This window comes from Impatiens glandulifera, chromosome 4 (assembly GCF_907164915.1).
Source record: "Impatiens glandulifera chromosome 4, dImpGla2.1, whole genome shotgun sequence".
In the NCBI taxonomy this organism is placed as follows: Eukaryota; Viridiplantae; Streptophyta; class Magnoliopsida; order Ericales; family Balsaminaceae; genus Impatiens; species Impatiens glandulifera.
This window is the reverse complement of record NC_061865.1, coordinates 33,160,983-33,233,071: the sequence shown is the minus strand read 5'-3', so window position 1 is coordinate 33,233,071 and position 72,089 is coordinate 33,160,983. Positions and strand designations below refer to the sequence as shown.

General features: G+C 34.9%; 2 protein-coding genes across 3 annotated transcripts in view; both read left to right on the top strand.

Moving 5' to 3' along the window:
• The window catches only part of LOC124935822 (mRNA-decapping enzyme-like protein), a 14,014-nt gene extending 8,177 nt beyond the window's left edge, over window positions 1-5,837 (top strand). The window contains exons 6-8 of one of the 2 annotated variants that reach the window (XM_047476253.1): window positions 1-103; window positions 4,529-5,020; window positions 5,465-5,837. The exon at window positions 1-103 is cut by the window's left edge and continues 21 nt beyond it. In XM_047476253.1, coding sequence (XP_047332209.1) covers window positions 1-103; window positions 4,529-5,020; window positions 5,465-5,578 — 709 coding nt within the window. In that variant the 3' untranslated portion in view covers window positions 5,579-5,837. The remainder of the gene's footprint in view (window positions 104-4,528; window positions 5,021-5,464) is intronic. The other variant, XM_047476254.1, reaches the window with a different exon arrangement.
• A 27,268-nt stretch (window positions 5,838-33,105) lies between these two features.
• Window positions 33,106-58,253, top strand: LOC124936733. The gene is made up of 18 exons (XM_047477252.1): window positions 33,106-33,358; window positions 34,480-34,969; window positions 35,739-35,830; window positions 40,269-40,433; window positions 40,533-40,935; window positions 46,843-46,961; window positions 47,047-47,119; window positions 47,190-47,410; window positions 47,498-47,542; window positions 48,424-48,508; window positions 50,808-50,999; window positions 51,098-51,192; window positions 52,000-52,090; window positions 52,638-52,817; window positions 53,138-53,251; window positions 53,525-53,695; window positions 57,779-57,838; window positions 57,949-58,253. Exons 1-18 carry the CDS (start codon window positions 33,321-33,323, stop codon window positions 58,060-58,062), a joined length of 2,748 nt encoding a protein of 915 aa, XP_047333208.1. The 5' UTR covers window positions 33,106-33,320; the 3' UTR covers window positions 58,063-58,253.
• Window positions 58,254-72,089: the final 13,836 nt, after the last annotated feature.

Below are 72,089 nucleotides of genomic sequence, written 5' to 3'. Positions count from 1 at the left end.
AGTTCCCACCACCGCGGTGATTGAAGGACCACTTGAACCATCTTTGGCACGCCCCTCTACTGTTGATGCATTAGAAGATTCATCATTTCTGAACTTCTTTAATGTATGTATACTTCAGTAGTAATTGCTTTTTTTTTATTTGGGTCCATATTAATACTTAAATAATGAGTCTTATGCTGGAGTATGTGATCTGTTTGTTGATAAATTTGATTTCTTAAATTTCTATTTTAATATTGGAATTTTATTTTGCGGTACATCATCCATAGTGCATAAATGTGATTCTTTTCATTTCCGTAGGTGCTGTCATGTTATTCTTATAGTTCTAATTATTATTATTATTTTGTGAATAAGAATTTTACTGGCTTCTAAGATGATAGGATATAAAGAGGTACAATTAATGTACAATACATAAAAATAAATAATGAATTTTCTCAACCTAGAGACTCATACAACTGAAATCATACTGCAACTTGACTACCAACTTGGATAGACAATTTTAACTTTTTAGCATCTGATCCCCTTACTTTTATTGTTCCCATAGTTTGAATAGCACAAGATAAGTTATCTGTTCTGTTCAATTGTGAAAAATATCTTGTTCTGCCATCTCAATAAGTGAAAAGTGTAGAAGGTGGATCAAAACATGCATTTCAAAACCCATGTCCTCTATCAGTATTAATGGAGAAGTGTGCGGATTTATTAAGAGCTCAAGGGGTCTTAGCCAGGGAGACCCTTTCTCACCTTTTTGTTTACAATAGTGATGGAATCTTTGTCTAAGCTTCTCGAGAGAGCAACCAGTGCGGGGCTTTTTATGGGGATTAACATGATGGCGACAAGGTGAGAGAACACCATTTCATATCTGTTTTTCGCAGATGACACTCTTTGTCTAGCTGTGCCTACTGTAGATAACCTGCGGTCACTCAGGAATATTCTGATAATTTTTTAGGCTTATTCGGGGCTCAAGATTAACAGATACAAGTCTAAGAATTTTTCATTGGCGACACTCCTAATTCTTTGGTGTTGGCGAGCACATTGAGATTCAAAATTGGGTCCCATCCGTCGAAGTACCTTGGTCTCCCTCTTGGAACCAAGACAAGTTGGAAGGACATTTGAATCCTATTATTTAGAAAATGGGGATTAAACTGGCTCTCTAGATAAACAAACTTCTCTCTAAAGGTGGTAGGTTGATTCTAATTAATAATTCACTTGCGACTATTCCAGCCTTCACAATGTCTCTCTTTCCTATGCCAATGTCGGTGGCTAACAGAACTGAATCTCTGATGAGGAATTTTCTTTGGAGTAACTCCACCTCTTCAAGGGTTTCTCATCTGGTCAAATGAGACATTACGAAGTTGAGCATTTCGGATGGTGGCCTCGAGATCAAGGACCCACTCTCTTCAATAGTTCTCTGCTTTGCAAGTGGTGGTGGAAGACAATGGATGGATTCCACTTGCATGGAGATCCTTTCGGGGAAGAAGCTTATGGGGTCGTATTATTAAGACATGGGAGACTCTCCACCTTTCCTCTCATTCTAAGTGGGTAATGGCAAGAGAATTGATTTCTGGAATGACCTGTGGCTCTTGGTGGGTAAATTGGTAGATTCTTACAAAAACTTCTATGAGCTTACAAACAAGAAAAAGGCAAGAGTGGCTGATTTCTATAGAGCATCTCCCAACCTTACTGATTGAAAAGATCACCTTCTATCGCCGTCTCTCTCACGTTGAGGAAGACAGACTTTCATGCCTTGTCCAAACTTTGATGTAGCTTGTTTTATCAAGAAATACTTCGAGTTCTTGTTTTTAAATAGTTTTGGCTCTTATATATCCGTAGTTGGGATTTGTCGTTTCTTCGGGGTCGTAACAATCACTTCAAGCAGTGGAAAAGTCGACCTTTAAAAAATGAAATTCTGGGTTTGAAGCAATGTGGATAATAGCTTGATTATGATACTACACTCTCATTTTTTTTTTTTGTGTCTGCATATCCCTAACTCAACCAGCAATTTGCAATAGCCATAAGGTCACACATAGTTGGGCTAGATTGACATTTCTACTTCGGTACTTAATCATGATACCACATTTTGTACTAGGCCAACTATCTTTCGCAAAATGACCTAATAAGCATCACCAAAGACGTGTATTTTATTTATAGCCTCCTTTTTTTTTACATTATTCGTTGAAAAGGTGGACCTTTAATATATTTGCATTCTTGTTGAAGCTATAAACAGACAAACCACACTAGTCTTGTTACTGTAGAGTTTAATTTTTATCAACATCCTCCTGTACATTTCTTGATTAGGGATTAAAATAACCTATTTTCAGCTATCATCTTCACATTTAGAACAATTGGGGTAGCTGATGGTTTAAAACTTGACCATCCTATCTTCCATGAGGAAATTACACATTGTATTTACTTTAAGCAATAGCGCCATTTGCCCATATCTTTAATTTGGGACATCTTCTAAAGAAAATTATTTTATGCAATTCCATCTTTGTTTCATTCCCTGTTGTCATAGTATCAACATCATAGATAACTACCCCACCACCAAGGTAGCCCAGTGGTGAGAGTCGACTTAAGAGATCAAAAGGTCACGGGTTCGATTCCATTTGGAAGCGCTTTGGGTGTCTAGCTAGTTCTTCTTCTTTAATTCCCAAAAAAAAAACATCATAGAGAACTAGGAATGTACACCCAGTTTAGGTATTGAAGTTGACTTCCACTACATTAGGACCACCTTCCTGAAAATCATCTTTCACATTCTTTTCAAAGTAGAGTCTTTTCAGTGGAGGTGATTGATGAGAGGTAGGAGTTAGGTGCGGTGGCTAGTACTTGTCAAACTCTGAACGATGATGCAAGCACAAATCAGATTTTATTGCAAGGGATTGGAATTTTAGTTTGTTTCTTTGATTCCCCATTTTCTTTTTAATTTTTTTTCATTTGTGTAGCCTTATAACTTTTTTCCTTTTGACTAGGGCCTTGTTTGATATGGGGTTATTTAAAAAAAACGTTAGATGTGGGTTATAAAAAATCAGGTTATTTTGAATTATTTGAGTAAAAATACATTAGGGGTACAAAATTATAATGAATAAAAAACATTTTGGTATGTTTGTTAATGTTTGAATGATGTGATGGTAGATTTGATTGTGGGTCATTTGGAATAAAAATTCCAAATAATCCACATCCAACAAGGCCTAGATCTTACTTTCTATTTCCTTGTTCTGGGGATATTGCGCTAAGAAAACACAAATAATACCAGCTTTAATCAATGGAATTATTCAGAAGACAGATTTTCTCTCAAGGATGCCTTTTATCAACTTGAAAATTCTTCTCGAGGGAAATACTATTTGTTGATTCAATACATTTGAGTGATATCTCTTCTGTAGATGACTCTTGCAGCTTTATTTCTTCCTTCAGTAGGATACAGACATGCAACTTAAGTCTTCAAAGGTTTGGGCATTGTTACTATGAGCTGCCTATTATGCATAGAACATGTTTAGCTACCTGATTGAAAGATGATTGAATAAAATTTGTGAGTTAGAACTTATAGTATAACTTAAAAAGGAAGATGTGTAAGTGGTACATGAAATCACATGGAACATTTTAGCCTATTTGGAAACTTGTATTTTCTCACCATCACAATCACAATCACATTGGTAAAACCAATTCATTGATCCATAGTTTTCTCAAAGATCTCATAAGACATGGTGAAAACCATAAAACCATTACAGTTCAATTTATGACCAGAATCACCAGATTAGTCAATTACATTGGAGATTGCTGAAGTAAAAAGTGAAAATGTATGTTTTTTATTTATTTTTTGCATTTGATATGATAACTGTAATTTGGATGAAACTTCATTTGGTATATAATTTTGTCAGCTTTTTATATTTGTATTTTTACCAATCTTATTTTTTTTTTTTTTTTTTTTTTGAGAACGCTGGGTTCCGCTGCTCCTATGGAGTGCGACTAATCCCCGCGGGTTAAGTACATAGCCCGCAAACATACTTAACCAATTAACCAGACGCAGAATTTGCCGCCTGACGGGCTCGAACCCAGGACCTCATGGAGGCCTGGAGGATATCCACCTCTTGTTGCCACTAGGCTAGAAGAGGGGATCCATTTTACCCTTACTATAAGATGGTTGGGGAGTAATAACAAGGAGGGTCACATTTTCTTTTATTTTTTTCCCTTAGGCTTAGGACGATTGGAAGAATAGGCATAAATATGGTGCCAAATTTTAGATTGTGGTCCAGAAATTTTTAGTAATCACCTTTTTAGCCAAATGTATTGAGCTTTTTTATTAAATTAACAAAATCCTATTTGACAAAACAGCTCAAATTATAGTTCAGTAGAGTTTTATAATTTTTTTAGTTGCATTTTGTCTTACACACGAAGGGGGCAGCTGTTTTCCGAAAACATGGATGCTTGCTTAATAATACTCTAAATTGGATAAGTTGAATTCCTCCTTATTCACAGTTTGTTTTACCCTGTCTGGACTATTCTTTCACTTATGTTTTTTTGTATGAAATTATTGCAGACAGCTATTAATATTGGGCACAATGGTCCTGGTATAGCTAACTCTGGACAACCCTATCATGCTCCAGTTCCTCCTTTACCCTTACATGCAGCTGCTTCTGTTATTACTACCCATCCTACACCAGCCATGCAAGTACCATCATCATTCCCCCCTCCCATATCATCTGCCCCTCCTAGGTCATTCAATGGAAATCAGGGTCTAATCAACAACAATAGAATTGCCAATCTTGTGAAACCGTCTTCTTTTGTCCCACAGCCGCCTTTTACTACCTCATCTTCTTCATTAGTGGCACCACCGCAGCCAATGTCTTCTCCATTGCCTCATGCTGCTTTCCATCATGTTCCAAATATGGAGCGCCCTCATGGAGCTCCATTACTTCAACCTTTTCCACCACCTGCACCACCACTATCACTTACACCTAGTTCTACCTCTTTAAATAATGCAACTATCAGCAGAGATTCAGTCCGTAATGCACTTTTGGCACTTGCTGAGGTATTTTTCCCAGTTATCTTCTTATTTACAATTTATAGTTTTAAGAACTTATATGACCACTTACCATTAGTTATCTCTGTTAGATTTTGTTTGATGTAGGGTTATTCGGAAAAAAAAAAATCTTGTTCGATAAAAAAGTGGATTATTTGAGTTGAATGACTACAATATCATTTGCATTTAATATTTTAAAATGTTATAAAAAATAAATGAACACTATGTTTGTTGATGATGGGATAAGGTCTTAGTTACATAGATGATATTAATATGTCCATTTGGAAATATATTTTAGAAACTTATGGGCAGTTTCTTATCTTCCAAAAACAGAAAGTAATAGCAAATAATACGTTTTAGGTAACAAAAAAATGAAGAAATAAATTTATATATTTCTCACTGACTAAAATAAAATGCCCGGTTTATCCCTTATGGATTTTCATTTTATTTCAGGAGAATCAATTCATCAACATGTTTTACCAACCCTTTTGGATTTTCATTTTATTTCAGGAGAATCAGTTCATCGACATGTTTTACCAAGCATTGCTGAAAGTTCATCAGTCATGACCTCTGCTCAGATTGATAGACTTCCCTTGTCGAATATAAAGTGCTTTCCATGTAATATTGTTGATGTGTATATATTAGCTAAAAGCAGTTTTTGATAAAAGAAAAGAGATTCAGGCTGCAGAATGCTCTCTTCCTTTCAAGCGATTACTGAATTAAGTAGATTGTACTTGTTATCTTTGTCAGTTTCCTTTTGTATTAGACTATTGTTTTCCAGTGTAACAAACTATTTCTTGTATGTATATTCCAATTCCTGCTTTGAGTTTGATGTTGATTGATTATGAAAAAGTGATTTACAAAAATCAAGGAGCTTGGGGAATTTAAATTTTCCCAAACTTCTCATAGAAAGGGTCACAACCAAAATTATGATCTGCAGAAACGTACAAACGAGTAAGAAATCTTGGGTATTGATATCAACATTCTCTCGTTTTTATCTATATAGGATGAAATGCTCATCTAATATCCACTTAACCTTTTGGACAAGTTAAGGCTTGTATAGATTGAATGATAGTGACTGTCTCTAATGTTTTGAGCTCTCAACAACCAAGAATGTGATGTGGAAATGGCAAAATTCCAAGGAATTGAAAATTGAGTGATTATATCATTTCTTGGTTTCTTATTTTTAAAATGTCTTTGATCATAAAGTGCACCTTCACAAATGTTCTCATTTTTTTTTGTTACAGATTGAACTTTTGTTGCAGTAATAATATTATATCAGGTTAAAAAAACAAAATTCAAAAAGATAACCAATTCATTTCTGAGTATGGTTTTATTGAAATTCAAAAAGATAATCAATTCATTTCGAGTTTAACCTGAAGCTCGAAATTCAAAAAGATAATCAATTCAAGCACTAATACAGGTGAGCGCTCCACTTCAATTTTAATACATATGTTTTACAATTCAGATCTTCTGCTACCAATTGCTGTGTTCCCCTGTGGCGGACCAATCAGATTGCAGCATTATTATTTTAATAATAAATCAATCTGGGGAGGAGACGGAGGGAGGGAGAATCCGGAATCCGGGTTTCGGCCCGGGTTCACACAAGACGCCGTTAACGGCAGCGCCTATTAACGACATCAATTAATATAATAATCATATAGCACCCAGATAAGATATCTTCGCTCAGGGCACCGTGTTAGAGGGAAGGGTGAGATGCGATGGGAGCGAAGATTTACACGCCCGTTGCCCTGACCCTCATGTAAACCCCCCATACCCACCCATGAGAAGACCGCTTGCCTTCCATGAAAATACAATTACACGTCTATGTAAAGACCAAATTGACAGGGATTTTATATTTACGTTTATTAAATATTAATTTAATTTATTAAAAAACAAATGCAGCGATATAATATTCGCTTCAAGTAATTCATTCATTTTTTTTCTAGTAATTTTATTTCATTTTTTATTTCATTTTTTCGGCTTAGAGACCCTCAGGAGCGAAGATATATTTGCTTCAATTAATTTTAATAAAAACATCATGTAAACCCCCCAACCCACCCATGAGAAGACCGCCTGCCTGCCATGGAAAGACACTTACCCGTGCATGTAAAGACCCAAATGACATTGATTTTATATTTCCGTTTATTAAATATTAAATTAATTTATTAAAAATCACATGCAACAACCGAACAAATCTTCGCCTCAATTACTTGGCTATTTTATTTTTATTAATTTTATATTTCCGTTTATTAATAAATGTAAATTCAATTAATTTAAAATGACATTCAGTAAACGACCAAATATTCGCTTTAATTTTATTTTTCGAGGAGACGATTGAAAGCGAAGATTTCTTCTTTTCAATTATTTTTAGCCTGACGTTCATGTAAAAACCCCTCCCCTCCCATGAGAAGCCAACTTGCCTGTCATGTAAATTCACTTACCCGTGCATTTACATCCCGCGAATAAATCTTCGCTTCGAATAACAGTTTTTATTTTCAATTTTATTTTTGAATTTTTTTAAGAAGTTACGATATCGAACGAATATTTATTCGCTTCCATTACTAGTTGATATAATTTCAATTTCCCGCTACAATCCCACTCTCCATCATTTTCATTTTCATAAGCAACTGTTCATATTCTTCTCTCTCTATCTCCCGGCGATAATCCAAACAATCAACGTCGAAACCCTAGATATTTCTTTTATTCTACAAGGATTTCTTCTGAAGATGTCAGGGAACCAAGGCAACAACATGGAAGTGGATACCATCGACTCCCAAGAGGTCGTCTTGGAAGTCTGTAGGAGCATAAACGAAAACGAAACTGCCCCAACTCCTGCATCCAACGTCAATCCCAACAATAAACTAGAGAGGTATGTTAATCTTATTGTGTTTATACTAATTTTACACCTGTTTATTCACTTTATTTCGTTAAATACTGATTTATGCTATCCCACCAAAAATAATGACTTCGAGGTTTAATAACTTTACATATGAAAGGAAGAGGAAGAGAAATCCGAAGACGAATACTAAGTCGTCATCGACTGCTGAATCAGTTTCCACAGTTGTTGTCGAAGCTACTGATGTTGCTGTAGGTACTACCCATTTTGATGAGATTTTACCACCACCTTTTCCCCCTCAAAAAAAACCCAATGTTATTCCTACCTCCACTCCAACAGTCGATGAAGAGTTACCAGAACCACCCCCAGAAACCACTAATATTTCTCCGTGTACTACCCCATTCGATGAAGAGTTACCACCATCTCCCCCAAAAACCAAAACCCTCAAGAAACGTAAACTGACATTTCTAACCAGATCATCACCTCATGGCCTCGCTCAACTGATTCCTAAATTGAGCGTAGAACAGAGGGAAACCGTGAAGGAAATCGGGTTTGGTTCTCTTCTTACAATGGGTGTCTCCAAGTGCCTGGCGCATTTTTCCAGACACGTAATCCAATGTTTTGACCCGGATAAGAGTTCTCTGGTATTGGACAACGGTGATGAGATCCTTATCGATGAAGATCTCGTACAACTCGTGATGAACCTCCCTAGAGGGGCAACGAACGTAGTCGAGTCCGTTGGGGGGGACAAGACTAAGGACCCTGATTATTTGACTCAAAAGCTCCCGAAACACTTTCTATGATCCCCAAGATATTAAGTAACACAAGTGCAGACAACGATTTCAAAATCGACTTCGTTGTCTTTGTTGTCTCAAGTTTTTTATGTCCAGTTCAAAATTCACGAGCCAGGTAAACATGTATTCAAACCTATTATATATCTAATTGTATTTGTGAATACTAACACTTGTATTTTTTTCATTTCAGGTTCAAAAATCTCAAATCCTTAATGGATGTTGATAACATAAAGGAACTGAACTGGTGCCACTTCACACTACAACGATTGGTTGACAGTGTAAGAAGTTGGAAAGAAAAAGCAAGTAAAGATAAAAATCCATATTTCGATGGACCTATAACCCTTTTATTGGTAAGTATTGTTGCCTCTCTTGTATATGATTTATAGATATGTAATATTTTCTAACATGTTTCTCATTCCTTTACTCCAGATTTGCTACCTAGATGGTGTTTTTGTGGAAGGTGAACGTATCCCCTACGAAAGGAAATTTCCAATAATCTCTTGCTGGGATGACGTCACCGTGTTAGAGTTTACCAACTTAGAAGTTCGTGCCGGTGGTTTTGGGCTGGGCAGGGCAAGGGCGCGCCTAGCAGGTAAACAACCCGAGAATCCAGTTGACTCGGTTGAATTAAAAGAAGACGATAATGAGGTATGTGGAAACAATAAATGGACTCCCATTGTTCTTTATTATCCTGTTTTCAAGATTAATGAAATCTGTTTTTCATAATGTACAGATGTTGACATCCAAAATCCTGCAAACTTTTAAAGATACCTCCCAACAGCTGAATTACTTATCAGGGGAGTTGGAGAAACGCAACATCGATCCAAAGCCCTTTTTTGAGGCCGGTTTCCTGAACCTCAGAGAGTCTGAAGGGTTCATGAAACACTTGAAGGTGGTGAACGATGGTGAGGTTCGTGTAGGTGTGGAAGATCCTACAAGGGAGGCACTTGGGGACACTTTACAGTGTGCGGGCTTGAAAATCAATAGTCCCCAGGTTGATTACACATGTGAGACTGCAGTGGAGGACCATGTAGACAATCCACCAGCACGGGTTGAACAGAATGATTTAGAGGATGCAATTATGCCCAATCAAGAAAATCGCTCAAATCACGTTGAACCGAATGATCTCGATGATGCCGTTCTGCACAATGAAGATCAGTCACTCCCTGTTCAACCGAAAGATGTTGAGGATGTAGGTCATGACATTGACGATGAATCACTCCTTGTTGAACAGGAAGATGTACAGGCTGCATTTCAGCCCATTCAAGCCAAGTCACCCCCTTCTCAACAGGACAAACCTGAGGATGCAGTTCTGCCCAACAAAGATGACTCATCCAGTGTTGAACCAACTGATCATCAGGGTGAAGTCAAGGAACCGGATGAGGTACCCAAAGTGCAGACACCCACTGTTGAAGACGATGATCAGGGTGAAGGGAAGGAACAGGTTGAGGAACCCAAAGCGCAGCATGTTGAACCAAATGATCAGGGTGAAGGGAAGGAACATGTTGCGGAACCCAAAGCTCAGTCTGTTGCACCAAATGATCAGGTTAAAGGCAAGGAAAAGGTTGAGGCTTCTAAGGCCGTTGAATCTTCTGAAGATGAAGATGAAGATGATGGGGGGGGGGGATGCATCAACATTAGAGAATATCCTAAGAGGAAGATCACGAAAATTCCTGTGCACCTTCAATCCCCTTACATGCAACAGGTTGCGGATATGTTGGACCACAACATAACCAACAAGGAACAGAGATTAGCCGATTTTGTGTTTGATGAAGACCTGCCTCCAATGTAAGTTACCTCTCATGTTTTTCGGAATTTCAAATATGAAATTAGTTAGTTATGGTCTTCTAAATGAATGTATTTTGCAGGGACGTTCTGTACGAAGGTGCACCGGGTAATATCACCCGTAAGCTATTTCAAACAGTGAAAATGGGTCATGAAATTGCGAGCGAAGTTGTGGACGCTTGGTCCATAATTGTGCACTTCAAATGCCGTAGGTTGCCAAGGCATGAACCACGAATAATTTGTTTTTCATCAATTTCACATGTAAGTGCTTCTCTTGTTTTGTGCTATGTATCCTTCAATGTTCATGACTTTGAGTCTCCACCCTTATTTAGCAGGTTAATCTGCAGTATGATAGGACCTTATTTTGTCAATCCCTTGAAGAAGACATGAGAAACTACCATGTCACAAAAGAAGACATCATCTTCGCTGACCTGGTATGTACATATCCCTCAATTCCAAGTAACGAGAATGCCATAAAATAACAAATGTTTATGTTCTTTTTGCAGATATTCCTACATGTCGTCACTTCTGGACATTTCTTTCTTGTATGTGTAAATATTAAAGACTCCCAAATCAATGTACTAGACAACTCCGGTCGTCCGCATAGAATGAAAATTTTGGACAAGTATGTCCAGTTGAGGAATCAACTCGATAGTTTTTCGACTTTCTTAGAAAGGCAGGGCATACAAAGATTTGCAGAAAAGGTTAAGAATTACAAGATAACGGCCCCAAAGCTGCCTTGGCAAGACCAAACAAACAAGACAGACTGTGGTGTATATTTAATGAGACATATGGAAACATATAGAGGAACGATGAAGGGTTGGTCGTGTGACATCAACAAAAATAATGTAAGTGTTATACCATATGTTATTCTATGACATTTAACAATTTTAAATGTTCTTTTACTTTCTCTTGTTCTTTTGAAGGCCGACGAAGCTTTGAGTACATTGAGGATAAAATATTTATACAGAATTCTTATGTCTGAGCACAATGTCAATAGGTTCAAGTTAAAGACTGCAATTAGATCAAGATATTAGGGATTTGTATGTGTTATACGGAATTATACTTGTTGGCGTGTCATTGGCTCGGAGCTCAACAATGCCAGGAGCAAGGTCTACAATTCCTGCCGTAAATGGATAAGTCCATGAATTAGGAACTGTATACATATTGTGTAATTAAACTTTACAAAGAATTTTAGTTGACATGAGTACAATAATGTAGATGCAGACAGATGGGGTAATTAAACTATTCATATAATTTTAATGATTTATTGTTACAATAAAGAATATGTTGTGTAATTTCAATTCTCAAAAAATGTTACTTCACATCTTGACAATAATGAACATGTATACATGCAGATTGTTTTTTATGAAATTTGATTTTCAAATACTTGTTCATTTATGTGTTAAATGAATAAATTAAGTGAAAGAAACATGAGGCGCATAAATATTCGCTTCAAATACTTTTTCTTAATTTAATAAACCCTTATAAAATTTATATGTGAAGACTCGAATTTCATGAAAGAAATATGAAGAGAATAAATATTCGCCTCAAATACTTATTTTCTATGAAGCGAATACATATTCGCCTCAAATAATTGTTCATGTAAAATCCCCACCCCATCCATGAGAAGCGGGATGACTTGTCATGTCATTACACTTACCCTGACATGTAAATACCAAATTCCACGTAAATATCAATTTTATCAAAGAAATATGAGGAGAATAAATATTCGCCCCAGATACTTGGTGAGGTTGAAGCGAACACATATTCGCCTCAATTTTATGTTTCATATTCTCAATTTGTAACTAAAATGATACTTAATATTAGTTGACTGGGGGCGAATAAATATTCGATTGATTTAGGTGTTTTTATTTTTTTAGAAATGAATTAGTGTGGTCATTCATTTGGTATTGCATAAAACTTCGCATGCATACATTCGACCTTGTTCTTGGTTTCAAATCCAACATACATACAATACTATATACATATCAGATTTCACATGAAACTGGAATTCGATAGTTGAGATGACAAAAGAACAGTGAACGGAGTATTGACGTCCATGCTGAAACTTTCGTCCCATTGTTGAGGAGTTGAGAACTGAGGAGTTATCGTTGGTATTGCATTTGATGGCTGGAAAGGAATATCAAATTTATTTAAAAGTATGTTATTATATGAATATTAATAACCCAATTATTAGTAAAGAAGGTAAGTCAGCAAATTCATACCGGAATCTGTGATTCACTAGTTATTCTTGTTGATTTTCTTTTTCTTGAGTTCTTCTCCAGTCCACCTTTCCTTCTCTTACCAGACTTTGTTGGCTTCTTAGTTTTGATTCCTTTCGCTTGAACAGGGGCACCCGCGGCAGAACATGATACACCGGTTGGTGGAGTTTGCATATTTATACTCTCCTGTAATTTTTTATCCACAAACGTACACTGCCTAAGCATAATTTCCCTGACATGCTTATAAGTGTCATCTCTTTCGGCTGCCTTGGTAAATAAATGCATGGACAAGCCACACAAATCTCTGTATCTTATGTTATGAAGTTCACTCAGATCAACATTACTACTGTCCACGATGGGATCAGTTCCAAATATTCCATCTTTGGCTGTTCTTGTCCACCTCTTCAATATCAACGCCGGAGGAATCTTCAACACGTCAATCGTTGTGAAAATCTTTAGGATGTGAGCACAAAAAATCCCTCCAAATTCAAATTTACAGCAGCTACACTCGATATTCTTATCATCATTCTTATGAACTGTAACTGTATGAGAGCATCTCCTAGTATGGGGTGTTACCTTATATTTTCTGTATGTGTCGACATCCTCTAACATTTCTACACCACAATCATGCGACATAAACCATTGTTGTTCAAAGCACTTAAAGACCTCTGGGGTATAAACTTTGCAGGCATCCTTTAAGATCAAAACTGGATAGTTAAGACTTGGTTGGCTGGTAATTGATTTGAAATCAGCCTTCAACACATCATATCTTCTTTCATCGATTAGTCTTTCAAAGTGTTTGAAAAATTCTAAAAACTTGTGTTTGTAGGAGCAGTACCTTTTCAACAAACTGTTCATACTCTAACTTCTCTGTGTTGTCGTCATATCAGCACAAAACATTTGTCGTCCATAGACTAATGTCCACTTTCGCCTAATGCTAAACATGCGTTTCAACCAGTCGTTGTTTTCAAGCCCGTAGTTTGTCAACATTTGATTCCAAGCTTCAACAAACTCTATCTCTTCTTCAAAATCATATATACAAGAAGAAAAATCCTTAGAAAATTCTCTGTAATTATGGAACACGGAGCTAAGATGTATGGCTGCATTTTGAAATATGTGCCAAATACAGAGACGATGATTTGTTTCGGGCCATGTAGACGCCAAGGCCTTAGCCATGGCCGCGTCTTGATCTGTAAGAATGGTTTTTGGTTTTTTCCCACGCATAACTTTGGTGAAAGTCTCAAACAACCAATCAAAAGTCATCGCAGTTTCATCGTATAATAGAGCTGCTCCAAAAATAATGGATTGTTTGTGATGATTGACACCTACAAAAAGCGCAACTGGACGACCTTCATTATTCTTCTTGTATGTGGTGTCAAAACTGACAACGTCTCCGAAGTATGAATAATCGGACCGCATGTTGGAATCACACCAAAAAATATTCGTTATCAAATCGTCCGCATCAAGTTGAAAAGCATTATAAAAACCAGGATCATTGGATTGTTTTTTCTGTAAATACTCTAATACACCCCCTGTTTCCCCAAAATTACACTCTCTGGTTCTTTTCGTGCGCAAGTAGTTTTTGTAATCCTCAGGAAGAAAACCTAGATTCTCCCTTCCACCGATTTGTTTAGACATTAGAGCATGTGATGACTTAGGAGGAATTCCCACGTTAGTGGCCATCTCGATATGTAAGCCTGCAACTGCAGAAATATTCCTATGGCATCTATACAGGTGAGTTTTCTTTGGACTTGCAAGAGGATGACTATGATCACTAATAAAATTTACCACTTGGAACTTTCCATTGTCTGACCTCTTTATCCTCAATTTCGCTTCACAACCGAACCTCGTCACAGAACGGCTACGTCTCACATAGACATCACGTTTGTCTTTTCCCCGTTCACCCTGTGCACTACAACAAAAAACTCTATCCAGTATTTTACCCTCCTTATCTACGTGTTTTGAACTGCGCCTTATACCAAATCCTATTAGTTTAGCGTATGCTAAGTAGAATACGTAGCCTTCTTCTTCACTCTCAAATTCCCTACCTAAATGTGGAATTGAGTTGGCTTCGATGTCCTCCAAAGGTTGGTCGTTTCCATCGAAATTTAATTGACGTCGACAAGTAGCAGATTCGCTGTTCAATTGGAACACGTGGAAAAAAAAGGTTCAACTAACCAGAACTTGTAGATTATTGTAAAATGAAGACAATATAAGCGAAGAGAGCTTCACTTCAACATTATGAACATTGTAATATTAGGCGAATAGAGTTTCGCTTTATAAGATATTATCAAAAAAGCTATTAGTGAAGAGATCTTCGCTTACATATGCACGAAAAAAATTGGAGAAGTTAAACAATGTTACCTTAAATTATTAATATCATTCTCGTTCATATCATTCTCGCTGATATGTGTTCCTTCCTGATAATCAACCAGAACAGAACATTTCATGTCGAGTATTCAAAAAACATAAAAAAGGTTGGGACGAAAAGTAAAGAAGGTATAGCTGACATTCAAAAACATACCATTTTTTACTTTAGGAAGATGGATTGATATTATAATGAAGTCTCCGGCGAAGGAGAGGTCGATGGTAGACAATGTAGTATAACTCCGGCGAAGAAATGGTCGTACATGTGAGAGAGAGAAGAGTACAAACTTTGTCTAGCTTAGCAGCATGGCTTGCTGCATGCAGCATTTAATGAAAAGGTGGCAGGTGTTAGGTGGCGGTGAGGTGACTTGTTAAAAAAATTATTTCATTTTAATAATTAAATGACAAAAATTATTATGAATTAATATTAATAAATCAATCAATCAATCAGTAAGCGAAGATTTCTTCACATTATTATTTTGACAATTGTTTTAGAAAGATTATTTTGACAGTTGTTTTAAAAAATATTAATTATTTATCAAATTTATACTTCAAGTTATACATTATTTCTTAATGTTTCAAGATTTAGTTAAATATAAGGCTGGTGTTTTAAAAAGAAACAATTCGAAGAAGAAAAAAGATAAATCTGAAAACAAATATGACATTAACAAATTCAAGAATTCAAAATATTCAAATATTCAGTAACAAATTCAACCAACACATGTCTATTACAAAAACAAAGGCTGCAAATCACAAGCAGCAATGGATTCTAGCAAGCTTGTGTGAGGAACACCAAACACATCCAAATATGTCTTCAAAGGATTCTCTGCCTCAAATACCCAAACAAGTTCATTAACATCGTGCCGAGACTTGTCGTATACAACTATAGTTTTGTCGTCCTCGGGCTCGACAAATGGATTCTCCATTTCTTTAGTTGTACCTCCTCCAGCAATTACAAACCCCATAAGGTCCAGTTTGTAAGCCGTGATGAATTCCCCTGCAAATATGAAGGTGTAACTGTCGAACAATTTCGGCAGCTGAAAGAAAATACAAAACATTTTTAGTCATCATGGAGAATTGAATATCATATGGAGGAGGAGTAGGAATAAGACAAAACTTACATTGTTCAAATACCGCATTCTGCCAGCTCTTGGACCGCCCACAGTACCATGATTATCTCGCTGCACCTCGTATGGTTCCTCATCCACGTAACAGTTAAATCTGATTGATGATTTTATCCCTGTACAAAAGCAATAGGTATTTTTAGTTTCATATATGTGAAAATGAATATTGAGTTAAGAGTAAAGGGTTAAGAATAACAGAGTCTCACAATTAATGGTAAGGACCAAACTCCCGTTCAATATTGCCTTCAAAACTTTGATAGTGCGACCGCATCCACCATTAGAATCGGTGGATGTTATGACGTGGGTCACATCGTGTCGCCACCTCATTGTCACCGTGGCACCACACGTGTTAGCATATTGTTGCATCAAGTGCTATTTAAGAACAATCATAAATATTTCAGATAAACAGGATGAAAACTTAAACAATATGTAAAAAAAAGGGAGATATGTCAAGAATAGTACTATCTCTTCACTTGTTAATTGATTTGGGCATAAAATCCAGTCTTTGCCAAAGTTTTGGACGGATGCTGTGGCGGTTGCATGCACGTGCATGAAAAAAAACGGTACTTGTTAGTATGTACTAGGGTTTCATGGAAATAATATCCCAAAACCTAACACTAGGTAAGTTTTCCTAAATACGATGGATTTACATTGAAGGTGACATTTTGAGAGTAGGGTTTCCTAAAGATTAACGAGACAACAACATCACATAACAGAATCTAGTTTAGTAGTTCCATAATCCTAAATATGAAAAGTTACTATTCAGGAATACGTACCATTGTGTAGTCGTGAAGATGTTGATTCTGGTTTGGTCGACGGGGAGCCGGTTGCGAATCACCGTGAAAGGAGGCAGGAAGAGAGAGAGATGAATCGGGCGGAAATGATTATAAAATAATCATATTAGGGGGTATATATATTCATGTAACCGGGGCGAACATGTCTTCTTTCGAAAAGCGACGATTCATTCCATGTCACATGACACAGGGACCAGGGGCGAAGAAGTGTTCTCTCGAGAAGCGACTATTCAATCCATTTTACATGGAACATGTTCTAGGCGAACAAATATTCTCTACCAGAGCCAAAATTTTAATAAAAAGAAAAAAAAATAGGAATGAATTAATTGAAGCGAATATTATATCGATGCATGTAATTTTAAATTAATTGAATTAACATTTATTAATAAACGGAAATAAAAAAAAACAAGAAAAAAAATAGCAAATAATTGAGGCGAAGATTTGTTCGGTTGCTGCATGTCATCTTCAATTAATTGAATTAATATTTAATAAACGGAAATATAAAATCCATGTCATTTTGGTCTTTACATAGACGGGTATGTGTCTTTCCATAGTAGGCAAGCGATCTTCTCATGGGTGGGTATGGGGGTTTTACATGATGTTTTTATTAATTTTAATTTAAGCAAATATATCTTCGCTCATGAGGGTCTCCAGGCAAAAATAATGAAATTTAAAATTAATAAAAATAAAATAGCCAAGTAATTGAGGCGAAGATTTGTTCGGTTGATGCATGTGATTTTTAATAAATTAATTTAATATTTAATAAACGGAAATATAAAATCCATGTCATTTGGGTCTTTACATGCACGGGTATGTGTATTCACATGGGAGGCAGGCGGTCTTCTCATGGGTGGGTTGGGGGGTTTACATGATGTTTTTATTAAAATTAATTGAAGCAACTATATCTTCGCTCCTGAGGGTCTCCAGGCCAAAAAAATTAAATAACAAAATTAAATAAAATTAATAAAACCAATATGAATTAATTGAATTAATATTTAATAAACTGAAATATAATTATTAAAATTAATTGAAACAAATATATCTTCGCTCCCGAGGTTCTGAAGGCCAAAAAAATTAAATGAAAAAAAAATGAATGAATTATTTGAAGCGAATATTATATCGCTGCATGTGTTTTTTAATAAATTAAATTAATATTTAATAAACGTAAATATAAAATCCCTGTCAATTTGGTCTTTACATAGACGTGTAATTGTATTTTCATGGAAGGCAAGCGGTCTTCTCATGGGTGGGTATGAGGGGTTTACATGAGGGTCAGGGCAACGGGCGTGTAAATCTTCGCTCCCATCGCATTTCACCCTTCCCTCTAACACGGTGCCCTGAGCGAAGATATCTTATCTGGGTGCTATATGATTATTATATTAATTGATGTCGTTAACAGGTGCTGCCGTTAACGGCGTCTTGTGTGAACCCGGGCCGAAATCCGGATTCCGGATTCTCCCTCCCTCCGTCTCCTCCCCAGATTGATTTATTATTAAAATAATAATGCTGCAATCTGATTGGTCCGCCACAGGGGAACACAGCAATTGGTAGCAGAAGATCTGAATTGTATGTTTTATTAATACACATGTTTCTTGAAGTTTTAATACAGGTGAAACACGTTTTACCATATTATATATATATATATATATATATATATTATTAATTAAATTATCATTTATCATATAATTATTCTAATATATTAAAAAATAAATTAGTTTTATAATAATTTTGATTTTTTTATAAATTGAAATAATATGTTTATTTACTATAATATTATGTTAATTACATCAAAATAAAAAATATTTTGTAAAACCTTGACTCTCACTTTACTTAGACCGAGTGCTGGATTTTTAAAAACATATATATTTAAGTGGAAAACAGAAAACATTTGCGGAAGAGTTATAAAAGTATGATTGTCATTACAAAATCAGACCCTTTAAAAACAACAAGGCCCTTTTCCTTAAAAATAATTACAACTTGGTTCCTTAATACAAAACATTGGTCTTTAAATGCCAGACCTTAAAAGCACTTGAAATATAAAACGTTGGGTCATTAAGTGTCAGACCTTAAAAGCACTTGAAATACACCTGTCCCTCCTCCCACACACACGCCTCCCCTGCACCCTGCGCACCCTCCAAGTCTCCCTTCATGGATCAACAGACTAATTTGGTTGTGTACCTACACCACACAAGTATTGTGAGTCTAAAGACCCAGCAAGCATATTTTTGAAGAATATATAAAAAGACAAGTAAAAGCTGACTGATATTGATGTGTTGCCTTTGTAAAACTGTTTATAAAATGGTTAGAACAGAAACATCCTTGAGCACATACTGGCCCTTTACGTTTCAGAGCTGATCCTGAAAGTTAGGAATCCTGTTGAGCACATAGTTGGAAGGGCACTCTTCGGAGTCTATCCCTAAAGTCCACAACCTGAATAGACACTTGTCTGTGTGGGTAGGATCTTCTAGAGCTCGTCCCAGAAGTCCAGTCCCAATAGAACCCCCAGCACATATTTTGGCTTCAGACTACCAGAGCTCAACCTGGCTAGCCTTCTGCCCAGATCCATCCAGTTCATAACTCATGGTCCACAAAAATGTATTATACTTTTGGAAAAAAACAGAACTTACCTTTGAAACCGATCATGCCTTTGAAAACAGAATATACTTTGCAAATACAGATTATATAAACAAGTGTGGGTTTCTAAAGATGAGTTGAGAAAAGAACTTGCCTTATAAGATGACCTTGCTGCTATGTTATGATCCTGCTCCTAAAGGTGCTATGGTCTTGCTTCTAAAAGTGTGCCTCTGGTTTCTTAGTAGAGAGATGGTGGAAAAGAATATAATGAAGGAAGGGGTGTCCTATATATAGTACTAAAAGAAAACTGGTCACTTGCTTGTCACCTGTTGGGTTTACTAATATAATAATAAAAAGGGCTGGTCACTTGCTTGTTTTAGTCATGGGCTAACAAAAGATGACTGGTCACCTGCTTGTCTTAGGCATGGGCTAATAAAAATGGTTGGTCACCTACTTGTCATCACTTAAGTATAATAATATAATAATACAAAGGGCTTGTCACCAACTTGTCTTAGGCATGGGCTAATAAAAATGGCTGGTCATCTACTTGTCATAGGCATGGGCTAATAAAATTGCTTGTCATCACTTAAGTATAATAATATAATAATACAAAGGGCTTGTCACCAACTTGTCTTAGGCATGGGCTAATAAAAATGGCTGGTCATCTACTTGTCATAGGCATGGGCTAATAAAATTGCTTGTCATCACTTAAGTATAATAATATAATAATACAAAGGGCTTGTCACCAACTTGTCTTAGGCATGGGCTAATAAAAATGGCTGGTCATCTACTTGTCATAGGCACGGGCTAATAAAATGGCTTGTCATCACTTAAGTATGATAATATAATAATACAAAGGCCTCGTCACCTGCTTGTCATAAGAAAAGAGGGTTGGAAAATATAACAGTCGGACTCCCCGGTCGGACCCCCTCGGTCGCGACATAGATTTTCCTTCGGTCGGACCCCCTCGGTCGGGACATAGATTTAACCTCGGCCCCGGCCCCGATTTGACCTGGGCCCTTGGTTTCTGCCTAGACCGAAGTTTACTCGGTCTGAAATGAAATTTTGGGTGTGACATACTTACTATATAATATAATTTATATTTACTATATAATATTTTTCTTATATTTATTTATTTATAAGAAAATATTTTATTTATTTATTTATATTTATGTTAATTTATCTCAGCTAATATTATTTATATTTAGTGTATACTATATTTTTAAATACTTTCAAAGTTTTAAGAAAGAGTAGAGCGCGCTTCCGGATAAAGGTTTAAATGTATTAACTCTCTAAATACAAGTGAAGGGTTTTGACAAGTGAAGCGCACTCCACTTCCATTTAGAGCGTTAATATAGGTGAAGCACGCATCACCCGATAGCGCACTTCACTTGAAGTGTTAATAAGAGACCTATGAAGCGCATTTTACTTGAAAGCGCTTCATCTAAAACTTTAATAAGAGACAAGTGAATTGCTTCACAATATTAATTAAATCATCATTTACCAAAATAAAAAATTGATTTGTTTATAATTTTGGCAAAAAAAAATATATTCAAGTAAATGTTTTCCTGGTACGTCGCTTCAGCTATCATGTTCATTTCACATTAGTCCTCATCTCTTCCAATTTCATACTAAAGATTATGATTTCTCACTCTATACGATTTGTCGAAAACAAGCTCTATGGTGAAGCGAAAGTTCACATTTCTTTGTTGGAAACCTATTTCATGATTCTTTGCTGGAAACAAGGTCCTCCGTAACTCGCAAAAATGATACGCTTTGAACATTATTTGCACGAAACAAAATGTTTTGTTTTGTTTGAAGAACTAATAAGGTTCTATTTTGTTAATATCTAGGAACGAAACAACAACACCGATAATGATGGTAGGTATACTATTTATTGAACTTTTCAAAAAATAAAAGATGATTGTAAAACTTGTTTAAATCATTTTTAATGGTTGGTTTAATGTTCAAATACGAGTTATAATCCTTAAAAACCGAATTATATAGAGGAATTACAAATTAAAATATTCGAAAATTGAAATATATATATATAATTTTCATGTAGCATTACATATATCCTTCCAAAATTGAAAAATGTTGAAGAGTGGAATTTGACAGTATTGAATTTGATTCCTAAAAATTCAATTTTAGAAAAAAAATTCAGGACTTTCGTCCTTTTTCATGCTGCAATGTTATATACAAAATAATTTCCAAAGTCTTTTCATAGTGTTTTAAATTAGTCATTGATAAAATTGTAGGATTGGGGCAAGTATAATTTATTTCTAAAAGTTCTATTTCCCATAACATCCTACTTATGCAAAATTTACTCAAATGATATGGTAGGAAATCCATATCACCGCGTGTGGTTTTAAAATTGATATTAAAAATATTTTTGACTCTATCAGATGAAACTCCTTTCACAAATTTCTTTTAGCAAAAAGGTTTCTAATTATTTCCATTGAATGAATTATACAATGTGTTTCTACCCCTCACTTTGTGGTAAGCGTGAACGACATTAATGGGGTTTTTTTAAGGGTGAAAGGGGAGTTAGGTAAGGAGACTCTCTATCTCCTTGCCTCTTTTTCACGATCATAGAAATTCTTGATTGCATCTTTAAAAAGATCATGAGAAGTCATACTTTTAAATTTCATATGTATTGCAAGGAGGAAGTTATAACTCATATATGTTTCGTTGATGATCTATTTTTAGTGACTTATGTGGATGTTGAATCTGTTATTATAATCAAAGAAGAACTAACAATTTTTCAAGTATTATAGGTTTATATATCAATGAAGATAAAAGTCAAGCTTTCTATGGAGGGGTAAAAGAGGAACTAAAAGAAAGCATCTTGAACATCATGAGAATAAAAGAAGGTTTACTACTAGTGAAATATCTCGGAGTTCTCGTGTTATCTAAACAACTCTAATGCTCAAATTTTAGACCACTAATTGAAAATGTTAAAAACTATGCCTTGTGATGGACAACTAAGAAACTGTCTTATGTAGAAAGAATAAAACTGTGAAAAGCGTTATAATGAGAATAATTGGCTACTTAGCGCAATAAATAGTTATCTCAAAAAAATATGGATAAAATAGATAGAATCATGAGAGACTATATATGGGGTACACAAGTAGAGGAAAAAGTCAAATGGGAGAATATTTGTATTCCCAAACAAGAAGGAGGTCTAAGAATAAAGAACTACATTCAATAGAATAGAGTACTCATTATACGTCATCTATGGGCAATGGAGTAGAAAGCTGATTCTTTATGGGTAAAATGAGTTCATATGAGATTTATGAAAGGATAATAAAGTATCTAGACATGTGCAATCAAGGAATAAATGACATGGTTACCCAATAAAATCATAAGATCAAGGAATGCTACTTACAAAATGATGCGGTGCACCATATCAAATAGAAGAGGGTTACTATTCTAGTACGATCCTTGGTTATAAAGTAATCCCATAATACTTAAAGATGAATTTCAACAATGCAAAATCAGAAGAAGTTGTCTAAGATTCTCGATTAGGGAAGTTTATGAAGGAAAATGTGAATCAATTTTGAGGCGAATTCCAAAAGAAGACATAATTCTAAATTTGATTGGTAATTTGCAGTTCAATGAAAGAAATGACAATCTATTCTGGGAAATCGAAAGAAATGGAAAGTTTGTTGTTGGTTTGGCATGGGAAAGCATTAGAACAAATGAATAGGTGGTCTAATGACATAAAGTGGTCGACTCTACAAAGATCCTCGACACCAATTCATCATTTGGCTAATTTACAAGAAGAGACTAACGACGCAAGATAGAATTCGAAAATACATGAATATATACATGATGTTAATTGTCTAGTCTGTGAAGGGAACGAAGGAAGCTTAAACAGTTTATTTGAGAAATGCTCATTCGTATCTATACTTTGGTCTAATTTTGTAAGGAATATGAACATCCATAACTTCCCAAGAATATGGAATGAAATCAAAAAATGATAATGATGAAAGGGAAAAGAGACAACTTCTACAAAAATATGTTTAAATATTTCTATGGAGCACTGATCTACAATGTATGGAGGGAAAGAAATGCAAGAATTTATAGTATAATGCGCAGATCTGTTTAGAAAGTCTATGAAGATGTAGTTGCAGACGACAATACACTAATTCATACTTGGAGAGGAATTCAGAAGAATGAAGAAAACTGGAGTTTAATTCAAAGATGGAATATTTCCTATGAAATAGTCAACAATAAAATCAGATTCAAAATACTTTAGGCAATTTTTGTTTATTTTAATTCTTTATTGTTTATAATTCTAGTATGTTGTTTATTTCTTTGTTAAAGCTAAGATCTTTTCTAGGTTTGATCTTAACTCTTGAACTATTCTTCCACTTTGGAATTTTGTAATGAAATAACACTAAGCTTTTCCCCCCCAAAAAATATTATATCTTAATGTAAACCCTAGTAAAGACCTGCAATGCAATTTATTGAACTTCTTAAAAAATAAAAGATGATTACAAAAATTGTTTAAATAATTTTACATGATAATTTCTTTTATTTATGCATATACTTCTAAATGAAAAATACTTTACATGATAATTTCTTATATTTACGCCTATATTGATGAATGAATGATAGTTTTACATGATAATTTATTCTATTTACGCGTATATATTCTGAATGAAGAATAATTTTACATGATAATTTCTTTTATTTACGTCTATACTGATTAATAAATGATAATTTTGCATGATAATTTATTTTATTTACGCCTATACTGATGAATACATGATAATTTTATATTATAATTTCTTATATTTACGCTTATACTGATGATTAAATGATAGTTTTACATGATAACTTAATGAATTATTAACTAAGGGATATGGATGAGTTGTTGGAGGCAAGGAGACTTCTTGGTCAAACTCTTTATACTCTAGTGTTGTATTAATCTCCCTAGATGACGAGCCTTCTTGCACATGTTCAAGTGATTGTAGTTGATCTAGATAATTTTTTTCATGGAAAGCAGCCAAAAATAGGAAGAAAGTCCAGAATAATGTCCATAGTTTAGACAAAATAACAACTAACAAAAGATTAAAGACAATAGTTTACATAATAAAAAAAATAAACATTTTCTACAAACCTTAAGGATTCTTGTCATTATCGAGTCCATCATCCTAGCCGGATTTTATTCCATGACTATCATCAAAACTCTCAAACACAAAATAAGGTTTAACATCTTCAGGAAATACTAGGGATGATAACATGCAAACCTTGTTGGGAGTTCAAATTGGTAAGCTTCCTCTTCACATATGAAGTTGGTTAATTTGAATCAAGAATGTGACACGCAACATTAGCTTGAACGTCATGCTGTCCAGTAGAATGAACCTCTGGATTAACAGTTGTTCAAGACTCTTAAATTGGATTAGAATTTGCAGTCTTAGGCTTCGACTCTTTTGCTAAGAGAACTATTGAATTTGAGTAGGTTATAAACGTCAATTAGATGAGATATACAATACATGCAGAAAATATTATCTAGTTTCATTTATTTCTCCTTGATATTTTATACCATAACATCCAATTTCAGAAAACAAGTACATGAAAGATCGTGAGATGAGTAAACTATTCTTTAAATTACAAGCATGCATGAAGCTAAGGAACTATGAAGAGTGTGAAAAGTCATGAGAAAATAAAATAAGGTAGAAAAAGTACTACATTGAGGATTAAATAAATAACATGTAATAAGTGAATATGAGCAAACCTTATAAGATCACAAAGTATGAGAGATATATACCCTTAACAAGACCAGTTGATGAATTAACATATTTAATTCTTGGCCTGACTTCTTAGCATTGTTAAAAGTTTTAGCCATATGTTTTTCCTTACTATTTTTGCTACAGTTTGTGAACATAAATGGAATCCCCTCCAGATCAGCATGGTGAATATTGAAAACTCCTCTTGCACGACTTAACAAACTGAATAGTCGTGTACTAGTAATTGGGATGACAAACTCTCAAGCGAGTACAGTATCCAATCCTAATAAGCTATAAGATCCAAGATCCCACAACGAAGGCAGGGTGAGCAATAAACACTCAGTGCTTGTTGTAGTACTTCAACAACAACTATGAAAATCAGACACTATAATAGGATGAAGAAACCAACTATAACTAATGCAAAGAAGTCTAAGAAATACTACACAGAGAAAATAATTAAGCAAAAATCACACTTTGAAATTGTAAACGAATATGCATAAAGAAGGCGAAAACCTAACGGACGATTTCTAACGGAGAAACTGCAGATGTCCAATAGTAAGTCGCTACACACTTCAAGGGATCCAAGGTTATATTAACATCATCACAAAGACCATAAAGAACATTCGACGCCACCCTAGCAAAGGCCATTTTCGCAAGAAGATTGTAGCGGAGAAGATTCATGCTAGTGTTTGAAAAATTGGTGAGAGAGAAAGTGAACAGTGGAAGTGTAGCGGGAATTCTTTTTATTTGTTAAAACTATAAAACTAAACATAATAGAAGATTTAATTATTAATAATATAAATATATATATATATTATAAATTACAAGCTGTTGGGTATTGGTTGGCCCAACATTGTGGCCCAATCTTTAGTAACCTGCTTATTGGACTTGACCTAATAATATAAATAGATATTACTCTCTTGGTGAGAGGTAGATGTCAAATTCCTTTATGGTGTTTGGATGCTAAAGAGAGGGTTGCCTCCTTTGTGTGAGATAGTGGTGCAACGGAATCGATAAACAAGAAGACTAAGCCAAACTCCAATCGCATTCACACCCAATAGTGATATCAAAGCTATGGTTTAGGGTTTGTAATTGAAGTTTGATATTGGTTGGAGGATATAAGTTATCTTCACCAATAAGCGTAGATATGTCTTCTGTTTCTTCTTTAATCCTTTTATTTTTATTCTCTGATTCTGATGTTACTAGAGGAAGAAGAAAGTCACTGCCACCTCTAGAGAAGAAGTCGTTGCTATCTTGTTCAACCGTTGTCAGTGTGGCGTTTGTCGCAACCGTTGAGAATCAAAGTCGTCTCCGTGCCACTACCGTGCCGCTACTAAGAAGACGAAGTAGCAAATCCCCGAACGGGGTGGGTATGTCGAAACTTTCTTTGAGTTTTGCAAGGTATCATAGCTTGAACCCTCCTATTAATTTCTGACAATTGATTGTTGATTGTTTTTAATTTGTTTGATAGAATGTCTGGTGTTAATCAATATGGTATGGTTTCGTTTAACGGAAAAACTGATTTTAGCATTTGGAAACAAAAAATGAAATGTGTTTTGATTTAGAAAAATGTTTTAAAGCTGTTAGTCAAGTTTATGCGGTTACTAATATCGTTGAGAAAATAGTGAGATGAATGAAAATATTTGTGCCTCTATATACTTGAATTTATCTGATTCTGTGATGAGAAAAATTGGTAATTTAGAGTGTGCAAAAACCTTGTGGAATAAATTGTCTGAACTTTATACTGAAACTTCTCTACCTAATAAAATGTTCTTACTTGAAAACTTTTTCAAATTTAGATTGGATATGTCCAAGGACATTGAAGATAATCTAGATGTTTTCACTAAACTTATTTATGATATTAAGTTGTGTGGTGATAAGAACATTGATGAGTATGCCCTCATTGTCTTGTTGAATGTTATTCCTGATTCTTTTAATGATGTGAAGTCTGTCATTAAGTATGGCAAAGACAGTGTCACTCTTGATATTGTTGTCAATGGTCTTAAGAGTAAGGAGTTAGATTTAAGACACTTTGAGAGGGATAAACAGTCTGGTGGGGAAGTCATGCATGTGAGGGGTAGATCTCAAGGTAGGTCGAGTGCCCAAAAGAATGTTAGTAATGAGAGTTCTGGTAAGAAATCTCATCCTGCTAGTAAAAGAAGATCTAAGTCTAGGTCTAGTTCTAGAAAGTGTTATAATTGTCATGAGTCTGGTCATTTTATCAAGGACTGTCTTAAGCCTAAGAGAAATCAACATGTTGAAAATGCTAATGTGACTGTTTGTGAGGGCAATTTGGGTGATATTTTTATGATTAATAATCTATGTGATTATGCTAGCTTAAACTCTGTGTTATCTAATTCTTTGTGCAAATCTGATTGGCTAGTTGACTCTGGTTGTACTTTCCATGTGACTCCATTTAGAGATTTGTTTTCGAACTATAAAGAGATTGAACATGGTTTTGTGTCTATGACAAATTCGAAAAATTGCAATGTGTTAGGAATAGGTGATGTACGCCTAAGGTTTTCTTGTGGTTATGTGTTTACTTTGAAGAATGTGAGGCATGTTCCTGATTTGCGTTATAATTTGATGTCTTGTGCATCTCTTGAGAATGATGGTTTGGAGGAAAGTGGGGGAAGGGTATTATGAAAATTTTACGTGGATCTCTTGTTATCTTTACTGCTAAAAAGATGAACAATCTGTATGTGTGTCATGCTGAGACTGCTTGTGACTCTGTGAACTCTGTGATTGGTGATAAATCTATTCTTTGGCATAATAGATTAGGTCACATGAGTAACAAAGGTCTAGAAATTTTGCATAAAGGTGGTCACTTTGGTAGTGATAAATTGTCCCACGTCCCCTTCTGTGAATCATGTGTGCTAGGAAAACAATATAAGGTGAGTTTTTTCCCATCTCCTCTTACCCAAATGTGTCTAAGTGTACTGATATCCTTGAATATTTACATGTTGATGTGTGGGGTCCCTCTAGTGTTTCTACACATGGAGGAAACCAATATTTTATGTCCATCATTGATGATTATTCTAGGAATGTTTGGCGTTACTATTAAAATATAAGACTGATGTTTTTTGAAAAGTTTAAAGAGTGGAAGATCTTGATTGAGAATCAAACATGTAAGAGAATCAAAAATCTTAGAACAGATAATGGTCTTGAGTTCTGTAATAAATAAATGAATGATTTATGCACTACCTGGGGTATTAAAAGACATAGGTCTGTGCCGTACACACCACATCAGAATGGTGTTGCTGAGAGAATGAATAGGACACTTCTAGAGAGGATGAGAGCTATGATAGCGTCATCTGGATTGTCTAAGAAGTTATGGGGGAATGCTTTGCATACTGCTGCTTATTTAATAAATAGGCCCCCTAGTGTTTCCTTAGGAAGGAAATGTCATGAATCTGTGTTTTCAGGTAAACCTCTTGATTTGAGCAATTTGAAAGTTTTTGGTTGTGTTGGCTATGTGCATCAGAAAGTTAACAAGTTGGAGCCTAGGTCCAAGAAATGTGTATTCTTAGACTATCCTGAAGGGATAAAAGGTTATAGGCTTTGGAATAGGAGTGAACATGGGCTTAGGATTGTGATAAATAGAGATGTTGTCTTTAATGAGAATGATTTTTCTTGTTTGTCTATGTCCCCACTCCTGTTAATGATGCTCCTAATAAGGTGGAGTATGTGCCTGTAGTTTTTTATCAACCTGTTGAACATGATGTGAATGTTCTCAATGAAGTGGAACATGATAATGTGCATGATATTGATGATTTGCATGATTCAAATGTTTTGTCTGATTCACATAATTTTATTGATAATTTGAATGATTCAAATGTGTTGTATGATGATTTGCATGACTATCAACTTGCTAGGGATAGAAGTAGAAGAAATGTTAGAATGCCTGCTAGATTTAGGAATGATAATTTGAATGATTGCAATATGTCTGAATTTTCTTTTAACATGTTTGAATCCCTAGACTGTAATGAGCCTAACTCTTACAAAGAAGTTTTGAGGTCTAAGTTTTCTACTGAATGGATTGTTGCTATGAATAATGAGATGAATTCTCTAAGAATCAATGATACTTGGAAACTTGTTCCTAAACCTCATAATTGCTCCTTAGTGGATTGCAAGTGATTGTATAAGGTGAAACAAGGGTTTGAAAAAGTTAGATTCAATGCTAGGTTAGTAGCCAAGGGATTTACTCAAAAGGAGGGAATATATTATGCTGAAATTTTCGCTCCTGTTGTCAAATTCACTACTGTTAGAATTATGCTTGCTTTAGTTGCTCGCTTTGATTGGGAATTAAAACAAATGGATGTTACTACTATTTTCTTACATGGTGAACTTGATAAGAATATTTATATGCATCAACTTGAATGGTTTGTTGACCCCAAGTTGCCTGATCATGTTTGTTTATTAAAAAAAATTGTATGGTTTAAAACAATCTCCTAGGCAATGGAATATTAAGTTTGATAAGTGAATGCAATCTTTGATGTTTAAAAGAAGTTCTTCTGATCATTGCCTTTACTTCAAGAATATAGACTTTGTGCATGTATTTATTTTATTGTATGTGGATGACATTTTGATTGCTAGCCCATGTCTGAAGTCTGTTATGCATGTGCAAAAATCACTTTGTGAAAATTTTGACATGAAAGACTTAGGTGATGCTAAGAAGATTTTGGGCATGAATATCATTAAAGATAGAATAAATTTTTCTCTTGTGTTGAATCAAAGTGCATATGTTGTTAAAATTTTGAGTAAATTTTCTATGTCTGATGCTAAATCTGTGAATGTGCCTCTTACTTCCCACTTTGTGTTAAGTAAGGACGAGTCTCCTAAGACTGAAACTGAAATAACTGAAATGAAAAATGTGTCTTATTCCAATGCTATAGGATCTGTTATGTATCTCATGAGTAGTACTAGGCCTGATATTGCATATACAGTTAGTTGCTTGAGTAGATTTATGTCTAACCCTGGTATGCTTCATTAGAATGTTTTGAAATGGCTTTTCAGATATCTAAAACCACTGTTGATGTTGGCTTGACTTTCTCTAAGTGTTCTGTAAGTACAAAGTTGGTTGGTTATGTAGATTTCAATTATGTTAATGATAGGGATAATAGAAAGTCTAATATTTCTTATGTGTTTATTTTGTGTGGTTCTTGCATAAGTTGGAAGTCTCAACTTCAACTCATTGTTGCTTTATCTACTACAAAATTTGAGTATGTAGCTGGCTTCCACTGAAGCTTTTAAGGAAATAATTTGGCTTAGGGATGTTTTGTCTGAAATTGGTTTTCTTGACAAAAATTTGGTTGTGTTCTCTGATAATCAATCTGTTATTCAACAATGTAAAAATCCTATTTTTTATGATAGAACTAAAAATATTGATGTTAGGTTTCATTACATTCGGGATATTGTTAAAAAGGCATTGCTAAATTAGAGAAAATTCCTTCAGAATTTAATCCTGCTATATGGGTACTAAGTGTCTACTTGCTGAAAAATTTATTTAATGTTAACGGATTTTAAACTTTGACTTAGGGAAAACTCTTTGAGGTTCGTCCTTTGTGGACATGGCATGCTTTGTGATTTTTCTTCCAATCTTTGTGATTTCCCATGCTTTGTGCTCTTGCGTTTGATCTTTGTGATTTTCGCATGCTTTGTGGTGTTTGGATGCTAGAGAGAGGGTTGCCTCCTTTGTGTGAGTTAGTGGTGCAACGGAATCGATAAACAAGAGGACTGAGCCAAACTCCAATCGCATTCAAACGCAACACAAGTGAAGCGATATCGAGTGAACCTTGTTTCACTCTATAGAAGTGAAGTAAGCGCACTTGAGTGAAACTTATTTCACTTTTATTAATAATGTAAATACAAGTGAAACAAACACACTTGAGTAAAACTTGCTTCACTTCTATTGACGCTGCTAATAGAAGTGAAGCAAACACATTTGAGTGAAGTTTGCTTCACTTATATTAACAATGTAAAAGAAAGTGAAACAAGTGAACTTGAGTGAAACTTGTTTCACTTGAATTAACAATGGAAATACAAGTGAAACAAACTTTAATCAAGTGCGCTTACTTCACTTGTATTAACAATACTTGTATTTACATTGTTAATACAAGTGAAACAAACGCACTTGAGTAAATCTTGCTTCACTTATATTTACATTGTTATTAAAAGTGAAGCAAACGCACTCGAGTACAGTTTGGTTCACTTCTATTAACAATGCTATAAATGGAAGTGAAACAATCTTCACTCCAGTGTGCTTTCTTAGGTTTAACCCGGAAGAAAGCGATGATATTTCCGGGTTTATGATTTTAATTTTTATTTTTTAACTTGAATGAGATTTAATAATATAATATTAATGTTGGATTCTGATTGGTTCGGAATAAGGGAACATGTAATTCGGTAATAAAGGAACTAGACTGACTTAGGTAGGAAAAAATGTCGGGTTCTTAGGGATCGAACCGAAACCACCCCAAACCAGACTTAATTATGCCCTGAAAAATCGGGTACATGAATGACCCAAGCTTAACCTGTTCCGACCCAGACCTACACATTTTTGAAAAGACCCAGTTTTATTTTATTTTTATTGTTCACAATTATTTTTAATATGTTTAATGTTTTTTATCCGAATAATATATATATATATATATATATTTTATTTTATAAAACCCAATCCTAATTTTTTATCCATCCGTTAACCAATCTCAATCCTAACTTCTCTCATGGCTTCTCTTTCTCTCTCAAATTACTCATTCACTTTTTCTCTGACTCTCTGTATATGTTTCTTTGACCAATATTGATGGGTTTTAAGTTAACTTATATTTCTTCTAGCTTAGCGGTAATAAGTGGTTGATATTCCCAAACTTCTCTAGGTCCTGCGTTTGAGTCTGTCAGATGGTAAGTATTGTATCTGGTTAAATAACAGACTATTTGCTTAACCGCGAGAATTAATCGCACTCTAAAAAAGAATCATGGAGAGGAGCATGATTTTTTTTTAGTTTTGGGGTGTGTAAGGGGAATCGATTATCGGTCTATAAAGAGTAAAGAAACGTCATCAAGTAGTAGTCAGCCCGAGACAATGGGAGACGAGGGCAATAGAGGACGCAGTTTGGAGTGCGTGGAGAGGAGTACGACCAAAATATGAAAAGAGAGAAATATATTGAGATTTGTGAAAGGTACTTTTGAGTCTCGGTTCGGGGCTCGATTTATTTATTGGGTACCCAAACTGATCGGTTTCGATCCGATCTCTCCCTGAACCCGAAACTCACAATTACTACTCGAATCGATTGGTTCAGTTATTTCGGGTACCCAAATTGTCGGCACATACTACCAACCCAATGATACTTTTAAAAAGACCTATATATGAAAAATCGAATAAAATAAGTCATTATTAGAAAAATGAAAAGAACTCGAGATTCAATATTTTCGTCTCGTTTGCTGTTAAGAAGGATACGAATATAGACTTGAGAAAGTATCACCAACACAATCAGAGAGTATGATCAATAAATGAACCACCAGTGGTTGAGACTATTATTCGTATCACAAAAATTGAAGATGAAAAATTAAAACAGGCTAAATAAGATGTTGCACCGAATAACAATTTAAATTTAAGTAGTGAAAAAAAAATAAAACACCTTTCATGCTAAAAAAAAATAAAATAAAAAATAACGAAGTGTTTCTAATTTAACTCTTGAATGTATTGTGTAAGTTCTAATTATCATTGGAAAAGATAACTAGTAATAAAAAAAAATAAAAAATTACGGTGCATACAATCTTGGTATCGTGCAGGAGTTATACTGGGTCTCGATTCTACACGTCGACAATATATACCAACGGCCACATCTCCGCCCGCTTTGCTTTCATCATCCACACAAATTCAGAACGCTAACTCTCATCAAAACATACGTCTAAAAGTTATCCGAAGTTTTCTTCGATGACCGGTTCGAACTCCCTGCTACTATAGTTAGAGACGGAAAGGAGATAGTAGAGAGACGTGGAGACGACCGTTTCTCGAATTGCCGCTGTTCGAATTCCAGATAAATCCATCTCCTTGTGGATAATAAAAAATGGCACTCGATTGCCAAAGATTATCACTTTCATTCAGGTTTACTTCCTCTCTATGTCTACCTACACGATTATGTTAGGATGGGTACTTTAGAATTTCTGCACTCTGATTGTCAAATATGAAGTAACTACGGTGGTTATACTTTGTAGCACTTACCATCAGAGAGTACTAACTGCGATTAATCGGACGTTTATCTTATATTTTGCTTCATATGTTTAGTCAGCAATCTTAACTATGTCTTAAGAGAAGTGTTTGACATATATAGGATAAATCAGTAGCATTCTAAGATAATAATTGCAACAATCTTTCTGCAACTGGAGTGGCACAAAATCTGCTTGATGTTAAATACAATTTTCGCAGCTGAACTTCAAATGATTGACATCTTGATTTACCGCTTTATTGTAATGTATTTTGAAGATTGCAGCACTAATGTCTTAATCATCATTATTTAGGACATAAATATGATCACATAATATGACTTTTGTCGTAGGTAAGAGTCCTTCTCATTCTCTCTGTACTTCCCTATTAGGACACTCTTCTGATTTGTCATTGTAATTTTGTAGAGGACATCTTACTCTTTGGGTCACATGTTTGAGAATAGTGAATGTGTATTTCTCTAGCCTACAAATATGTCAATAGACATGTAAAGTGCTTAGGTTACTGAAAGCCAAGTACAATAAAGAGCTCTTGTTACTATACAAGATAAAAAGATCAAGTGGTCTATTTGGAATGATTCCTATTTTGGATGTTTATGTGTATGCTTTTAATTCACAATAAGAAATATAAAAAGGTGGAACCATCTCAATATAAGGGCAATAAGTCAAATAGGTATGTCTTATCAAAGAAAGCTTCAAATGGCTCTTCCAAGTTTCTATATGTTAGTCACATATTAAAATATCTCCATTAATTAATTTCTATGTTATATGAGTGAGGTGAAGAGTTCAGTCTCTTGATATTTATCATGTGTTGGGAGTGTTGTCTTTCATGGTGCATACCATGTTCTGGTTAATTGGGGAAATAAAGAATTACTGTCTGTATTGTCCTCATGTAATGATTATCTTTGCATTTATTTTCCCTTTGAAGGTCATACAACCCTTAAAATTTCACCTATCTAATAGCATATTGTAGCAAATAATAATGTTTTTCATCTGTATTTGCAGCTCTTCAAATGCATTGTCTTCACAAAAGCTGATCAGAACCTGTGTTCCCAGAAGAAAGTTGGTTATGTTGGATCATCTGTTATTCAGCTGGGGTTACTTGATGAAGAGATCTTATTCAAGATTTGCTTTCTCAGTGGACAAAAATATGTGTCTTGGTTGCAGATTGGTGGAGTTTACCAGAAGCAATTCACCTGTTTACCAATCTAGGATGCGGTCTTTTATACCCTTAGCTTCCGCTGATGATAATATAACTGTTAATGGAGGTACACAAGTGGGTAGCAGCAATTATGTTAAGGAAATGAAGATCAAACTTGATCAGTCGCTGCAAGGTGAAGATTACAATAATGGTCTTATCCAGTCATTACACGATGCTGCCAGGGTTTTTGAATTGGCAATTAAGGATCACCCTTCATCATCAAAATTGCCTTGGCTTTCAACTGCATGGCTTGGTGTGGACAACAATGGTTGGGTGAAGGCCCTATCTTACCAGGTTTGTAGTGGCTTATATTTGGAGATTCCTAGAAAAAATATATTTTCCAGTCTCTGGTACTTGGAATACAATGTTAGAATAATTCCTCAAAGTTAAGGAATGAACGTAGATGCTTGCAATTGTCAAATAATATACTAGGTCACCTTAGGATCCCATAATAAGATAAAAACAGAAATCTAAGAAATACAAGAATCTGGCCGCCTGGCTTTGTTGGAATAAAAACGGTTACTTGAGAGATATTCTACTGCCTGCTAGTCCACTACTACTACAGTTACTCCATCATTACTAGATCATTATAAAGACAGGGAATCAACTTCCTGCTTTCTAATGGGTACGAAACGGTTTCATCTATTTGAAAGAGTACTACTCTTTGGAGCTATCTCTTTTTCTATTTGCTCCAGCTTCTAACTTGTCTAGGTTCCTCCAGGCTGAGGAACTTCTCTAGTTTTTTTTTTTGTTTTGTTTTCGAAAACCGTCTTCATTAGTTCAATGTCCTCCAAAAGTGGATCATGTAAATTCTTCCCTTTCAGTGTGCTGAAGCTTTGTACTTGAACTGTTTCTTTGAATATTAAATTATATTGTAAGTTCTCCACTTTCTGACTGATAAGAAGGACAGGGATCTTGCATTTTGTGGAGACCTAAGTTCTCACTTTTACCAGTACACCACATATCTTTTAATTTTATTATGTTCAATTCTGGATTTTAGTCTTTATTTTCTCATTTGTTTTCATATGAGGTTTTATTTATATTTGCCGAAGATTTTCTTCAGGCATCTGTGTTTTCCCTCCTGCAAGCAGCAACTGAGATTTCATCACGTGGGAATAGTGGAGACAGGGATGTTAATATCTTTGTTCACAAGAGGTAACCAGCCCCTTCTATTTGAATGTGTTGGGTTTAATGTGTTTTCATTTCTTAATTTGCATGTTAGTATACTTAGAAGATTGGATTTAATTTGGTGTGGGTTACATTTTGATTATTTGGTAGGAGGAAAAAAATGTTTGAATTTGATTCACGATGGTCACAAATGCAAGAGCTAAATTATATTTGAGAAATGATTTCTGTAGATAAATGGAGTCTTTATTCAAAATCTCACAATAGGATTGAGAATATTGATACCAAGTGAGTCCATTGCACTTTTTTTAGACCAGGGTTTTTCCCTTGGAGATGAAGTTCTCATTCATAAAGTATTATTTTCTTACGTTTTTAACACGGTATCAGTGCTTTAGGTTAGGATCTAGTGTTTCTTCTGTTTCCACCACTGACGGGTGCCATTATTTTCCATCAATAGTGGAGATGCCTCCTTTCACTATTTCTTTTCTCAATATTCCCTATTGTTTAAAATAATGTATTATTGATTTTTTGCTTATTCTTGTACTGATTACTGGACATCTTTCTGCCGCAAATTAGTCTATCTTGTGTTGGTTAGGTCCATTTTTTTCACAACCTTTAATCCAACTTCTCTCTCACCAGTGCTGGAGAATTTCATATGTTTGTGTCCATTTTGTTTTACTTCCCTTCATGTTAATTGATTGCTGATTGTTCATAGCCAACATTCTAAGTGTTTGCTGATGGCAGTAGCCTCTAAAGCCTATGATTCCTTCTCTGTACTGCATTGATCCATGTACTAGTCTTCTGTGCCTATGATTCCTTCTCTGTACTGCATTGATCCATGTACTATTCTTCTGTCATACCTTGAAGTAGAATTATGTATAAATCTTGACATAAAGGACAAAAGAATTATATTGAGATGAGGAGTGAAAAATCAAAGAAAGGAGATAGAACCCTAATTGCTAGGGTGAATACAATGGGGAGGAGAGAGAAAAACTCTAATAAGAATTTTCAACTAAAATCATTTCCTATCTATTCTTAACAACTAATATTATATTTAATTACTCTATCAATAATTTCCACTTCCACCATAGTGTAATAGCCCTAATATTCTTTTCCCTTGTATCATTACCCTCTCCTTCACTTCGTTCGTCCGTGAACGACAATAGTCGAAGGTTCCGCTGAAACACTAAAACATCTGGTGGCTCTTCGAACCATATGAATTGCCGAAATTGCTTCTTTAGGCTATCTGGTGGTTCCTCAAACCATATGAAGTATTTGCAACTCATCAACGACTCATGACCAAAAGTTCTTCGAATATAACTTTTATCATTTGGTGGTTCTTCAAACCACACAAAGTATCCAACTTTTTGTCTTAAATCATGAAATGATTGAAACAGAGGTCGTTGGCCAAGATTCGGTCTTCAAGACTCTCAAATGCATCAATTGTCAAAGCAAATTGAGCTATGCCTCGCTCAACTTGATCACAATCGTATGTATCAATTTATGTTGATTGCACTTCCTGTTCGTTAATCACCTTTAGTGGCATCTCGTTTCCCAAGACTAATTTTGGGACTTACAAGGAAATAATTGACAATTTTGCAGTACCGCATATCTCTTCTCCAAACCCGAGCGAACTCCGGGCGAATATGAAGCGCATGGAAATCGTCGCATTTTGTGTCGTATTCCACTTGAGTCTCCACTTTTTCTTCATCAACACTTGTTTGTTGGGCCACTTGAGGAACCGGACTTGAGGTCTTTAATCCGTCAACATAGTTCTGTTTTTTCTCTAAAACATCCATCGATTGTTTAAGAGTTTCGCCCTTAACATTGTTTTCTAATTGCATAATCACTTTTTGCATTGAGGTCAACATTTCTTCCATTCGGTCGAGTTGCTTATCATTTTGATCCAATCTTTTTATCAATTTTCTGGAGCTTTGAACACATCTCTTTTAGCTCGTTTTTCGTTTCGAGTTCCGCCATTTCCGACAACTTTAGCTTGGGAAACTTGCCTTTCAAAAGAGTCCTCTCAACAGAGCACCTGTCTGTTTCTGTTAAAGTCAGTGATAGAATTTTCAACATCAATGCAACAGATACACAACAGAAGCACACTTATTCGATGCCTATAACATCTCCAGCCGAACCAATTTCAACTTCATCCGACTTCCACGTAATAATCAGAAATCTCAAACTAGTTCAGATCACAAATTCTCAAAATAATCTTGTGTTCTATTTCTGCTCTAATAGCTACAGATACACAGCAGAAACACAACAATATATCACAGAACACACAGGTGATACTCTATCTAACATGCATTTATATGCTCATATTTTTTTCTACTATTCACGGTTCACCATTGCTTGAAGCATCTATTCGAATTCAATTATTAATTTTGACAAAAAAAAATTTGCAAACCTGGTGACATTAACTTCACAATGAACCAGTTCTTACGGATGAAGATTTCCAGCCTTTATGATCGACAGAAAAGCACGTCGATGATATTCCGATTGGAACTAGATTTCTACGACCGAAGTCAGGTCAGTCAGACGCTGATTGAGCTTCAGAACAGTCCGAACCAATTTGAAGAAGGTAAGTTCAGCCGCTTGGTTAATTCTTCGAGATCGACGCGATATCGTCAAATGATCGTAATGCCGCAATTTTGCTAATTATTCGCGATCGCGCGACCTACGTTGTTTTTCGCTAACTGTTCCGTCTTCTTCGCTGCTTCTTCTTCATCGTCGATTCTCTTTTTCTGTTATTTACTCAACAATCTCACAATCGCTTCTACTCTGATCGGAATATGCACATTTTATTGTCTTTGAATTGCAGTTTTCAGTTCAAATTTCGGATGAACTCATCAGTATTAATCCAAAACGATGCTATGTGATACCAATGTTATACCTTGAAGTAGAATTATGTATAAATCTTGAACATAAAGGACAAAAGAATTATATTGAGATTAGGAGTGAAGAATCAAAGGAAGGAGATAGAACCCTAATTGCTAGGATGAATACAATAGGGACGGAGAGAAAAACTCTAAAAAAAATTTCAACTAAAATCATTTCCTATCTATTCTTAACAACCTATATTATATTTATATTACTCTATCAATAACTGCCACTTCCACCATAGTGTAATAGCCCTAATATTCTTTCCCCTTGTATCATCTTCTTCTTTTACTCTCCATTTTGTTTAGGGTAATGTCTGATAGATGTTAATGTCGTTATAAGATAGGAATTAGAATAAACAGTTAACCTAGCTTTTGAAATAGGGATTGTACTTCGAAAAAGAAAGATAGAGTATGAGTTGAGATAGAAGAATAAAAAATTGTATGATGATCTACAATTAATGATTAAGAGAGAATAATAGAACACAGATAGGTTAGAAGAAGAGATTGATGATATGAGATTTGTTAGGTTAAACCTTCAGAAAGAAATAATGCTAAATTATCTGATGATATTCTCGCATTCCTTCCTTTAATATGTCAGTAACTGCCTTATTATTGTGACTTGACTACCAAGTAAATATTAAAAAAAATAGATGCTTGGTTTGACCGCAAAGTAATTATTAACATAAAATAGATATGTTCTATTAGAACAGCTTATTCCATTCCAGTCCTGACTCAGCTTTTCAGCCATGTGAGCCTCTATTAACCTTGAGAACCTCTCATATAATGTTGCTATTAGCAAATCTAAATCTTTTGGTTACTTGAATTTGAGGAGAATTACTGCTCTAACCCAACCTTTACCACCTGGCCAAGCTGATGCATACATAATGGGACATGCCAATCTCCTAAAGGAACTTTAAGCTGAAAAGGGAGGGATATCTAAGTGTTACTATTGCGGGTTGCGTGTTGCCACATAACATGTTTGTGTAAATTTTAAATATTTAGTAAGCATTCCATTCTCTGAACTTACCATCTCCATATCTCCAACCCTTCGTCATTGCATAGTTAATTGCTTCAAACATGAAATAATGAGAATGAAATCCACCAATGTTTTTTTTTTGTTTATAATGTATAATCATTTATGACTGCATAATTCATGATTTTGTGTCATGGAGTAATATGATCTTCAATACTGAATATTGAGGGAAGACGAAGTATAAAGAGCAATCTATTTCCAATCGAAGTCGAATACCAGAAGCCAAAATTGGAATTCTGTAGACACTTATTGTTTTCTTTGTTTTATTTTTTATACGAGCTGATTTGAAGTTGGTTAAAGAGTCCAATTGGCAAATCCTAATATGTCATTAAACTGAAGTTCAATAAAAGACGACTTCATTCCAGGCAGATCATTCTGCTTTAGCAATGTGTTCTATATAATTCCATGAACAAGTCTATTACTTCTTATCCCAGTATCTCTCTTAGTTCTCAGTGTCGGATTTTAATTTTTTCTTAATATCTGATTTTTATTTCTTTTTCCATGTGATTAAGTTCTTCAGTGTTATTTAATGATTTTATTACTGCAGTTTGGTACGGCAATCTGCTCCTCTCGAGAGTGTAGTGAGAGAGAAGTTATCAGCCAAGGAACCTGATGCTTACAATTGGTTCTGGTCTGAGCAAGTTCCTGCGGTAGTAACTACTTTCATTAATTACTTCGAGAGGGACCCACGTTTTTCTTCCCCAACTGCAAGGTATGTCTTTCATCATCTCTGTGTTTCTTAATACACAAGATCAATGTGAAGCGATTATTAGAACCATCTCATAAGTCATTACTACTTGATTTTTGATAGTTCTGTCAGAGGACTGCCCTCAAACTTAGCCAATTCACTTCATGCAAATGATGTATCACTGCTCATGCTTGCACTGAGATGCATGGCGGCCATCACGAAACTTGGTCCAACAAATGTTTCTTGCCCACAGTTTTTCTCCATGGTACCTGAGATAACTGGTTCCTTATTGGGGAAACTAGTGGATGTCATTCCTATCCGCCAAGCTTATTCTGTTACAAAGGATATTGGCTTACTCAAAGAATATCTAGTATATTTTGGGCCTCGGGCTGCAGCAGGTAGAGGTAAAACAGACCTGGAAGTGGAAGAGACTGTATTTTGGGTTGGTCTTGTCCAAAAGCAGTTGCAACAAGCCATAGACAGGGAGCGAATATGGTCTAGGCTCACAACTTGTGAAAGCATTGAGGTATGCAAATGTTTATTCATAGCTGGGATACATATGTTTCTATCGTACATATGTTTTTGAATAATATTCATATATTTACAATGAGAGAAATAAGACCGCCGGATTGGTCACAAGTGGGAACGACACTCCAAACAATGATTGAAATATTCAGCTAATTGGTAGTTTCACTACAATGGTGAGAAGCCAAGTGGTTGACTGCTTGATGTTTTCTATACAGTTTCAAATCTAATGTCGCCCATTTGGAACTTAAAACAACTTGTTATCATTCTTTCCATATACGCCTTGAACTTATGGTTGAACGGTGAATGGTGTTACATAAATCATGTTCATGTTGATACACTCACATATGCTAGATGACAAGGTTCACCTTAGATTATAACTAGATTATGAATAGCAACAGTAAGAAATAGTGAATAAATCACAAAAAGAATCACATTATATCTTGAAGCCATGGATTGGATGTCTACTAGTAAAATGTTGGGAACACATACACACTCCTCATGTAATAACCCGCTTTTAAAATAAAAGTTGGACCTTTAAAAGAAACATTGACACATCTAACCATATGGCCTATTGTCAGTTTGGTAGATGAGTCTGCATTTGATTTGTTATTTTGAGAACCATTATGTCAACGATTCTTTAAACTGAGGTTTTTGACCTGCCATACATTGTAGATAAGTTACAACACTGGTTGACAACTTTAGTTTTATCACATGTCTGAAGGTGATAAACTGTAGACATAACTTGTTGTATTCCCTGTAACTTACACAACTCTTTCCAGAATGTGTCGACAAATATCTTGTCTCGATAACTATCAATGGTAAGTGGCATGCCATGAAGTTTGAATACCTGATCGAGAAATACTTGAGCCACAGAGCTAACATTATAGGGATGACTCATGCTAATAAAATTAGTCATCTTGGAGAGTATCAACAATCACAAAAATGACCCAATGTCCTTGAGATTTAGGTATCCCCTCAATGAAATCTATCGAAATATCACTCCAAATAGATTTAAGAATCTCTATAGATTGAAGAAGTCATTTCTGTCGATGGTGTTCTCATTTCTGTCGATGATGTTCTCATTTATGTTGTTGACACTCTAAATAATTTCTAACAAATTCGCGTCCATCTCTTTCTATGCCCTCCAATAGTAAGCCTGTTTTAACTTTTGATATATAACTGTAAAATTATGCAATTATTTGCACTCAACATGTTGAGTGTTGCCAGTCTTTACCTTTATTACACTCAATGTCCTTTAAATATCTAGATTTCTCATGTAAACTCCAATCTCACCATCTAAATAATATTATCCCTCTTTCAAATTTCTACATGGTATCAGAGCAGGCTTTCCATCTTGAAGAAACATGTTCACAATTTTCTGCTGCTCCTCCAATGGTGGAAATAGCCATTAAAGGAGAACTCAAATGATTATATTATCTCATATTTTCTAAGTATTTTTTTTATCTCTATTTTATCATCTACTATGTTAAACAAGTGGGACGTCATTTCAAAACTGCACTTTATATCTCGGTCGAATCTGTACATCTTCGTGTCTCGACAGATTTCTTCCAACATTTCATCTGTCCAAAAGTTATCACTTTTCACTTCAAGAGTTGCACGAGCCATAGCAAGTGCCAAAAGCCAAGTGCCAAGAGCCTAGAGTCACTCCTCTGACGAAATGAAGCATGGCAACTAGTCAAATTGAAAGAATGTCATCAACATTTTCATCTCTTCGGCAACATCCTCTCCACTATCATAACTTCCTAAGGCTTTTCCTATTAGGTGACTGACATTCTCACCAAAGCTTTTCCCAAGTGGAATTTCGAAGAACTATGTGGCAAGTTGGGTACTCTCAATATATTTTACCTAACTTGAGGGGAGTGTAGAATTATGCAGTTACTTGCACTCAACATATTGCTTTGTTTACACTCAACATGACATGTTGAGTGTTGTTAGTCTTTACCTTTATTACACTCAATGTCTATATCTGGATTTCTCATATAAACTTCAATCTCACGATCTAAATAATGTTATCCCTCTTTCAAATTTCTACAATAACCTTGATGCCAGAACATCCTGATATTATGAGAACTATACGTATACAATATGTAATCTAGGGTTGACAGTATCTTAGTAACTGCCGATAAGATGAGAGATTAGAGGAGTAGAGAATGAGAATAATTGCAGATGTGCAATTGATAGGTTGAAGAGATTGAATTAGAAGAAGAGATTAGACGAGATGCAGAATGAGAATAGGAAGAGTTAATCAGGGTTACCTGAAGAGTCAATTCATCAGTCGTGATTTCTATTCCAGTTCAGCAAGTATTTAAGGCAGAATCATTCACCCCTTTACAGGACTCTCTAACTGCCTTTGCCAGCTGGCACTTCTGTTATAACTAATGCAGTTACTCAACTGCTACAAGACCTTTCATATGCTGTGTAACAGCTTATTCCAGACTAAAAAACCTGCTGTGTGAATACAGCTTATTAACAACGAAATTACCGAAATTACCGAATTTGCCGACTTCGTTAACAATCCGTCGACTTATTAAGGGTTAGAAAACCTAACCATAAAATCCTCTCGTAACATTAGCCTCCCCATCAACACTTGTTCGCCCACGAACAAGTTGATTGAAAGATGCTGTGTCTCCCCCGTCAACACAAATTGAGGATACTTTGTCATCAACCATGACTCTTCCTCCCAGCTAGCATCATCATCTGAAGCGTTAGACCACCTGATCAGGAATTGTCCCATACTGACTCCATCCTTCCAAACAATTCTCTCATCTAGAATTGTCACTGGTTCCACAAGGCTGTCCTCTTGTAGGATAGGAATATGAGGATTGACTACTGCATTTTCCCTCGTAAAATTAGCCTCCCCTTCAATATTTGTTCGACCACGAACAACACAATTAAAAGAAGAAGCCAACTTATTTCCAACAAACCAAAGTTTTGGAAATTCATGTTCCAACCAAGATTCATTCTCCCCTATAGATAATAAATGAAGGTTTAACTGACACTCCCAAGTATCTGGTGGCTCTTCAAACCACACAAATTGTTTCAAAATATCTCCCAATTGTAAGACATAAGAACAATTGCAAAACTCTGCATCTGGTGGTTCTTCAAACCATAATAAGTATTTGCATCTCATCCATGTTTTATGCCATAAAATTTTCTGAAAACAAGATCCAACATCTTGAGATTTCTCGAACCACAAAATCTGGACACAATCTGGACTTGGCGCTAAGTATGCTTGAGAAATGGGATCAAGACAACATCCTATCTTCAAGGCCCAAAACATCTTCAAATATTTCTTTAAATTTTACTTCTCCCAAGTCAACCCGATAATGATCTTCTTTTCCAACGTAGGTTGTCTTCGCATTCTCTTTGTCGTCGTACACTTGTGAGACTTGCAAATAAATAATCGAAGAACTTGATTTATCGTAGATTTCTTCATCGAGACTGAGATTGTCGTGTTTGATATCATGAGTATTTGAAGTCTCCATTTCTTTTCCATAACAAAAGTCTTCAACAGGAGGTGCGTCTTCCACTTTAGAACAATCATCATTAAAAGAGGTTTCGTCTTTGTTTAGAGCCGAATATGTCAATGGGGAAGGCATCGATTGTGAATGTGTTAATGTGGAATGTGTCGATTGTCCAACATCTTCTACAGGTTGCTTGTCATCTTCCAGTAACTCATCGGATTCGACTATCAATTTTTGACGATCGTTTTCCCACTTTTGCCTTGTTATTTCTTCATCGATCTTTTGTTTCTGTCTTTTAATTTCATCAGCGATCCTCCATGATTTTAACAAGTCGGTTATTTGTTGACACTGTTCCACGATTACCTTCCACGGTTCTGGTTGCACTTTCTTTTGTATATGTCGTGGATCGTCCCTGACACATGACCCAAACTCACGTCGCAATAGTTGTTTTAGCTCTCTCCACGTCAATCCTCTGCTGAGAGTTTTCATGACCACATGTTCCCTAAGCCATCGTAGTGCCTTTTCCCTCATGTGACTTGTCGCAAGATGAACCTCGTCTTCTTCAAGTGTGTTGTTAACCCGAAAAAATCTTTCTGCCTCATAAATCCAGTCTTCAACATCTTCGACATTTTCTCCAAAGAATTTTGGAAAATTCATTTTGACAACTCACTGCACTTTATTCATTCATACGCATGACTATGTTTATGATTTTCATTCAACAATCCTTTGATACGTGTTTCCACCATATTGCCAAGAATGTCGCTCTGATACAAATGATATTATGAGAACTATACGTATACAATATGTAATCTAGGGTTGATAGTATCTTAGTAACTGCCGATAAGATGAGAGATTAGAGGAGTAGAGAATGAGAATAATTGCAGATGTGCAATTGATAGGTTGAAGAGATTGAATTAGAAGAAGAGATTAGACGAGATGCAGAATGAGAATAGGAAGAGTTAATCAGGGTTACCTGAAGAGTCAATTCATCAGTCGTGATTTCTATTCCAGTTCAGCAAGTATTTAAGGCAGAATCATTCACCCCTTTACAGGACTCTCTAACTGCCTTTGCCAGCTGGCACTTCTGTTATAACTAATGCAGTTACTCAACTGCTACAAGACCTTTCATATGCTGTGTAACAGCTTATTCCAGACTAAAAAACCTGCTGTGTGAATACAGCTTATTAACAACGAAATTACCGAAATTACCGAACTTGTCGACTTCGTTAACAATCCGTCGACTTATTAAGGGTTAGAAAACCTAACCCTAAAATCCTCTCGTAACACATCCTCCTATTGAAGAATTATGCATAGTGGATATTACATATGTTCTAAGATCTGCTTCAGCTCAAACTATAATGTGACATCTTTTCTTAATTGTCCATTAATGAACAGGAATCCTTTTACCCCATAAGGATTCACCCCAGTATGTTAATAATATTCTTCAAATTCTCTTATTGTTCCAAGAGTTTGTAATTGTTTCATCAATATTGAAAAGAATTCAAACCACAAAAATTGTCACAATTGTTGACCATAATAACAATTACGAAACTTTGCATCAAGTGATTCCTCAAACCATAATAAGTACTTACATGTCCATCCATGTTTTATGCAATAAAGTTTTATGAAAACAAGAAAACAAGATTCACCAAGAGAATAATTGCTCATATGTTTGTATAGGTTATGCATATGTGATACTATAATATTTATTTTGTCAATGATTCATAGAGGAAGACTAAACATTTTCAACATTTCCCACATTGGAAGTTTAGAAGAATTTGTTTAGTTATGTATAGTCATTTTCTCTTCATCAATAAGTGTATAGTTGAATAATTAATTATTTAAAGTTGCTTTGGTCCAATCAATTCAGTTTGGACCCATCGGATAAATCTCTCTCGAAAACGCCACCAAACTGGCTGAGTTCGATTTTGGAATTTACTTAATTGATTTATATTCGGAATAAGGGTTCTTCATGTTAGTTAGCTCACCCCTAATGCCAGATCAGGATGGTCTTGATGAGTGGTTAATCATGCCCTTTGCTTTGTCCAATGCTCCTACTTCAGAAATAGTAAGACTTTCATTAGGTATCACTAACCATAATTAGCTCGTTTGATATTTTCTGAGACCATACTTCTAGCTAGTGATATATATCGAGTTGAAGAGGGTCTCTTAGGTTTGATACCACATTGATATGAATTCGTCTTATGTGATTTTCCCGTTTCTAATTGCAGCTGCAGTTAATGTTTTATCAATTTATCTTGATTTTAGAAGATTCTTGTTTGTACAAAAAGAAATCAATGAAAACATGTGATAATGCATATCTGACAGTGAAAATTATTCTTGGTAGTATATTTGTGCTCTTTGTTTTTGCAAATCATCAAAGATTCATATTTTCTAACTTGGTATTTGGTATAAAATAGGTATTGGAGAAAGATTTGGCCATATTTGGCTTTTTCATTGCTTTGGGGAGAAGCACAAAATCTTTTCTACATGCAAATGGGTTTAATGTTATGGATGCATCTGTAGAAGGCTTTCTAAGGCAAGAGGGTCTTATTCATTATCTATTTGTGTGAACAATATTCTTCAATGATGCCTGCATGATTAATTTTCCTCTCATGAAGCAGGTATCTTATAGGGGGGAGTGTGTTGTACTACCCTCAGCTTTCTTCAATAAGTTCCTATCAGCTTTATGTGGAGGTTAGTGTTATTGCAGATCATCTACTAAAGTATTTTGCTAAAAGATGCTGACAAAATTGCCATTCTTTAGGTTGTTTGTGAAGAGCTGGAGTGGCTACCTTTCTATCCTGGTTTTACTGGTTCATTAAAAAGCAGGCATGTCCATAATAACAATAATGTGGGACCCCCAAATTCTGAAGCACTCCTCCAAGTATTAGATGTTTGCTCTCATTGGATACAGAGCTTCATCAAATACAGCAATTGGCTGCAAAATCCTTCAAATATTAAAGCAGCACAATTTCTCTCTTATGGGTAAACATATGGACATTTTAAATTAAATTAAACTGAGTTGCATTAATCTGGCGGTGTGCCTGATTGTTTTACATATTGATTGTCTAGGCACAACAAGTTACAGGAATGCATGGAAGATTTGGGCATGCAGAAGTGAGTTGAATGAACCCGAGACACTATTTTTCTATTAATGTCCATGGAGACTTCTTTTAACATCTAACATACATTTGCAGACTCACAACTCTCTGAAGAAAACAATGTCCCATTCTTGCTATAAACAAACACATAAAAGAAAAAGGTGCTTTGGTTGTTTAACACCTTTCTTGTCAAATACAACAAAAAAATTGTTTGGGCTATCTCAAACCTTCCAAGGATCTTCACAAGCATGTGCTTCAGATCCTTATTTCACTTTGGATTTATAGATATCTTTGCTTGCTACTGTGTCTCATAGCCATATTTGTATTTCTTGTTAAATCATCATTCTTGATTATGCTGAATGACATGTTTGGACTTGTTACACCTCAAAGTATTTACACTCTCTATAGTTGAACATATTTCCAGAGGATGGAGATACAACAATGATCTAAGTGCTCGTCTCTGAAAGATTATAACTCTGTGAGATACACTTGATTGGAACTTGATTCTGATCATGTTAAGAACCATGCCAAAACTTGGGAAATGTTGTTTTGATAACTTCCTCCATTCACAAATGAAAGGAATTTCATGTTAAACTATGAGAAGCTGATGGGTGATGACTAGAAATCCTCCACATGAAAGGGAATTTGTTCTTAGTTCATGGTTAATCTTCCCTTTGTGTACTCATAAGAGAGAAGGAATCTTGTCAGCTATTAGGAATCAATATATGGTTTTATGTATCATTCTCTATCATTTCACTTTCTCTATTGATTCTAGTTCTTCCTCACATATTTGTTTTTTTATCATTTCTATTTTTCAATATGATTGACAAGTAAATGTTGCATCTATTTTGAAGAAAAAAAATAAACAACTGAATGTGGAGGGAATATTTGATGCAGGTACAAACTGAGGGAGAACAATCTTACTAGAAATGGAAGTCAAAAATTTATTCCAATTGAAGCAGAAGCAGATTCTTTTGACCAGGTTGGAGTTAGATGGTTTCACACATTTCACTTTGAAAGCAGTTGCTAAATATGTTCACACTTTTCCATTTACAACTTGATCAATTTCTTCTTTAGTTTTATCTTGGTAATTTTATCTAGTTCTTTGTGGGTTATTTTTTAGCAGAAAAATAATTGAACTGTCATATATGATAATTGATTATGCATACTTGTGTCAGCTACTATCATGTCAGCCATGCATGTAATGTTTCATGTTACATTTCTGGTTGTACAGTTTCAGACGGACTAACATATTTTCTGTTCCAAACTAGGACAAGATGTTGACATATGTTGAGAGGACAATGAACAAATTTCCATACTTTTGTGCTCTAATATTCCAAATGATTGAAGGATAAACAATTTTCAGTACTCGAAAACTCGTGTGATACACTAGTGTTCATTTACAAGTTGCCATGAGTTAGTGTCCCTTCGCTGTTTTCCACAATGTATTTTCTTGTTGGGCTTTTTGATACATAGAAAACCCAAAATGCGATCTTGAACACTTGGCATGTGGTACAATGGGAAAGAGTTTTAGGGTTAATGCCCTAAGGTGAGATGGAAGTGAACAGTTGAGAAGTCTACTGTTAAGATAAGTGGCGGGAATAAAGTGACTGTTATTAATAGAATAGTATAAATATAATATTAGTTGTAATGTGTAGAATTAAATGATTTAGTTGAAAATTCTTGTTAATGTTTCTCTTGATTGTATTCTCCTTATTATGTGGGGTTCTATCTTTCTCCATTAATTTAGCTAAGAGTTCTTTTTTTCTCTTCGTTTCCAAATTCTAATTCTCTTATTCATGTAATTTCAAGATTTATGCATAATTCTAATACCATGTATATCAGCATGTTTGCTAACTTCTCCTCATTTCTTCTGCACATAGGGCCTCATTTATAAATCACCTTAAGCAGCAATCCATCCCCATATTCCCAAACGATTATGATAAAATAAAAAGTATAATGGAGCCCCACCATGTTATGTACTAGGCTTCGTGAGTTGGGCTGGGCCGGTTGGCCTAATTAGACACGGATTAGTCTTTATTTTTATCCATAACTGGCTCAGGGCTTAAGATCAAGGGGAAATCAAAGATGTTCTTCTTAGAAGATGTCTCAAACTCTTAGGCTCTTGCTAATAATTTTGGGATTCCATATCCAAATCCATCTGTCAAATTACGTTTGTCTCCTCTTGAAGCTAGAATTAGAAATAAGGATATTTGATCATGGTTATTCAGAAAATAGTACACGGGTTGGCCTTTTGTAAGACCAAATTGCTTTCAAAAGGGGGAGATTGGTTCTTATCAAAAGATTTTTGTCAACTCTCCCCACTCTTATGATGTCCATGTTCTTTCTTTCGAAATTTATGGCGAACAAATTGGAATCACTGTTGAGGAACTTCATTTGGAGCAACACCTGTTATTCCTGATTGACTCATCTTGTTAAATGAAGTATCACAAAGAAAAAGAAGTAAGATGACAGTCTCAATATCAAAGACCCCTGTTGAATATTCGTCAAAGTCAGAAAAGGAAAGAAGCCAGTCCAAAATCAATTCACCCATATTTGAAGCCAATCATCATTAATTTGAAGATTTGATTCTGATTGGTCTTATTTCTGTTTTGGTTGTATATTCTTACCATGGATAGGATTCTTCTCTATAAATTGTAAGTTGTCAATGCACTTTGCTTTCACACCTCTTTTGAAATGAAAGTTGACTTTTGAGAAAAATATTAGTATTATTATACTTAACCTTAGATTATTAGAGATGCTGTAGGGCACCTATGTTACAACTTCATTTATGTTATGCAATTTGAATGATATTTGTGATATCCTCTCCTCTTCAATTCTCTTTGGCTTCTCATCCCTATTCTTTGTCCAATGAAATTCTAGAGGTATGTTACACTTTGCAGTCGTCTTTTTTAGTAAATATGGAACCTTATGATACCAAATAGTTGTGTCCAAATTGTTAACTTCCAAGCCTTTGGTGTAGCAATAGATATCTGTTATTCTTGTTGAAGCATTTGCACTTCTATACTAATTAATCCTGGGAAAAAAACAGGTGTTCTTGTTTCATGATTCTAATTGTTGTTAATTTTTCTTGTCCCTTAAATGCACCACACTTCAGGCACACTTTGTCAACTTTTTCATTGACTTTGAGTTCTCTATGCCTTGAAGGGACTAGTGTCTCTCCCCTAGTTCTGATAAGAGCTAGTGAACAATGGTTTAGACCTACACAATTATTTAGGTGTTTCCAGTGTGTCAGTATTTATTCTGACTTTTCTTTATAGGTTCTAGAAAGTGTTGAAGGAGCATTGCTGAGGTTGGAACAGTTGCTTCAGGAGCTGCATGTTTCAAGCTCTGGATCTGGCAAAGAGCACCTAGAGGCTGCTTGTTCTGATCTGGAAAGAATCAGAAAACTTAAAAAAGAGGCTGAATTTCTTGAAGCATCTGTCAAAGCAAAAGCGGCTTCCCTTCTTCAGGTGTATTTGAGTCTCATTTCTAGTTTACCTTTCAATATCCTTGTTTACCAAATATTATCAGTTGTAATCCCATTTCTTGTTGTTGGAGGAAATAATAGGTAGATGAAGACGCAGCCTCCCCATCTTCTATTATCAAGGAGCAGAAATATTCTGATGGACAAGGCTGGAGAAGGGCTAGTGTTCAAAACACTAGGTAAACAATCTTGGTGTTGTTGAGCCCCAATGTCCGTGCATCCTTTTATGTTGGATTTGCACTTTTTTAATGTGAACATTAATATTTTTCTTAAAGCTATAGATTTTACATAATGAAAATTAATGATCAGAATAAGAACAAAAAATTGTAGATCCATCAGATATGAGTGAATCTAGATGTAATATTCAAGATCACTTACAAAAGCTCCATAATTGGACTAATTTTTAATTGATATGCTTAAATTATGCTCATGATTCTTTTTTCTAGAGGTAAAAAATTAACACAATGGATTACTATAACATGGTGTAGAAAATTGAGCTCTTTAGAGTGAAGATTGAGAGTGATAATATTGTTCAAATATGACTTATTATTTCCATGAGAGATGTGTAAAATATAAAAAGACATTAATTACTATAAAAGTAAAGAAATGATAACAAGCAATGTGTTGAGTATAAACAATGTAACATGTTGAGTATAAGTAAATAGTACCAATACCAAGGATGAGATAGAGATAATTCTACACATGGTTATAAATTGTGAAGTTTCATCACTTTTGTTAAAGCCTTTTTTATTAAATTAGAGTCGAAAAGTAATATATTGATATCAAGAATCAAATTTCGTGTCAGATAACAATTAGGTTATATGTAATCCTAATGTGCAATCGAACAACAAATTAGAACATATTAAGCCTGACTGATGCTTCTTTAAATTATAAACTTGATAACTTTTATGAATCTTGCTGAATTAGGATTTTCGGTGTACTCGTATATCTTCCAGCTGAACTTGTCTACAATTTTTGCATTCCAGAAATAATAATAAATCTCAAGGATTATGGAACTTTCTTGTGCGCCAGCCAACTAAGAAGTCTGAAGCTGCTTTGTCATCTGTCAGTGGAAGTGTATGTCCTCCTTGTGCCTCTCATTTTATGATACTACTGTTTCTTCTTCTTTCCACATTCATCTGAACTCAAGCGTACACTTTACAGTCAAAAGTAATGAGGCAGTACATACCTATAAAAGAAAAGGAATGAATGCTGGCTCATTTGATATTTTTCCTGCACATGAAGTATGTTGTTTTTACATGATAATTAATTATCGGGAAATGGGTCATTCTTTAATGTCAATGAATCTGATTCTGTTAATTCTTACTTTAAATTTGATTGTTATCATTATGTGGTGTATTTTAATACAAACTATAGTTCCTAATGATGCTGTCATATTATTCCAACTGGGATCAAGAGCAATTTTATGACGTCATATTTATTATGTGGAACATATCTTAGTTGTTATTGGCACAAAGTCTCCTTTCTTTTCAACCCGAGTCATGTATTTGTTGTTCTATAACAACCTATTTGATGATTCCTATTGTTAGAAGTGTTTAACTTGTATTTTATTTATTCTCATACCTTTTATAGATAAACATTTCAATTTGGTTGAAATCTGTAGGATGATGACCCCCGTGAAGAGAAATTGGCTGCTCTGGATGCAGCAAACTTAGGGTCAAACGAAATTCAACGATTTAAACTCTTGAGAGATGAACTTATTGAACTTGAACAGCGAGTACAAAGAAGTACAAACCAATCTGAAAATGATGAGACATCATTTAATCAATCAAAAACTACCCAGGTAAGATGACAAAATTGAATATTATAATAATTTCCTGCTTTAGCCTGGTTTGTAAAAAAAATAATAAAAAATGACCCCTTCACCTACACCTACACCTACACAAACACAAATATATCCTTTATTTAATAGTTGGTTATCATTGTGAAGGACGTTGGCTAAAGCAGAAAGATGATAGAGCTGATCTACATAATAAATAAGATTTTTCAAAAAAGATAAAAAAAATCAAAAATAAATAAGAGGACCTTTAATTGTAGCTTCATGTTTGAGTACACTAGATCTCCTTTTTGTTTGGCTTTTGTGCATTTTATTATCTGTTGCAGGATGAAGTTAAGTTGGAAGGAGGGTCACTCAGTTATGCTGGAAATGAAGTCTCAATTCAGAAGAGGGAAGGTTTTATCCAAAAATCAGTGGACAAGCTCAAAGAGGCCAGTACGGTATGGGACTATTATCTCAAAGACTTTATAGCCTACCTAGTTCAAACTGCAACCTTTTTCTTGTTTTATTAATTAGTCAAATATATATTTTCTGAACCTATCCTGTTTCTGGATTTTGCATTCGGGCGTGTGAGGGGAAAGGAAATCCTAGTATAATCTAAGATACTAACTAAGAGATGCCTAGTTCTAAACAGAACAAATCAATGGTTTGCATACCTTTCTTGTATAGTTTATCAAGAATTGCATAACTGACAGTTTATTTTATATGAGCAGGATGTCTTTCAGGGAACTCAGTTGCTGGCTATTGATGTTGCAGCAGCTACGGGCTTGCTAAGAAGGGTCATTATTGGGGATCAATTAACAGGGAAGGAAAAGAAGGCTTTGCGGAGAACCTTGACTGATTTGGCTTCTGTAGTCCCCATTGGCTTTCTCATGCTCCTTCCTGTGAGTTCTTCTGTTTTTTTTCTCTTTGTTGGTAATAACATTATTATTTTTGAATAAGGGTCACTTGGTATATGTTGTACACACAAAGAACAAAACAATCAACACAAAAGCAAAAACTTGTAGCCACGTCAACATATAAAGGTATAGAAAAAGTAATCTAATTCATTTTTGTAAAAGACAAAGGATAGCTAGTTTCTTCCAAGATTCTCAAGAAAGTCAATATGATAGCTCCACCAGAGTTAATAGATTTGTATTTAATTGTGAGATAGATAGATAGAGGCAGACTTAGTCTGATGATTTTATTGTATATTACACTATTGATTGGTTAGGTATTTATACAAAATACATGAGTTATACAAGGAAAATAAATCAGAGTGAAATCGGTGATTGATTGACTAATGTATGCCATTTGATCAAAATGTTTAATTAGCCCTAATAATCTTTTATCATGCATAACTGAGATTCCTTTCCTCATTTGGTTGTTTACTCCTTTATCATATCTATATTGTCCCAAGTTGGGTTGTACATGTATAAACCCAACTTGCCTTTAAGTCTTTAACCTGGGTCTTGTAGCGCCTTGTAACTTATATAAGCTACTTGAAGCCTTCAAGGACGTAGGATAGTTCCATGTTTTAGTTCACAATGTTTTCATGTATGAAATGTCTGCCAATTTCATTATGTTTTATTTTATTGCTGTGTAACATATACAGATACGCCTGATTTAATGGGCCGGGCATTAGTAGTTAATTGGTTTATTCTAGCTTTATTATACATAAAGGTGTAGAATATTGAGCTCTTGAGAGTGAAGATTGAGAGTAAAGAGTGATAATATTATTTAGATATGACTTATGATAACAAGCATTGTGTTGAGTGTAAACAAAACAATGTGTCGAGTATAAACAAAGCAACATGTTGAGTGCAAGTAATTGTACAAATACCGAGGATTAGATAAAGATAATTATATACTCCCCTCAAGTTAGATAGTAGATATTGATAGTGCTCAACTTGTCACACAATTCTTCGAAACTTGACTTGGGAAGAGCTTTTATTAGTATGTCAATGTCAGCCACTTGATTGTATGAGGTAACGTTTTGAGAAATGAAGTGATGATCAATTTCAATGTTGGCTCTACGGCTTAGTTGTCATCACCCGTCAATTGAATTGGTACATTATAAGGCAATCATGACTTTTCAAGAATGCGACGTATCCAAATTCCTTAACAAATTCCGAGTGCAAGGAACGATACTCGGCTTCGGCACTACTCCGAGCGACACCATATTGTTTCTTGTTTCTCCATGTGATGAGGTTGTCCCATACAAATTAACAATATCAGGAGGTGGATTTTCTGTCAGTAATGTCACCGACCTAATCATCATCAGTGAACACACAGATGTACTAGTCGTCTTTACTTGTGAATAGAAGAATGTTTTCCGGAGAGCCTTTTAGGTACCTTGAGATCCTGAAAATTGTGTTCATATGATCTTTTGAAGGATAATTAATGAATTGGCTAACGTTCACTACGAAGCCAATGTCGGGACGAGTATGAGATAAATACAAGAGTCGCTCCACGAGTCGTTGGTATCTACTTTTGTCAATTGGAGTATCGTCTTTGTTATTTCAAAATTTGTGGATCAAGTCCATGGGGTGTCGGTAGCCTTACATCCAAGCATGCCAGTTTCTTTTTTGTTTTTTTCCTTCCGAAGTCGCAACTTCATACGCTTCTTAGTATATTTATATTTAATATATAAAGAAATGAAAGTAATTAAGTCCTTGTGAATCTATTTATTTCCAAATCTACTCTGGAGGACATCGTCAGCATAGTGCTCACCTATCAATGGAGACACAGACTTCTGGTATAGATACTCTTTCACCTGTAGCAGAGGTTCCTTTGACGGCTTCTGAGACAAGTGCTCTTCGCAGCTTGCTAGCCAATTATTTTACTATTGAAAGTGTTAGTGCGGACGGGTCCCTATATTTCACTATGAATTAATAAGAATAGTTTGGATTATTTGTATGCAACGCTTGGGTAAGATGATCTAGTATTTCGGCACGTTTGTTTGAAAGAGAAGTTGAATAAAATGAAACATTCTCTATAGGTGGGTTATGTTGCAAGATGTAGAGTCTCGAACATAACTTATCATTTTTATCCGTCCTCTCTGTTCTCATATCTTGAAATGCATAACCATTCAAATAGAATTTGGTAAGATATTTTAAATCACGACAAATATTTCTAATCGACAATAGATTGCAATCAAGATCTAGAATTTTCAACAAATGTTAGAGGTTACGTATGCCTATCCAGTTCTTAGAGCTCTTGCAGATGCGTCATTAGCCACGTGGATGGTGGACAAATGATTTTGTATATGAAAATTATGTAGCAGAGATATGTTTCCCGTTCTGATGCTCCTAAATCGACATCCAATCTTTTGGGTTAGATGTACTTAAGAGAGCGTTAAACACATTGGGGGCAACTAGAGTTGATTGTGCCACCAAAGTTAGTTGCGATAGTGTGGTTATTACCACTAATGGGGTTAGCGGGGAGAAGTTGTCGTGGCGCTTCCAGTTATACATTGAACAAGGCAGGCTGTCAGCAGGAAGTAGGGATGGTTGCAGCGACAATGAGCAACAAAAAGGAAGGAGCAACGACGTCGTAAGAGGAAAGACATTGGGAAGCTATGAGAGAAGAGAGAAGAGAGAAGAGAGGATGCTGCCGAGGGGATGAAATGTTGATGACATTATGTTACGGTCCCCAAATAAATGTTACGGTCCCAAAATAAATCCAACACCCTCCAACAGTCCAATTGAACACTTGGGCTAGATATTGTTGTGCGATTTCTGTTTTCAATTCTAAAATTCTGTCTTGTTTCACTTTTCTGTTATTTCACCAAACTAATTTATGTTATGTCCCTAATAGTTGTTGTAACAATAGCAACGGAATATTTTGAGAGAATTCAGCTACTATATAATGTTGATCTCACTTCCCCAATGACTATGAATGAATATATGAAAATGTTTGTAAAAGTTCTTAACCCCAATTGTATTTTCTGTTTTGACTATTTGTCTTGGACTGTTAGATATATACCAACAGTATTCTTTTCTCATCCTTGTTTCTTTTTCTCCCCTAATCTTTAAATCTTCATTACATAAACTTTTCCGCTGCACTTTGATCAAAGATTTCTCACTCGGTCCTTGAGATCAAGAACTCTAACCCAGTTACAGATTAAGTCGTAACACATTATTTCACTTCAGCAAGCGCCGGAGTGTCACTATACCCACTAAGATTTCTTTTTTTGGGTGAAGTGCGATCCACGGTGGTATTCTAATTGATGATAAATATATGCGTAAGGGTCTTATCTTAGTTAGTTGATGTCGTCTGTGTCTTAAGGATGTGGAGACGGCCCTTCATCTCCACTTACATTGTAAGAGTGCGCAAGTATTTTGAGTATTACTGATATTCATTGGGTTATGTTGGGAACTATTGGTGCATGTTAGGAACGTGGATTGAGGCAGTTAGATTTGCGGGCTTGAAATAATGGGGTTATATCCCATTATTTTCTGGTGGATATTTGGTTTAGAACTTTTAACAATTTTAAACGACTGTTGTGAATCCTTCACAATGCTATCATCCTAACATTATATGAGGTTCGATGTGAGAAGTCGACAAATTCAGTCGGAGAGCTCATTGCCCTTTTAGAAAATCTCCGCACACGTTAATTTTGTATTATTGTGATTTTTTAATAAATGTTATGCTTTTTAGGTTGTGTTTAGACGACTATCTATTTCTTAATAAAATGTCATAAATCATTTTTAAAAAAAAAAATTGTCCAAATACAATAAAATGAGAATGAAATCATTGATTGGTTTCATTTTTTTATGTTATTCTCATAAAATCATTGATTGATTGTTGAGTTTTATGCTTGATTGGTAACATCCTCGCAAATATCTCTAGTCCAACCTCCCGTATCTGTTAGTGAGAGAAAAAAACTGATCTAAAATAGATGAATCCATTGCTTTTATCGTCCCCATGAAAGCAGAACCATCTATCTGTGTTTTTTACATCATTTAACAATTATTATTCTGTAGGTTACTGCAGTTGGACATGCAGCCATTTTAGCTGCCATTCAGAGATATATGCCTGCATTGGTAATATTAATTCTGAACCATGTATTTTCCATTACATATTTTACTTATATATCTATGACCTGGAATAATAAATGTAGCTTACACTTTTCTTTTTTAATGTTCTTTGATAGATTCCTTCCACATATGGGTCAGAGAGGTTAGATTTGCTCAGGGCACTTGAGAAAGTGAAGGAACTGCAATCCATTGAGACACTGTCAATTGAAAATACTGAGACACCTGAGTAAAATAACATTAAACATACAATCCATCCAGCCCTAAACACGACATGAAGTTTCCACGCAGGGGTTGGTGTTGTGTTAAAGCCAATTTACGTTGTCATTCGATTGTCTGCATTGTGTAATATTGTTAAACATGCTTTGTGGTATCATCACAAAAAGATGAAACATAAACATTTCCATACATTTCTTTTTTCCTAGCAAGACTCTTCTGGTTTGCATGCTTATTAAGTGCCCTTGATTGAGGATGACATGGAAAGTGATTGAAGGACCGTATTTTATAGCAAGTTTAAAAACAGAAAAGTGAAAGGAACATATTTGGTAACAATCTATGATATTATGCATAATTGAGTTATAATAATAAGTCAAAATACTCACTTTCTATAATTTTAAATAATATATATTTAACAAATTATTTTAGAAAATACTTTAAAACAAATTTATTGTACGAAATTAAAATAAATAATTAGTTTAAAACTTACGTCGTATTAATAGAATGTCAAATTAATTAAATTTTGGATGTAACTCGTTCTTTCATGGGTTCTAATGGAAAAATCGGACGATTGATTCTTAAATAAAGTAAAAGGTAGTCTAAAACTAATCGAAACATACTTTTGGTTTTTCATCTCATTTTTAGACGAAACGACATTTGAATAGCGTTGCAATTTTGTCGTATTTTTACAAGGTTAAATAGCAAGTTCGAAGGACATTTTTAAATGTTACAACTTTTCTGATGATTTATGCTAGAATGTTTTTCTGATGATTATGCTAGAATGTTAGATGGTTAACTCTGAAAACTATTTTGGACATTTAAAAAATAATATATTTACATTTAAATAAAATTCAAAATCATACATAATTGGATAGACATTTTTATTAACCACATTTCATTATGTGAGCTTATGTGGTTTTCAAAACCACTTAATACTTGTATGCATGACTCACATTTTGTGACATAAAGAAGTATTCATGGGTAGATATTATCGATTTGTCACTTTGATGACAACGTGTGATGATTGCTTGAGTGATGGATAATGTGTGAGATTAACCTAAGTACACGAGATCATCAATCCTTTAATCACCTTAATAAACTTTCTTTCGAGAAGGCGTTAAAGATGGAAAAGTGAAGTTCCCAATTGAGATGATGCTTTCTTGTATTGGCAATCCATTTAACTTTTTTCCAGTATTAATGAACAATCTCTAGTAAGATTCCCTAGACACAAAATTTCGAGTTACCTATCCTAAGACCAAGTTGTTTGTCATACCCAAACAACCAAACCTCAACTTAAGAATTTATGTGACTGCTATAAGACACTCCTATCTCATTTTAAACTTAATAAACAAAAGAAGAAAAATATTTCTTAAAAGAAGGAGCATTTTAGAAAGAACAATTTTTTTTAAAAGAAATCGGAAACACAAGTTTGTTTTGTCTCTCTTTTTTGTCTTTTCAGGTTGCACTCTCACTTGACGACACGACATTGATAATATTGGATTAGTGTTTTCAAGAATCACAAGCCGAATATTTCGGGTTTCAGTCTAAATTAGATGAACCAAACTACCCACGTTAGGAGTTCATCAACACACGACTCAAAATACAAAAAATTCAGAGTAATTTGAATTATCAAGGGTCTGGTATTAATTTGAAACATTTAATACCGAAGTAATAATATCGATCTCATTAATTAACCGGAACATTAAATACCGGACCGATCTCCACTATAACTGGAACATTAAATACCAGACCGATCTCATTAAATGCCGAATCTGGAGATTCTCGCCTACTGGTTTTATCGATCTCCACTCCGGTTTTCTTCTTTTAAACAAAAGAAGAAAAATATTTCTTAAAAGTAGGAGCATTTTAGAAAGAACAATTTTTTTTAAAGAAATCGGAAAGACAAGTTTGTTTTGTCTCTCTTTTTTGTCTTTTCAGGTTGCAGTCTCACTTGACGACAAGACGTTGATAGTATTGGATTAGTGTTTTCAAGAATCACAAGCCGAATATTTCGGGTTTTAGCCTAAATTAGATGAACCAAACTACCCACGTTAGGAGTTCATCAACACGACTCAAGACACAAAAAATTTAGAGTAATTTGAATTATCAAGGGTCTGGTATTAATTTAAAACATTTAATACCGAAGTATTAAATATCGATCTCATTAATTAACCGAAACATTAAATACCGGACCGATCTCTACTATAACCGGAACATTAAATACCAGACCAATCTCATTAAATGCCGAATTTGGAGATTCTTGCCTACCGGTTTTATCGATCTCCACTCCGGTTTTACTACGGTATTTTCTCTACTTTCTTGAAATAAAAAACTCTTCACCCATGTGACAAGCAGAAGTGCTTAACACTACACTACAACACCTTGTTGTTATCTTTAAAACAATTAATATACTTGATATGACTTAGCAATTATATATATATAGTTTAACTTATATATATTTAATTGAACTTAATTTTATCCATTCATTATTAAAACTTTTCATAAGTTCTAATAGTTATATTCTAACAATTTCTCCCTTTTTGATTATTTAAACTAAATATTTCAAAACTTAGTAATTTTATAATTGTTGGTTAGTTTCTTAAGTTGATTAGCATATTTAAATAGTTAATTAATACTACTACTTAATTAACTATTTTTACTTATCAGTAAGTCTTCAGACATCTCGAGTTTGAGTGTTTTCAACTTAGAAGCAATATTAGACATCTCCATGATGTACTCCCTTATGTTTTCTTTACCTTTAAACTTCATTGAAATTAGTATCTTTAAAAGAGTGCTAGTTTCTGATTTATCACTTTTCTCAAAGTACTTTTCGATTTTGGCAAGGAAATCTTTGGCATTTGTTATCTCATCAAATACCTTACCCCTAAAAGCCCTAGGTATGTCACGCTTTATGATCATAAGTGTTATGCCCAAGTGCATCTTTACATGTTTAACTAGTGGCAATGACATATTATTTGATTTTTTCACCCTTATTTGATCACTTATAAATTATACTTAGAGATATTTTTGAAACAAAAAGTGAATGAACCTTATATTACCATTAGGATCATTAATATAAATTTTACTTGTCAATTATATGTGTAAGACAACATGTAGAAGTGAACCACCATAGAATTATGATATATAGTGATTAAATCTATTAGAAGTATTCCCTCTCTTGGTTAATAAGAATTAAGCCCCTACTTGGCAGCAAATAACAAAAACACTTGTCACTTTAGTAACTCTCCAGTACATACCCACTTGCATGATTTCCACTTGCACATCTTGCATGCCCTCCACCTAGCATACCAACTCATTAGACCACCTTACACACCATTACCATTATTCATTAGGAAAATTCAGTTCTCTCTCTATCCGTAAGACCTAGAAGAAATTCTATAAAGAACCCTTTAAAGAACAACCAACAATTAGGAATCCTTGAAGAATAGCCATCCTTAGAAGCCTTAAGGAAAAAGCAAGCATCTAGTATCTTAGGAAGGACAACCATCCTTAGCGAAGACCATTTCTTTAGCCAATTTCGAAATTAAGGTAAGCTCTTTCCAAACCCACTTTAATAACCTACATACAACTATATATTTCATGTATTTTTTTTTGTATAATATGCATATATGTTTGAATAGCATGATTTTATGACATAACATGGTTTTATTGACAAGCATAATTGATAAATATGTTGTTTTTCCCAAGTATGATAATATTTACCCTATTTTCCAAGTATGATAGGGTTACCATGATTTATCAAATATAAACAACATTTATGAAAGCCAAACCCTTATGAGTTATGCATATATGGTGACCCTTATTGATGATCAATAATTGAAAGAAATGGGAGGAAGCTATCCATGATGAGTCAGCTGAATCTAAAATACTTGCTAATTATTATGGGACCAGAGTTTCTAGAATGAGCTCTAGTTACTGCTGGCAAAACTGAAAGATGGTCTAAACAGGTTAAGGGATTTTAGGGATGGACTCTTAATTCTTTTTTTGGGAAAAAAGTTTAACACCATTTCATTAAAAAGCCCAAAAGTGGGAGATGTCAATAATCAAAACTAGACAAACCCTAGTTTTAATTGTAAGATTATAAATAAAAGACCCAAAAGTTTTTGAATGGTGGCAGCCAAATAATATTACAAAACACAGATTAAAATGAATAAAGACTACAATCTAGATATCACAACCTATGTTTTCTCCATATCCGCATTTTGACCATATTGCCTTCTTCCACGTCCCAATCTTCTCGCATTCTTCATGAAGGGAGATTGAATTGAAGCAGATGATGATGTCTGTCTGCTCTTATTGTTTAATTTTCTTCTATATGACCTCGTACTAACATAGTAAAATGTATTCTTTTTCAGGATTTCAAGGTTTTTGTCACTACTTTTCTCTGCTTCAGTTTTCCATGTATGATGATCAACAACCTTAGTTTCCTTCTCCTCTGTTGTATATTTGCTTTCGTCTTCTGCATCTTCCTCTTCCTTACATTTAGGTTTATCTTCTTTAGAATCACCTGTTTCATCAATTTCCTTTCCTTTCTTACTTCCCTCTTCTTGAGTTTGATTTCCTTTTGTTCCTTTACCCGAATTCTGAACATCTTTCCCTTTGGCATTGCTTTTTTTGCTGCTTATTTTTCCACAACTGTTTCATTTGTACTAGAAACCTTTTGTTGCTTGACTTCTCCATTCTGCATTTGTTGTTCCTAGTTTGCTTTTTGGTTGGCCATTAATTTAGGGCATCTCATTATAGAATGTTTAAAGGTATTGCAGTTCACGCATCTGTACGGTCGCCATTCATAGTGTATGCCCATCTTGGTAGCATTTTCCTTTCGATCCACCACTGTAATTTCGTTGGGGAGAACGCTTCTGGGTTGAACTTCAACGCTCATCCTAGCATATGTGAGATTTTCGTTTTCCTCAATGATTTTGTCCATGTATAGCAGGTTTCCTAGAAGGCTAGCGAAATGGCTTAAGGCTTCCGCGTTGTACATGCGGGGAGCGATATTTCACAACTTGAACTAGATTTGCACTGTTTCTTTTGGAATACTATCATAGCTCGTACCATCTTTCCATTTTCCGAGTTTCATGCATTCTTTCCCCACGTGTGTATGTCCCAACTCTAAAATTTTCTCAAGATTAGTCTCTTAATTGAATTTCAGAAAATACATGCCGTGACTGATAGAGGTGATCTTCATTAGACATCCTTTTCCCCATTGCTTCATGAGTTCTTCCTTGGTGGCATCAAAAGTGGCAGATTTTTTCCCAATATAATTACCCATTATCACATGTTCCCATGATCGAACACATTTTTCTTCCACGTCTGATGGTAACTTGAACTCAAAGGGATTTTCGATTTTTTCCAACTTTGCTTTGAACACACCCAGGAAAATCTGTCCATTTTTTGGGATTTTGTTTTCACTTTCTTTTGCTAAGTTTTGACCCTGCTTTAAGTCTGGATTCTTCTTTCAGACTTGATCAACCTGACAATTTGGGTTCTTCTTCAGAGTATAAACCTTTGTCTTGGTACATTTTGCCAACTCTTTCATTGTGTTGACAGACCAGATAACAATAATGTCATACTCCTCTTTTTTAGAAGGTTCCAATCTTGGAGGTAGTGCAGGTTTACCTGAAGCCTTCAGGATCAGCTCTGAATGGTCTAGGGTCAAAATATGGATCAAGATATAATTGTACAAATACTATGATATCATTTCTCTAAACATGCCTTTAATGTTTATAAACAGATTATTTCCCTTTTAATTGATGAACAATTTATATGCATATGTACCGCTTTTAAAAGAAAAGAATTCCAGCATGTTTTAAATACTTATTTACTTGTTGAGTCACTAGACTCACTATGCTTGTGTGATGTAGATACACAACCATAAATAGTATGAACTTGAAGGATTGAGTCTTGAAGAGGAGCAATCTGATAGAAATAAGTATGGAAGGAGAGACCAAGACTGACAGACTTAACTTGTCTTTACTTGAATGTTTAATGGAGAATATATATAAGACTGGCATGATATCAGGACAGAAATGATGTAATTCTGTGTATATTTTGGGCTGTCAAATGAAGTCTGCATATAATATACCTATATAATAAGAATTATCTATCTTCTTTTAGTTGTTAAAGTAAAGCTTGAGCATAAGACTTGTATAGAATCATGATAGATGTGATGGAGTTTAACTTATCTTATTGTAGCTTCTTTTGGCTGTATTATGAAGCATGTATATATGAATTATATGTTAAACATGACCAATATTATATGGCTTCCGCTAATGATATCAATGTTAATAGATCTAACTGTTTGAGTATGTATATGTCTTTCCCATCCTTAGCAGTAGCTATAATATATGAGTAGGGATGTTTTAGTGTAGTTATAATATATGAGTATGGATGTTTCAATAAGAATCAAACGAGTAGAACGTTTTCACTTCTCATATATTCTCTTATCATTAGAGTTACTATCATTCGTAGTAGGAGTGGGCTTATCCATTCTAAACAAAAAGTCGATATCCATGCATCCGAGAACAATAAGAATGTTCTCTTTCCAATCCTTAAAATTGCTTCCATCAAGGATCATAACCGAATTAGCATTAACAGATACAATAGCAACAACTGTACTCATAAACAAAAACAAAATTAATAAATTACATTAATAAATGCTCATGACTATAATATTAAATAACAATTAAATTTAAATTATGTTTTATCCCATCTCAAAATACTTAACACAACATTAATATCAAGTCTTTGTACAGTAATATTAACTGCTAATATTATTTTGTTGTAATAATAAAACATTAATAATAAGACATGTCAAATAATTAAATCTATCTTTGGATAAATTAATTATTCACATAAATACGACTTTATAATTATTACATGTTTACCATCACAAGTATTTATGTAATTCGGTCAATTAATTATCAATCTTTAAATCAAATAATATAATCACATTATTACACAATACTAAAATTCAAAATTTTATTGAATCAATTTTAACAAACATGATTACTTTGGTGATTATTTGTATCAATAAATACAATTCAATTAATGAACTATAGTATCATTAATTTTGAATTAAAATATCATATTATTGTATATAATCCAAATCAGTAATATATAATTTTCTGAATAAACATGTAATTTTGTTTTGATAAACGACATGTAGTTTAATTTAATTTTATTTAATTTTAATTTAATTTTATTGTGAAATAAAATAAAATTATACATATTAAATTCTATATAAACATATACTCCTTTCTCTCTTAAATTTATAATATATTATATATTATATATATTATATATTATATATTATATATTATATATTATATATTATATATTATATATTATATATTATATATTATATATTATATATTATATCAATCATTAACGAGAATCTAAATCTCCTCGAATCTAGGAATTTTTAATAATAATTCCTTTTTAACGAGACTTATGAGAAAATTTAAATATCCCTAAATTTTATCAATCAAATACAAACAATTCCTCTGTCCTAAAATATTTTAATCATAATTCTTTATATTTTACACCAAATTTATTTGAAATTATCACAAATTAATATATATATATATATATATATATATATATATTCCTAATAACATGCTTTTATTATCAATTGCATGCATATATCAATTTCATGCATATAAATCTTCATATAAGTCTCAATATAATTTTCTCACATATGTAAATTAGGATGACTCTAATACCAATTGTTTGATTTACCTGAATTAAATAATAATAATATGTGTGAGAAATTAAGACTAGTGGAAGCGTACTTGTACTCATATTCTCTTTATTTGTAATTGAAAGATTCATTAATCTTCTCTTCCTTTAGAAATGGGATGAATATTTCAATTGATAAGTACGTTAAATTAGTTTTCTAACTCTGTTGATGGAGACGCAAAGAGTAAATTGATCATACATCAATTGGGGACTATACCATTACAAAATAACCATAATGTTAGTTATTTTGGTTTAACAATTTCTAATTTAGCCCCTTCATAAAATTAGAAAGTTTACTTAAGTAGTATTCTCACATTATATTCATGACAAATACACCCATAAGTCTATAAACTTTATTTTACATTAGATTATATTATTTTGACTTAATTAAAAGATGACATTTGCTCAATTATTTATTATAATAGTGACCCATAAAATCTAACAGTAAAGAGCCAATCAACCTTCAAGTGTAGATAGATTTGTATTAATTTTTCAAATATATTTTTATTATCTTACTTCTTATATTTGTTGTAAGAAACAAATAAAAATGTGAAAAAAAGAAAAGGAGAATATAGTGAGCATGTATTTTATTTTTTTCATTAATTTTATTATTTATATCCACATGATTGTGTTTGGATCGGTGCTATCAATAGAGACTAGGGTCTGACTATTGTTAACAGCTTATGATAATTCTTCGATAGTAATCCTGTGAGGGATTAATATCTGTTTCTATTCTTCACAAATCCTCCAAACTTTTGAAACAGATTCAAGTGCGGAAGTGTTCGTCGGATTTGAAGCTTTGAACAACTGAATGTAAATGGTAGAAAGTAAAGAACATAGAGAGTTTTATGATTGTTCGAAGATAAAACTCCTACATCATCCCTTCTTCCACGAACGGAAGGATATCCACTAAATACTTTGAATCGAATACAACTTACTAAGCTAGCTAACTCTTTGTTGAACAGAACAACCTCTGTTCAACTTACAATGTTCTCACAGCTAGACAATAATTCAATTTCTCTCTCTTGATCTTGAAGAATGTAAGAATTCATGAAGAGCAAGAATGTGAATCGTGAGTAAGTTGGCAAGTGAGCAAGTAACTTCATGTGTTCAAGTGATCCGGTGATTCGTCCGTTGTCCTTGAGCATCTATTTGTAGTAGAAGGACACCTACGGTCGAATCTTCTTAATGGACACGTGGTAAGTGTCCGTTGGAAGGCTTCCCATAGTACCAGAATACAGAAAACTCTGAACAAATGGATCGTGGCCGTACTAAACTGGTAGTGCGCCGAATATCCTCTGATATTGTCTTGTACTGGAAATGCTACTCCTGCTCCACTCACTTTTGTGCAGTTTGTCAAGCTAGCTAATTGTATCAAATGAACAAATACCACGTACTCAAAGGGAGTTAGACGACCTCTTCTAACTACGCATCCCTTTAGACCTCGTCTAAAGGAGTTAGACGACCTCGTGTAACTACTTCCCTTTAGACCTCGTTTAACTCTTCTTCCCTTTAGACCTTGTCTAAAGGAGTTAGACTACCTCGTCTAACTACGCATCCATTTAGACCTCATCTAAAGGAGTTAGACGTCCTCGTATAACTATGTTTCCACCGTCTAAAGGACTTAGACGTCCTCGTCTAACTACGCTTCCATTTAGACTTGGTTTAAAGGAGTTAGACGACCTCGTCTAACTACGATTCCTTTTAGACCTCGTCAAAAAGAGTTAGACGACCTCTTCTAACTACGCTTCCATTTAGACCTTGTCTAAAAGAGTTAGACATCCTGGTCTAACTACGTATCCCTTTAGACCTCGTCTAAAGAAGTTAGACAACATCGTCTAACTACGCTTCCCTTTAGACCTCGTCTAAAGGAGTTAAACTACCACGTCTAACTACGTATCCCATTAGACCTCGTCTAAATGAGTTAGACTACCAACTCTAACTGCGCTTCCCTTTAGACCTCGTCTAAAGGATTTAGACTACCACGTCTAACTGCGTTTCACGTCTAAGATAGCCTTCTTTAGACCATGTTTAAAGTAGCATAGTCTTATATATACACATGCATAAAACAAATGGATAACTTAGATTTATTATATTTAAACATCATCAAAACCATGCTTGTTAAGATAAAGCTCCAAATCATAGCTTTTGTTTATTTCTTTTTCAAGTTAATTATTTCCCACTTAATTAAATCTTTTCTTTACTTTGTTTTAAAATTTCTCAACAATTTCCCCTTTTTGATGATGTTAAAAATATGCAACTTTATCAAGAAAAATGAACCCTCATTAAATAAGATTAAAATTAAAGTAATTCACCATAGTTTTCAAACATAGTTTTAAAGTATCAAGCAAAGAAAAACACAAGGAGAAAGATTTAGTGACCTTCCCTTTTTACTCTTGGATCTGCGCCACTTTCAAGAATTGGTTCTCCAAATAATATGTTATGGAATTGAGTGATCGCTCGACCTCCACTACCACCACCTATGTTGCCTCCACAACCTTGGCCTCTTCTTTCTGGTGCACAACTGCCTTCGCCTCCTTGATTAGTTTTTTGCTTAGATTTTGATCAAGTTTCTCGAGCAGAAGTTGACCCCTCTATTTTGCTTCCTTCCCCCCTTTTTAACATTATTAGGGTTGGTAACAATCAGAGCTCTTTCTTTCTCAGCAACAACTTCAACTTCTTCACCAACTTGAAATTTCTCTGCAACGGTGTCCGCCTGCTCTAATCGCTCAGCCTATGCTCTTCTTAACGAATTAGACATCTCCATTACTTGTTCCTGAATAAGTTCAATCGTGTATCTGGTCTCTTGATGAAGCTCCAAGTTAAAATTCTTAGCTTGAGCATGATGATCCGACTAACGTTGAAAATGTTCTTTTCCAGCTTCTTGTATTGAGTATGAAGGATGTTGACTTCGTATATATTTCTATTCAAAATTTTCTCAATTTTCTTTTGGGTGGAAAAAATGGAAAAGACATCTTCTTTACTTGAAGTAGACCCCTTCTCAAGATGTTCCAATCTGGACGATATGTCCATTATGTTTTGCTGCATGGAACTCAGCGCATCCATGATTGCATTACAAAAGTTTTCTCCTCTAAGAGAGGATTTTTCAGAGGAATGAGGAGCCAAAGATACAACTTGGGAGCAAGATGGAGCAGTGTGAATAGGGTTCACATGCACATTCACTTGTAAAGAACGCTTTGATTCTTTGTCTTTCGGAGGGGAATAGGGAGCCTTTGATACATCTCTTGAGTTTTCTTGTCCATTAAGGATCTCGACACATACCTGATTAACACGCTCTGAAATATCTTCACAGTGAAGAGGTAGATCAGCAATGTTCTCAATGTGTGTAACTGTCTTGATGGGTGAAGATGGATGTGCAGTTGGAGTAGGAGGAGGACATTCTTCCAATGGCGTTTCTTCAGGGGATGAGTATGACTCAATATTTTTAGATCGTTCCCTCTCAGCAGACGCAGTCTTCTTTGAATCAGTTTGCTTCAAGGGTTCCTCCTCAGCTTGTGAACCTGAAGACTGTTCAACTGTCTTTGGAGGTTCCCCCTCAATCAATGGGGATATTTCTGCTTCAGATGTAGGAGGAGCCACTACAGATGTCTCCTTCTAAGGAACGGGCATCTAAACAGCTTTAGAAACTACTATCTCCTCTTTAATATGGATTTTAGTTTGAACCACCACAGGGGCTGTTCAACAACATGCTGGGCCATCAGACGCTTTTCTTCAAAAGAAAAGTTGGCAAGCTTAGAGAGATAGATAGAAGCCTACTCTTCATCTTCAAATATAAACTGGTAAGCTCTAATGATTTTTTAGGGGCTCGCTTTGATGAGGAGACATGTCATCAATGTCGTCGGAACTGTTGCCGTCTGCACTAACTTGAATAATACTCGACCGAGATGACTTGGTGCAATGAACGTATCGGGATGACTGTAGAGCAATAGTCATTGATAATCAAGTCAAGTCGCTTCAGTTCATTCTATTCTGAAAGAGCATCCCTAGCAAGCGAATTGAAGTTTTCCTTTCTCGCCTCAAGTAGAGGAAAGAGTGCTCAACCCATAATATTTGCAACAACGAGATTCTTTCTCTTTAGTGCTTCATGGACCCCAGTTGTTTTTTCCCATTTAAGGACCCTCTTCTCCATCTTTATTAACTTCTTCCATTCCTTTTCGATTTCACCACCGAAGATGATTTAATCGAATTGTGATTTTAACCAATGATTCAACCAGGTATCGAAGACTTCAATCTTCTCTGTAGCTTTCTCTTTAACATGTTCCATAACGAGATTGAAGATACAAATGGCCTCCGAAACCTTTTCCGTAATCTCTTTAGCAATACCTTTTCCCTTTCCAGGAACTTCGACTAGTTTAAGAGTAGGCACTAGTTCTTTGATAGTGATGCCATGAGCCTCCCTTACTGCTCATACGATTTCATAAGGGGACAGAGCCTTCTAAAATGCCGCTTCTAGAAGCTTAGTCACTATTCCCTTTGTTTTCTTAACGGGTGGTTCTTCAATAGTTTCAACGACAAGCGTCTCAACATTCGACTAAATGAGAGCTTGTTCGATAGATATAATAGCAACAAACGTGGGAGCAATTGCCTACTCTATTTCAGCAGATATAAAGACATTACTAGTAGCATGAGCAACTACTGATTCGTTAGGGAGGACATGCGATATTTCCATGTCAAAGCATTCAATATTTTGACCAACTGGCTCAACAGTTGGTCCTTCAGCGTTTTCCAATACAAGAACATCAATATTTGGCACTACAGACGGAGGAGTAGAGAAAGTTACCTTGGTAGACTTTTTGGCGACATTAAACGCCTTCATCTGATCAACAGCAGGAGGAGACAACCTAGTCCGCTTCTTAATCGGGCTGGCTGGGGAGAGGGCGAAAGAGACGAGATCGGGATGGTGGCGAGGGGAAGAATTCCTTGTCTTGCCCTTTTAGAGATGGATTCAACTACTCCCGAATCCTTTCTCGGCACTGTCTTCTGACTGTTAGAGCTAGCATCAGACTCCATAATGGAGGATTTAGCTCTTTTAGCACCCATCGAGCGGATGGAGGTCGCTTGGCGCTTGGACCGAGTGATCGATTGACCACTCGTCTGTTGGCTGAAGTATCCAGGAGTCATCTCCTTGGAGAGTTTCTTTCTTTCAAGGGTGCCTTTCACAGAGATATTGGTGAATATACGATAGGGGTTAACAGCCTCACCCCCGTCCATGGGAATGCCCAAATGCTCCATGAACCAGCCGAGTTTGACTGAAAAGCCCACACTCTGCTTGTTCCTTGAATAAACCAACTAGAAGAGATTAGAGAACAAGGTAGATACACATTTAATCGACATACCTTTAGAGATGGCAATCATATAATCGAATCTATCTTGGGTATACAGCTCGAATGAGCCTGCCCTACCCTAAAGTGCCTTAGCCACAATGTCGTTAAGAAGACAAAAATGGGGCTTCAAGAGCTTCTTCTACCCATTTATTCTGATCGAACTACCGTCGATTGAGAAGACAATCTGCGACTCTAAAATAACCTGGGCCGGAATTACAAAGTCAAAGGTGTGACCCTGAAACGGTAGTTCAAAAAACTCGGCAAACATCGATTCATTGAATGAGATAAATTTACCGTTCACCGTTGCCATTATCGAGTCTCCAACCACGTTCTCCGTCTTGAAGAACTCACACACCTCCTTTGTTAGGATCGGGGACTCCCTTGGAGGACCGGGGTGTTTCCGGTTCTAGGAAGGGAGGCCGCTTACAACAACACAACACACTTTGGTGATAGTCCGGTTAGAGACTATGACCGTTCTCAGCACTTCGCAAACTGTCACAGACTCTTGAACCGGATTCAAGGGCGGAAATGTCTGTTTCAGTCTGAAGCAAAGTATGCAACTTAGTTTTGATGAGATTAATAAGGAGTCGGTTAGATGGAGTATATGAACCGGTTTTTGATTTAAGGAGTAAGATTGTTTTGGTTTGTGGTTAGGTTAAGTGAGTAAACAGGAAATAAAGGAAATAACACGAGACAAGATTTTTATGGATGTTCGGAGCAAACCCTCCTACGTCAGTCACCCCTTCTTCTCAGGTTATGAGAAGGATCTCCACTAACTTTCAAAGTTACAACGGTTACACAGCCGGTCGAGCCTTAACTCACTACTCGCCGGTTACACCAACTCACTCTTGATGTAATACAATAACACAACACAACAATAACTTTCGGTAAATGACACAACGATTTTGATTCGCACGTGAGATTTCTTTATCTCTCTA

Bases quoted from the DNA above. Each gene is read 5' to 3' on its own strand.
- LOC124936733 (XM_047477252.1), top strand. From the start codon at position 33,321: ATGGCACTCGATTGCCAAAGATTATCACTTTCATTCAG. The intron at 47,543-48,423 runs GTGAGTTGAATG...TATTTGATGCAG, and splicing joins GAAGATTTGGGCATGCAGAA to GTACAAACTGAGGGAGAACA. The intron at 51,193-51,999 runs GTAAACAATCTT...TTTGCATTCCAG, and splicing joins GCTAGTGTTCAAAACACTAG to AAATAATAATAAATCTCAAG.